The sequence below is a fragment of the Zea mays genome, chromosome 3 (genome assembly GCF_902167145.1).
Source record: "Zea mays cultivar B73 chromosome 3, Zm-B73-REFERENCE-NAM-5.0, whole genome shotgun sequence".
Taxonomy (NCBI): Eukaryota; Viridiplantae; Streptophyta; class Magnoliopsida; order Poales; family Poaceae; genus Zea; species Zea mays.
Window position 1 is genome coordinate 38,425,218 of NC_050098.1, and position 72,089 is coordinate 38,497,306.

General features: G+C 44.4%; 1 protein-coding gene and 1 pseudogene across 1 annotated transcript; one reads left to right on the forward strand and one right to left on the reverse strand.

Annotated features, from left to right (window-relative positions):
* Positions 1–27,725: 27,725 nt before the first annotated feature.
* Positions 27,726–41,222, reverse strand: LOC100272400 (uncharacterized). The gene is made up of 7 exons (NM_001146880.1): positions 40,904–41,222; positions 40,601–40,804; positions 40,035–40,090; positions 38,421–38,547; positions 38,083–38,160; positions 28,166–28,279; positions 27,726–28,084 (listed from the first exon to the last, which is right to left on the reverse strand). Exons 1-7 carry the CDS (start codon positions 41,120–41,122, stop codon positions 28,013–28,015), a joined length of 870 nt encoding a protein of 289 aa, NP_001140352.1. The 5' UTR covers positions 41,123–41,222; the 3' UTR covers positions 27,726–28,012.
* Positions 29,443–30,378, forward strand: LOC118476648 (forkhead box protein L2-like; annotated as a pseudogene).
* Positions 41,223–72,089: the final 30,867 nt, after the last annotated feature.

Sequence of the window (72,089 nt, forward strand, 5' to 3'; positions counted from 1 at the left end):
CTCGTCCGTTGGGACGCCACAACGTGGAGTAGGCAAGTTTTGTACTTGGCCGAACCACGGGATAAATCACCGTGTCTCCTCTGTGTTGAATTCTCTGTGATTGTCATATTGTGCAAGATCTTCTCTTTAGCCACTTGGCAATTATTGTGCTAACCTCTAACAAGTTTTTGTGGCTATAAGTTAAGTTTTTACAGGATCACCTATTCACCCCCCCCCCTCTAGGTGCTCTCAATTGGTATCGGAGCCGTTCTTTTCAAGAAAGGGACTAGCCGCCCGAAGAGATGGATCCTAAGGGGAAGGGAATCGTGATCAATGATAAGGAGGAGTCCTTCGTCAATGAGCTCAAAGATGACAAGCCTACCGACTCCGGCTCGGGTCATAGACGAAAGGAAGGGAAGAAGAAGAAGACGAGGCGCATCAAGGAGATCGTCTACTACGACGACAGTGATGAGTCTACTTCTTCCCAAAAGGACGACGACCACAACGACTACGAGCAAAGGAAACCGGTTAATTCTAACTTTTCCTTTGACTACTCTCGTATTCCGCAAAGCTCAAATTCACATTTGCTTTCCATTCCACTCGGCAAGCCCCCACACTTTGATGGGGAGGACTACGGATTTTGGAGCCACAAAATGCGTAGTCACCTATTTTCTCTCCATCCTAGTATATGGGAGATTGTAGATAGTGGAATGCACTTTAATAGTTCAGATAGTCCTATATTCATTAATGAGCAAATCCATAAGAATGCACAAGCTACTACTGTTCTTCTAGCTTCATTGTGCAGGGATGAATATAACAAAGTGAGTGGCTTGGATAACGCCAAGCAAATCTGGGATACCCTCAAGATCTCTCATGAGGGAAATGACGCTACCTTGCTCACCAAAATGGAGTTGGTGGAGGGCGAGCTTGGACGGTTCGCGATGATAAGGGGCGAGGAGCCAACTCAAACATACAACCGGCTCAAGACCCTTATCAACAAAATAAGGAGCTACGGAAGCACGCGATGGACGGACCACGACGTCGTCCGACTAATGCTAAGGTCCTTTACCGTTCTTGATCCTCATTTGGTGAATAATATTCGTGAGAATCCCAGGTACACCAAAATGTCGCCCGAAGAAGTCTTAGGAAAATTCGTCAGCGGGCGAATGATGATCAAGGAGGCAAGATACGTGGACGACGCCTTGAATGGACCGATCAACGAACCACAACCTTTTGCTCTCAAAGCATCAAGAAGTAAGGAGGCGCTACCTAGCAAGGTGGCACAAATTGAGGCGGTCGGACTTAATGATGAAGAGATGGCTCTCATCATCAAACGCTTCAAGACGGTGCTAAAGGGTCACAAGGGGCAGCCAAGCAAGACCAAGACGAAGGGAAAGCGCTCATGCTTCAAGTGCGGTAAGATTGGTCATTTTATCGCTAACTGCCCCGATAATGATAGTGATCAGGAAAAGGGAAACAAGAGGGAAAAGAAGAAGCATTACAAGAAGGCAAAGGGCGAGGCGCATCTAGGCAAGGAGTGGGACTCGGATTGCTCCTCTTCCGACTCCGACAATGAAGGACTCGCCGCCACCGCCTTCAACAAATCAACCCTCTTCCCCAACGAGCGTCACACATGCCTTATGGCAAAGGAGAAGAAGGTATGGACTCGCAACTCTACCTATGCTTCTTCAAGTGAGGACGAATCTAGTGATGAGGATGAAGTAGATTATTCATGTTTGTTCAAGGGCTTAGATAGATCTAAGATAGACAAAATTAATGAATTAATTGATGCCTTGAATGAAAAGAATATACTTTTAGAAAAGCAAGAGGATTTGTTGTATGAAGAACATGATAAGTTTGTAGAGGCTCAAAAATCCCTTGCATTAGAAATTAAGAGGAATGAAATGCTTGCTTGTGAAGTGTCAACATGCCATGATTCTATTTCTAACTTAAAGAGCATAAACGATGATTTAAATGCTAAACTAGTAGAAGCAAATAAATCCAACTCTTGTGTTAAATATGTTGAAATTTGCACTAGGTGTAAGGATATTGATATTAATGCTTGTAGCGAACACTTAATTTCTATTTCAAAATTGAATGATGAATTAGCTAGTCTTAATGCTCAACTTAAGACTAGCAAGAGTAATTTTGATAAACTAAAATTTGCTAGGGATGCCTACACGGTTGGTAGACACCCCTCAATTAAGGATGGGCTTGGCTTCAAGAGGGAAGCCAAGAACTTAACAAGCCATAAGGCTCCCATTCCCACTAAGGAGAAAGGGAAGGCCCCTATGGCTAATAGTGTTAAGAAGAATCATGCTTTCATGTACTATGATAGAAGATACTCTAGAAATGCGTTTAGAAGTAATGATGTTTTTGATTCACATGCTTATGACTCTTATGCTATGACTGCTTCTAGTTCTCATGTTATGCATGGTAGAAATGTGTTTAGAAGAAATGTTGTTCACCAAATGCCTAGGAGAAATGTAGTTCATAATGCTCCTAGGAAAGTAGTGAATGAACCTTCCGAAATTTATTGTGCTCTAAATGCTTCCTTTGCTATTTGTAGAAAGGATAAGAAAATTGTTGCTAGGAAGTTAGGGGCAAGATGCAAGGGAGATAAAACTTGCATTTGGGTCCCTAAGAATATTTGTGCTAACCTTGTAGGACCCAACATGAGTTGGGTACCTAAGTCCCAAGCCTAAATTTGCCTTGCAGGTTTATGCATCCGGGGGTTCAAACTGGATTATTGATAGCGGATGCACAAACCATATGACGGGGGAGAAGAAGATGTTCACCTCCTACGTCAAGAATAAGGATTCCCAAGATTCAATTATATTCGGTGATGGGAATCAAGGCAAGGTAAAAGGGTTAGGTAAAATTGCAATTTCTAATGAGCACTCTATCTCTAATGTGTTTTTAGTAGAGTCTCTAGGTTATAATTTGCTATCTGTTAGTCAGTTATGCAACATGGGGTACAACTGTCTATTTACAAATATAGATGTGTCTGTCTTTAGAAGAAGTGATGGTTCACTAGCTTTTAAGGGTGTATTAGACGGCAAACTTTACTTAGTCGATTTTGCAAAAGAAGAGGCCGGTCTAGATGCATGCTTAATAGCTAAGACTAGCATGGGCTGGCTGTGGCATCGCCGCTTAGCACATGTGGGAATGAAGAACCTTCACAAGCTTCTAAAGGGAGAACACGTGATAGGTTTGACTAACGTGCAATTCGAAAAAGATAGACCTTGTGCAGCTTGTCAAGCAGGTAAACAAGTGGGAGGAGCACATCACAGCAAGAATGTGATGACCACTTCAAGACCTCTGGAGCTGCTGCATATGGACCTCTTCAGACCCGTCGCCTATCTGAGCATAGGAGGGAGTAAGTATGGTCTAGTTATTGTTGATGACTTTTCCCGCTTCACTTGGGTGTTCTTTTTGCAGGATAAGTCTGAAACCCAAGGGACCCTCAAGCGCTTCCTCAGGAGAGCTCAAAATGAGTTTGAGCTTAAAGTGAAGAAGATAAGGAGCGACAACGGGTCCGAGTTCAAGAACCTTCAAGTGGAGGAGTTCCTTGAGGAGGAAGGGATCAAGCACGAGTTCTCCGCTCCCTACACACCACAGCAAAATGGTGTGGTAGAGAGGAAGAACAGGACGCTAATCGACATGGCGAGGACTATGCTTGGAGAGTTCAAGACCCCCGAGCGTTTTTGGTCGGAAGCCGTGAACACGGCGTGCCACGCCATCAACAGGGTCTACCTTCACCGCCTCCTCAAGAAGACGTCATATGAGCTTCTAACCGGTAACAAACCCAATGTATCGTACTTTCGTGTATTTGGGAGCAAGTGCTACATTCTAGTGAAGAAGGGTAGAAATTCTAAATTTGCTCCCAAGGCAGTAGAAGGGTTTTTGTTAGGTTATGACTCAAATACAAAGGCGTATAGAGTCTTCAACAAATCATCGGGTTTGGTTGAAGTCTCTAGCGACGTTGTATTTGATGAGACTAATGGCTCTCCAAGAGAGCAAGTTGTTGATTGTGATGATGTAGATGAAGAAGATGTTCCGACGGCCGCTATACGCACCATGGCGATTGGAGAAGTGCGGCCACAGGAACGAGATGAACGAGATCAACCTTCTTCCTCAACTATGGTGCAACTCCCAACCGAAGATGACGAACAGGTACCTCAAGTGGAGGCGCTTGATCAAGGGGGAGCACAAGGTGATCAAGTGATGGAGGAAGAAGCGCTACCGGCACCTCCAACCCAAGTTCGAGCGATGATTCAAAGGGATCATCCCGTCGATCAAATTCTGGGTGACATTAGCAAGGGAGTAACTACTCGATCTCGACTAGTTAATTTTTGTGAGCATTACTCCTTTGTCTCTTCTATTGAGCCTTTCAGGGTAGAGGAGGCCTTGCTAGATCCGGATTGGGTATTGGCCATGCAGGAGGAGCTCAACAACTTCAAGCGCAATGAAGTTTGGACGCTGGTGCCTCGTCCGAAGCAAAATGTTGTGGGAACCAAGTGGGTGTTCCGCAACAAACAGGACGAGCACGGGGTGGTGACGAGAAACAAGGCTCGACTTGTGGCAAAAGGTTATGCCCAAGTCGCAGGTTTGGATTTCGAGGAGACTTTTGCTCCTGTGGCTAGGCTAGAATCAATTCGTATCTTGCTAGCATATGCCGCTCACCATTCTTTCAGGTTGTTCCAAATGGATGTGAAGAGCGCTTTCCTCAACGGGCCAATCAAGGAGGAGGTGTACGTGGAGCAACCCCCTGGCTTCGAGGATGAATGGTACCCCGACCACGTGTGTAAGCTCTCTAAGGCGCTCTATGGACTTAAGCAAGCCCCAAGAGCATGGTATGAATGCCTTAGAGATTTCTTAATTGCTAATGCTTTCAAGGTTGGGAAAGCCGATCCAACTCTTTTTACTAAGACTTGTAATGGTGATTTGTTTGTGTGCCAAATTTATGTCGATGACATAATATTTGGTTCTACTAACCAAAAGTCTTGTGAGGAGTTTAGCAGGGTGATGACGCAAAAATTCGAGATGTCGATGATGGGTGAGTTGAACTACTTCCTTGGGTTCCAAGTGAAGCAACTCAAGGACGGCACTTTCATCTCCCAAACGAAGTACACGCAAGACTTGCTAAAGAGGTTTGGGATGAAGGACGCCAAGCCCGCAAAGACGTCGATGGGAACCGACGGACACACAGACCTCAACAAAGGAGGTAAGTCCGTTGATCAAAAAGCATACCGGTCAATGATAGGTTCTTTGCTTTACTTATGTGCTAGTAGACCGGATATTATGCTTAGCGTATGCATGTGTGCTAGATTTCAATCCGATCCTAAGGAGTGTCACTTAGTGGCAGTAAAGCGAATTCTTAGATATTTGGTTGCTACGCCTTGCCTCGGGCTCTGGTATCCAAAGGGGTCTACCTTTGACTTAGTTGGATACTCAGACTCCGACTATGCTGGATGTAAGGTCAATAGGAAGAGTACATCAGGGACATGCCAATTCTTAGGAAGGTCCCTAGTGTCATGGAACTCTAAGAAACAAACCTCCGTTGCCCTATCCACCGCTGAGGCCGAGTACGTTGCCGCAGGTCAGTGTTGCGCGCAACTACTCTGGATGAGGCAAACCCTCCGGGACTTTGGCTACAATCTGAGCAAAGTCCCACTCCTATGTGACAATGAGAGTGCTATCCGCATGGCGGAAAATCCTGTTGAGCACAGCCGCACAAAGCACATAGACATCCGGCATCACTTTTTGAGAGACCACCAGCAAAAGGGAGATATCGAAGTGTTTCATGTTAGCACCGAGAACCAGCTAGCCGATATCTTCACTAAGCCTCTAGATGAGAAGACCTTTTGCAGGTTGCGTAGTGAGCTAAATGTCTTAGATTCGCGGAACCTGGATTGAATTGTAGCATACATGTAGTTATGCTTTTGATCATGTTCCTTTTTGCATTATGTTGCTTATTATGGTGCTCAAGTTGTACAAACACTCCCTGGACCTCACAAGTCCGTTGCAAAGTGATGCACATGTTTAGGGGGAGATGTGTTACAACTTGACCCTTTGAGACTAACCATTTGCATGAGTTTGCTTGATTTAGTCTCGAAGGTGGATTGAAAAGGGAAAAGGTGGATTTGGACCATGAAAGACTTCCACTGCACTCCGATGAGAGGGTAACTAATTCCAAGTTCATCTTTCGACTCTTATTGCCTTTGTATTCTTATTGAAGATTTTGGTGAGGCAATGGGGTTAAAAGGCCAAGATTGATCCCGTTTTGGTGCTTCATGCCAAAGGGGGAGAAAATAAAGGCCAAAGTGATAAATGGATCAGCTACCACTTGAGAGACTTTTGAAAATAGTAGAATAGAGTTTAGTTTTTTTTTGTTGTGTCAAAAGGCTTTTATTATCTCGTATTGTCTCTATTGTCAAAAGTTGGCTTCTTGTGGGGAGAAGTGTTGATTATGGGAAATAGGGGGAGTTTTTGAAATCTTTGATCAATCTCTTTTGGAATGACTCTCTTTGTGCCTCAACATGTGTGTTTGACATAGAAATAGAGATTTGAGTTTGATTTGCAAAAACAAACCAAGTGGTGGCAAAGGATGATCCATATATGCCAAAATTGAATCAAAACCAATTTGAGTTTTCATTTGAAGTGATTTTGCACTTGTTCTAGTTGCTTTATGTTGTGTTGGCATAAATCACCAAAAAGGGGGAGATTGAAAGGGAAATGTGCCCTTGGGCCATTTCTAAGTATTTTGGTGATTGAATGTCAACACAAGTGCTTCAAGGTGAATCAATGCCCATGGATGAACAAAGCGCAAATCTAGAGCAAAGGTATGTTTCTAAGTCTTAGTATATTGGTTTTGTGTACTAATATACTTGTCTAAGTGTTAGAAACAGAAAGAAGAAGAGAAGAGAAGACTTGGCTGTGTACAGCTAAGGGACTGTTTCGGTCTGGGGCACCGGACTGTCCGGTGGTGCACCGGACAGTGTCCGGTGGTGCACCGGACAGTGTCCGGTGCGCCAGGCTCCCTCGGCCGAAGAGCCCGCTCTCGGGAATTTGCTGACGGCGTACGGCTAAAATTCACCGGACTGTCCGGTGTACACCGGACTGTCCGGTGAGCCAACGGTCGGCCGGGCCAACGGTCGGCCGCGCGATCTGCGCGGGACACGTGGCCGAGCCAACGGTCGGGAAGGGGCACCGGACTGTCCGGTGTGCACCGGACATGTCCGGTGCGCCAATGGCTCTCTGGCGGGCAACGGTCAACTGCGCTGTTTAAGGAAGGAAATCGGGCACCGGACAGTGTCCGGTGTGCACCGGACTGTCCGGTGCGCCCGACGACAGAAGGCAAGATCAGCCTTCCAGATTTGCTCTCAACGGCTCCTAGCTGCCTTGGGGCTATAAAAGGGACCCCTAGGCGCATGGAGGAGACACACAAGCAACCTTTGAGCATACTTGATCATCCACACTCAGTCTTTGCACATCCGTTTGTGATTCTAAGTGATTCGAGCTCTGTTCTTGTGAGAAACTGTGAGATAGTCTTTGAGCTCGAATCTTGGCCGTGTGTTGTGCGCGTTTCGCTGTGGATTTGTGTGTGTTGCTTCCCTCCCTTACTCCGTGCTTCTTTGTGAATCTTAAGTGTAAGGGCGAGAGACTCCAATTTGTGGAGATTCCTCGCAAGTGGGATAAAGATAAGCAAGGCAAAATAATGTGGTATTCAAGTGGGTCTTTGGACCGCTTGAGAGGGGTTGATTGCAACCCTCGTCCGTTGGGACGCCACAACGTGGAGTAGGCAAGTTTTGTACTTGGCCGAACCACGGGATAAATCACCGTGTCTCCTCTGTGTTGAATTCTCTGTGATTGTCGTATTGTGCAAGATCTTCTCTTTAGCCACTTGGCAATTATTGTGCTAACCTCTAACAAGTTTTTGTGGCTATAAGTTAAGTTTTTACAGGATCACCTATTCACCCCCCCCCTCTAGGTGCTCTCAGACATCACGAGGCCGGGGAGCGGGACCCGGCGCAGCCTGTATCGCGAGACGAGGTCTCAGAGATAGGAGAAACTCTGGAGGAACGTGTCTTCAGGGAACAAAGGAATTCTCGACGGCGCGATCGTCGACGGGCTCAAGAACAAGCCGAGCAGGAGGCAAGGCAACGTCGGGAAAATCCACTCTTCGGGCGCAACCTGAACCCCAACTTCGCCCAAGCCATGAACACGCCGAGTGAAGTCAGAGGGGTGCTGGCTCGGATAGCTGATGGGCTCCCTCGGACTCCCGACGCCGAGGGCTATCGGCGGCTGTTCACTCAGGCAGCCAATCACCTTCTACCTCTCGCTCACCCGCCGAACGATCTACGACACGCCATCAACAGTCGCCGGGACGCGCGGAGCTCCATCAATGCCTCGCGTGAATGACGACACGAGAATGAGATCCGCCGCCGGGAAGAGTACGATAGGGACCACGACATCCCAGCCCGGAGTCAGGCCACCAGAACTGAATCGGCAACGGCTTCGACTGGTGGTACCACCCGGGGACGGTCAAGGCACCACGACAACCACTCCCCTCCCCGAGACAGACAACATCATCGACGCCAGGAGGAAACATGTGGAGTATCGGCACTTACTCCACGCCTCAGGGCCTTTCAATGGCCCCCTAACTTCAAGGTATCCAATGTCGACAAATATGAACCTAAGCAAGATCCAGGAGGCTGGCTGGCCATCTACACCACCGTTGCTCGAGCTGCTGGGGCGACCAAGGACGTAATGACCATGTACTTACCCATTGTCCTTGGGCAAGACGCGCTGCAATGGCTGCGAAATCTACCTCGACACTGCATCGACGACTGGAGCGACTTCAGTCGGTGCTTCACCGCCAACTTTTAGTCCCTCTCCGACAAACCAGCGCAACCATGGGACCTCAAATCCATCAAGTGCCAGGGGGACGAAACTCTCCGGTCGTACCTCAAAAGGTTCCAGACCATGAGAAATTGTATCCCCAAGGTCGCGGAGGCGACAGTGATCGAGGACTTTTACAGAGGATCCAATGACTCGGCCTTCGCCCGCACCATATTGCAGAAGGCACCGACTACCTCCGAGCAACTGTTCCGGGAAGCCGACCTCTACATCACCGCCGACGAGCGAGCTCAGGACCTCATTGGAGGAGCAAAACCAGCACCAGCGGCACCGCGACGCGACACGAATCAGCAGCCCGACAAGCGTTGGGAGAAGAGACCTCGCGAAGAAGTCCACGCCGCCGGGCCACCTGCTTCTCGCGCCCGGGGAGGACCTCGTGGAGGCTAACGCACGCTGGACGACATCCTCGACGCCCAATGCCCGTACCACAAGGACATGCGCCACACCCTTCGGAACTGTAGAGACTTCAAGCACTCCGTCGGGCACGGTCGACCCTTCCAACCTCTACCTCCTCCTCCGCCGCGGGGAGGACCAGGAGAACCGCGACAACCCCAGCAACAGGAGGAGGGAGGAGGTGGAGCCTTCCCGCGTGTCGACAGAGAAGTCAACGTCATCTTCGGCGGACATGGATCACAGGAGAACAAGAGACAACAAAAGCTCAATGGTCGCCAAATACTGGTGGCGACCACCAGTCCTCCCGCCCCATACCGATGGTCGGAGCACCCGATCACCTTCACTTGGGCAGATCAGTGGCTCAACTTTGACCACCCAGGCAAATACCTGCTCCTCATCGATCCAGTGATCCGGGAGAGCAGGGTGAAGAAGGTATTAGTGGACGGGGGGAGCAGCATCAACGTCACCTTCCCCCGTACACTCCAAGGCTTGGGAGTTCACCTCAAAGAGCTCCACGAGTCAGATACTCCTTTCTTCGGCATTGTGCCGACTGAAGAAGAATACCCGCTGGGCCACATCTACATGCCGGTCACCTTCGGAACTCCGGAGAATTACAGAACCGAGTTTCTAAGGTTCGAAGTGGCAAACTTCGACTGCGGGTTCAACGCCATCATCGGGAGGCCTGGATTGGCGAAATTCATGGTCATTCCGCATTACACATACATGATATTGAAGATGCCAGGGCCGCAAGGGATCATAACTGTGCGCGCTGACTTCCAAGGCGCCGCAGAATGTTTCCGAGTGGCCATCTAGGCGGCCCTCACCACCAAACCGTCGGCGACTTCTTCTGCGCAGGCAAACTCTAAGCCTGAGGAAGACCTCACAGTACCCGCGAGCGAGGCTCAAGCTGCGACCTCTATGCGGCCGACTGAAGAAACCAAAAGGATCAACCTCGGGTTCGCTGATGAACGCAAGACCGCCATCATCAGCTCCAGCCTGGATGACAAATAGGAAGGCGCGCTCGTTCAGTTCCTGCAAGATAACCGAGACGTATTCGCATTGCAACCTGCGGATATGCCGGGAGTCCCGAGAGAACAGGCCGAGCACAAATTGAAGGTCTACCCCCAGGCGAGGCCGATTCGGCAAAAATTACGTCGTTTCACGCCCGACAAGAGAGAGGTCATTCGCGCCGAGCTGGCTCGCTTGGTCGCGGCTGGATTTATTAGAGAGGTGTTACATCCCGAGTGGTTAGCCAACCCTGTTCTTGTACTCAAAAAGAATAAAGTGGATTGGCGCATGTGCGTCGACTATATGGATCTCAACAAACACTGTCCAAAGGATCCCTTCGGGCTCCCCAGGATAGATCAGGTGGTAGATTCCACCGCTGGATGTTCTGTGCTATCCTTCTTGGATTGCTACTCTGGGTATCATCAGATTAGCCTGGCGAAAGAAGACGAGGAAAAAACAGCGTTCATCACTCCATTCGGTGCTTTCTGCTATACCTCCATGTCGTTCGGCCTCAAAAACGCTGGAGCAACTTATCAGAGAGCCATTCAAACATGCTTAGCCAATCACTGGGGCAAGCGTGTGGAAGCTTATGTGGACGATGTGGTAATCAAAACGGAAAATTCGGAAAATTTCATTGAAGATTTACAGCTGGTTTTCAACAGTCTACGACGATATCGATGGAAGCTTAATCTCGAAAAATGTGTCTTCGGGGTACCAGCAGGAAAGTTACTCGGGTTTATTGTCAGCCACCGGGGAATTGAAGCTAATCCAGAAAAGATCGAAGCTATCATGAGGATGGAGGCACCGCGATCACAAAAGAAAGTTCAAAGACTTACCGGATGTATGGCAGCCCTGAGCAGATTCATATCCAGGCTGGGAGAAAAAGGCTTACCATTTTATAAGTTACTCAAGAAGGTGGACAAGTTTCAGTGGACTTCAGAAGCACAGGAAGCCCTAGACGCATTGAAAAAGTTCTTGACGACACCACTAGTGCTGAAACCGCCACGACGAGCCACGTCGACTCAACCGGCTGAAGATGTGCTACTATACATCTCTTGCACGACTCACGTGGTGAGCACCGCGTTGGTAGTCGAGCGATCAGAAGAAGGACATGCCTACCCAGTGCAACATCATGTTTATTTCATCAGTGAAGTTCTGGGTCCCTCGAAGAAAAAATACCCTCAAGTTCAGAAGCTATTATATGCAGTACTTCTAACTGCACGCAAGCTACGTCACTACTTCGACGACCACAAAGTCATAGTAGTCACTGGTTTTCCGATAGGGGATATTCTTCACAACAAAGAAGCCATTGACAGAATAGCCAAGTGGGCCTGCGAGCTAGGATCTCATGACATTGAATTTCGACCTCGCACTGCCATCAAAACTCAAGCACTGTTTGATTTCGTATCAGAGTGGACCGAACAACAAGTACCAGATAACCCAGAAACTTTAGAAGTATGGCGAATGTATTTTGATGGCTCGTTGAAGTTGCAGGGAGCAGGTGCAGGGATTCTCTTTATCGCACCTGGAGGTGAACAACTCAAGTGTGCTCTTCAACTGTTATTTCCGGCATCTAACAATGCGGCTGAATATGAAGCTCTGATTCATGGACTGAACATTGCTATATCACTGGGCATCAAGAGACTGATGGTATACAGAGACTCTCTGGTAGTCATAAGTCAGATAAACAAAGAATGGGATTGTTCGAGCGATTCAATGGGAAAATACTGCACTGCCGTCCGGAAACTAGAAGATAGATTTGATGGTCTGGAATTTCACCATTTAGAGAGAGATCGAAACACGACAGCTGATGTATTGTCCAAGCTAGGATCCAGTCGAACTCAGGTCCCACCTGGAGTCTTCGTTCAAGAAATACCACACCCAAGCATCTCACTGGATCAGGCAGAAGAATGTAATACCTTGAGCCAAGCAGAGTCAGATTCTGATGACTGGAGGAAGCCGATCATCAGATATATAAAGAATGAAGAGGAACCAGATGACAAAAATGCACCCGAGCGCATTGCTAGACAGTCAGCTCACTACACACTCGTCGGGGAAACGCTATACAAAAGAGGCGCATCAGGAGTCCTCATGAAATGTATTCTCTCAACTACTGGAAAGCAACTTCTGAATGAGGTCCATGCGGGACAATGTGGAGTGCACGCAGCATCCAGGACACTGGTCGGGAAAGTCTTCAGGTCGGGATTCTACTGGCCAACAACAAAAAGTGATGCAGCCGAGTTAGTTCAGAGGTGCGAAGCCTGCCAGTACTTGTCAAAACAACAACATCTACCAGCGCAGCAACTGCAGACCATACCAGTAACTTGGTTGTTCGCATGCTGGGGACTAGATATGATTGGACCTTTCAAGAAAGCTCAAGGAGGATACACTTATATACTGGTAGCAATTGACAAATTCACTAAATGGATAGAGTTCAAACCCATTGCTTCTTTAACTTCAGCTAAAGCCATGGAATTCATACAAGACATAATATTCAGGTTCGGAATACCGAATAGTATCATAACTGACCTGGGATCCAACTTCACAAGTTCAGAGTTCTTCAATTTCTGTGAGCAAAAGAGCATTCAGATCAAATATGCTTCGGTGGCACACCCAAGAGCCAATGGACAGGTTGAAAGAGCTAACGGAATGATATTGGAGGCACTCAGGAAAAAAGTCTTCGATAAAAATGAAAAATTCGCAGGAAAATGGATAAGGGAGTTGCCCTACGTCGTTTGGAGCCTAAGAACTCAACCTAGTCGAGCTCTGCATGGAAATACTCCTTTCTTCATGGTCTACGGTTCAGAAGCAGTACTACCTGCTGATCTCAAGTTTGGGGCGCCAAGATTGATCTTTGAAAACATAGCAGAAGCCGAGGCTACTATCCTGGAGGATGTTGATGTACTCGAAGAAGAACGGCTGAACACGGTAATTCAATCAGCACGGTACCAACAAACTCTGAGGCGCTATCACGATAAGACCATGCGACATCGATCCTTCACAGTAGGAGATCTCGTCCTCCGCCGAATTCTAACGGGGGAAGGACGACACAAGTTGTCACCTCTATGGGAAGGACCGTTCATAGTAGCGGAAGTCACTCGGCCAGGATCATATCGCCTCACTCAGATGGACGGCACGGAAATTGGGAACTCATGGAACATAGAACACCTCAGGAAGTTTTACCCCTAGCCGTATTTCAAAAGCTACTGGGACGACAATGTACTCTGTAAACTGGGAAATATATCATCAATAAAAAGACTTCAAGAGCGCTCAAATTATTCATTGTCGACCTGCATTCTTACTTAACTCGGGGTGACCACTATACCCTACTAACGGAGCAATCGGCTTAAGTCGGCGATGACTTAAGACGGTGCAACATGCTCGCGCTTACTTAACTCAGGGTGACCACTAAACCCTACTAACGGAGCAATCGGCTTAAGTCGGCGATGACTTAAGATGGTGCAACATGCTCGCGCTTACTTAACTCAGGGTGACCACTATACCCTACTAACGGAGCAATCGGCTTAAGTCGGCGATGACTTAAGACGATGCAACATGCTCGCGCTTACTTAACTCAGGGTGACCACTATACCCTACTAACGGAGCAATCGGCTTAAGTCGACGATGACTTAAGACAGTGCAACATGCTCGCGCTTACTTAACTTAGGGTGACCACTATACCCTACTAACGGAGCAATCGGCTTAAATCGACGATGACTTAAGGCGGTGCAACATGCTCGCGCTTGCTTAACTCGGGGTGGCCACTAAACCACACTAACGGAGCGATCGGTTTGAGTTAATGCTAACTTAAATTGGTGCAACACACTCGGTGCATATACGGTTACTCATCCAGGGGCGGCCTCTATGTCCCATGAAGAAGTCTTGAAACCATCACACTGCATTTTACTTCTACAAATGTAGATACTGTGGAATTCTAAACAATAGGAGAACAATAGTAGCACTCAGTACTAAAAGATGTCCTCTAACAAAACATCCGGGCACGTTAACCACGTGCTCAAAGCATGCAATGTTTCTCTATTTTGCAACATTCTTCTCAGGAGGAACCGACGAAGAAGGGTGACTTGAGGAATCAGGAGCAGCGTTCACATCAGCCCTTATGTCGTCAGGGACAACCACACCAGGCCTCCTCATCAAGATCCGCCCTGCGCGAATGGCTTTATCCATAGCTCTGTCGCGCTGGGCCTTTAGGGTAGCAGAAGTATCTTCAGCAGCCTTGACGGATGATTGACTTTTTGGAAGCACGCAGATCCTTGATGACAGCATCTTTGGTCGATATCAACTGCCTGAGGCGAATCACGTCATCCAAGGATTCCTGCAGCTTATAACGATGATTGTCTAACTCCTCCCTGGTGAAGCGATGACTCCTCTCCAAGATGGTCAATGAGTTGCTGGAGTCACGGTATAGCCTGTCAAGATTGTCACGAGAAGTAACAAGGGCACGTTTTTCTTCCTGCAAACAAGAATCAGATTTTTCAAACGTCAAGCAAACAATGAGAACACAACAAAACAAAGCCCAGATTCACAAGTCACCTTTTCAGAGTCAAGCTGGGCACGGAGAGTAGAGTTTAGCGTGTTAGCATCATTCAGAGAAGCAGAAACCTGGGCCAGCTCAGTCTGACTTTGGGATTACTTTTCCTCAAGATCAGAGCACCGCCGGACCAGTTCAGCTTGATCTTAAGAATGTTTTTCTTCAAGATCAAAATACTGCCGAGCCATATCTGGCGAGAAACAATCAAGCAAAGGTGTTAAAGTAAGAAGCAGTTTAATAAGGTAGCCAAAAGGAAGCAAAAGAGCACTGACCAGCATTCGCCGCCTCTAAGTCAGAAACACGCCGCTGAAGCAGCACCGGATTCCTCCTTCTGGGACAGAAGCACCCTGCAACTTCAGTCGACTAGACATCTCATCGACCAACGCCTGGCATTAAAAGCAGACAAGCATGAGAATAATTATCTGCCTGGATAAAAGTCATACTAGAAAAAACCAAAATACCTGGAGGTTGGAGAAGAATGAGGGGACCCCCAAATCGTGAGATGTTAACTGATGGCTCGGTGAAGGATCACCACCTGGAGCAACTTGCAACGAATCGGCAGGAAGCAATTCAGTGTCATCAGCAGAACCCAAAACTCTGTCGTCGGGAACGCTGGCCTCTAAAGCGACTCCTTGACCAAAGGCTTGGGCTATCACCATGCAACCAGAGTGTGGAGGAGAAGATCCTACGTGAACATCCATGGAAGTGCAAGAGGGAGGACCCGCTCGGACACCCTCGGGGGTTGGGTCATAGCTTGCGCTACCCACCCGAGCCGGATCATCTCCGGCAACACCCTCGGGGGCTGTGTCGCAGCTTGCGCTACCCATCCAAGCCGAATCATCCCCGACAACACCCTCGGGGGCTGGGTAAGCGCTAGCACCATCCTTGAGGGTCGAGTTCTCTGCAGCAGCCACCTCTAAGGCCGAAGGTCCCTCAGTCACTTCCATGGGAGCAGGGCAATCCAAACCAGCCTCCTGACCCTCGAGACCGTGCTCCAAGGTCGATGAGGCGCGGGAAGCTGCCCGGGATGACCCCAACCCGGCGTCGAGCACATCAACACAAACATCCATCGCGCCACCACCTGTCAGTTCTGATAACAGATCTTCTGGAACCATGTCTTCAAGAGTTTGATCAAAGTTCGCCAGAGATAATTCTTGCAGACCAATGAGGGCAGACAAGGCAGGAGAAGGGACACCACTACTTTCCCCACTAGCTATGTAACGCCGGCTGTTCTTCCGAATCAGAGGGATTTCGTCCTCTTCTTCATCATCCTCATCAACAACACGGACAACACACCCATTGGGGTCAGCGTCAAACGGGTCACACCCATTGGGATCAGCTTCAGTAAATTCAGGCACGGGCACTTCCTCAGCAACAGGAGTAGAAGGACCGGCACCCTGATCTAAGCTAGACACCCGACGAAGACGTCTCTTCTTCTTTTTCTCCCCCTCAGCAGGAAAAGAGGCTTGATTGACTCGGCAAGGGCGCTTCGGGTAAACATTGACAGACTTCTGAGCGTCCAAAGCTTTGTCAGCCTCAGGGATGGGTACCACCACCAATGTTTCAGCAGGAGCGGCATCAGAAGAATCCTCAGCTAACATATCAAGCATGACACTTATCTCTGCATCACTGGGATCCAAAGGCACCTCAAAGTGAACCTGCTGTTCATCATCAGGAATTTCTTCAAGCGAAGCAACCAAAGCACTAACTTCTTCGGCAGAGTGTCGCACTCTAAGGCCCAAACCGCCATCACCAGTAGGAGGATTTGACACAAAATGGGTAAAGGCCTTGGAAGGAGGCAGGTTCCAGGCCGAGTACGCAACAGGGGCGCCAACATTTGATACCTTGCCTCTAAGTATCATTTCGAGCCGGCTCACCAAGTCCACAGCAGGAATTCTTCTGTTGGTTACCCGGGTTGAGTCAGCTAGGCCTCGGTACAGATATGCCGGGTATGCCCTGTCCTTCAGTGGCTGAATATTCTTGAAGACAAAGTCAGCAACCACAGCCTCTGCAGTCAGACCCCTCTCCTTCAACAATCCAACTTCAGCTAGCAGAGCCCCTGCCTCAGCCACCTCCTGGTTTGTGGGGGATTCGGTCCAGCTCGGAGTACGAACATCCGGCTGTCTCCCTGACCGTGGGGGGAGAGAATTTCCGTGATTCTCAACGATAAACCACTCCAAGCGCCATCCCTTGATGTTGTCCTTGAGGGGGATGTCAAGGTAATCAATCTTCCTTCTGCGGCGCATCTCCAAGCTCGCACCCCCCACCAGCTGATGCTGTCCTCCGGCCATCCCAGGGAAACAGTGATACAAATATTTCCACAGTCCAAAGTGTGGCAGGATGCCAAGAAAAGCCTCACATAAATGAACAAAGATGGAGATTTGCAGAATGGAATTGGGGTTCAGATGGGTCAAATTCAGGCGATAGAAATCAAGGAGACCGCGGAAAAGGGGGGAAATAGGAAGAGCAAGACCACGGAGAAGAAAAGGAACATAAACAACGGATTCGTGGGTGTCCTCTGTTGGAACAGTGACCCCGTGGCAAATCCGCCAAGAACAGAGCTCCTTCGGAGGAAGAACCCCGATGGATACGAGATGGAGGTCGGACTCGGATACAACAGACATATGGTTACCTGGGAAAGGCAACTAGCTGTTGGGATCGATGGGGGGAATGGCAGCGACGGACAAACTCGAGGCTTTCCGCTTGGGCGCCATCTCAACCTCGCCGGCGAGCGGAGCGGAAGCAGAATCGCAAAAGGGCAGAGAGGGCCTGGATGCAGGAAAGCAAGAACTAGGGCACAGAATGTGGAGACGCGCAACAATGCAGTACATGTGGGGTTTTTTCCCGGGCCATATACCGTTTCCAAAAAAAGTGCCCAGTCATCACCCGGCGGTTATTTCTAAATGGCTGGCGCGCCATGTCATCACTCAGCTGCTATTTCTAAAAAAGCTGGCGTGCCATGTCATCACTCGGCCGTTATTTCCGAAACAGCCGACGCGGCGCAAATTGACTCAGCTGCTGTTTCTAAAAACGCTGACATCATCTGACTTCACTCGGCTATTACCTTCAAAGTGACCGACGCGGCCCGTTCTAACTCGGCCGTTACCTCTAAAACACCAACGTCGCCATCAGTCACTCGGCCGTTACCTCTAAAACACCGACGTTGCCGTCAGTCACTCGGCTGTTACCTCTAAAACGCCGATGTTGCCATCAGTCACTTGGTTGTTACCTCTACAACGCTGATATCACCAGTAACCACTCGGTCGTTAATTCTAAAAACACCGATGTGGCCCCACCATCATTCGGACGCTACTTCAGAAGCGCAAATGTTGTCAATAATAACTCGGCTGTCACCCCTAAAAGCGACAATGTGACCCCGAGTGACTCGGCCACTACTTCTGAGGAACCGACGTCGCAGGTAAAGCGAATGGAAGAATGATTCGAGATCTCCAAGTTACTACCCAAGCATAGCAGACAGAGAACGTCATGGACAATAAATATTGCAACAATCGTCAACTAACCAGGAGGCAAAGTAATTAACACAGGAGGAGACGAAATCATTCTTCATAAAGGGAAGCTACAGAACTTACAAATCAACTCGTTATGAGTTGATGCTTTCCCTACTACTACTACATTACATTCCACTACTCTATACTACTAACTACTACTACATTATTTTGTTAATACTATTTCTACTACTAATCTACACTAACATCTAAAAACCAGTGGCGTCTAGCCACTAGCCTTGTTGCTGCCCTTGCTGCCGCCGCCATTACCGCCCTTGCTGCCGCCGTCACCACCCCTGCCGCTGTCGCCGCCGCCATCACCGTCGCCTCTATCGTCGTCATCATCACCACCATCGCCGCCGCTGCCCTCCTCCTCCGAGGAGTACTCCGACTCATCCGAGCCCTCGAGCCCGGAGCGCTCGACGGCCCGGATGTAGGTCCAGACCTCCGCGGCAATCCCCTGGGAGTCGTCTGAATCATCAGACGACGCCGGGGGAGAGACAGGAGCCGGAGATCCCTCGGACTCGGAGGAGAACTCCTCCTCCAAGTACTCCGAGTTGCCGAAGTCCTCCGAGGGAGGAGTCGGCTCACGTTTGCGCTTGTCACCAGAGCGAGGCGAAGAACCGCTACCTTTCTTACTCTTGCCCATGGTGGCAGTGGAGGGAAGAAGAGGAGAGTAAACAGCAGCAAGAGATGTGAAAAAGCCGGAGAAGCAAAGGCACTATTTATAGAAGAAGAAGGCAACCGCTCACCTCCTACCACGGCCACTGAACAGTCGCAAAAATTCAATATGCAATTCAAACCGTCTGAAGACACGTCAGGCGGCTGACGTCGTTTCACGCAACACAACACCCATTGGGACTCCAGTCAACTGCGCGGGCGATATGATTACACCCGCGGTCACATCAAGTTACTACTCAGAAGCAGTTTGCTAAACACTCAGCGTACCAAGCCGTCCCTTGCCTACACCCATTGGGGAGGGGACGCCCAGGAATTATCAGTATATTTTTCAAAACTGTCACATCCGTGCAGTGCGTGCAATGAATACCTGAAGACAAAAGTGAGATATCAGCAAGGATCAAAGGAAAGCCAAATATAGCCGGTGAGGTATAAGTCTGATCGACAGAAGCGACATGAAGACTAGCCAGGGGGCGTCTATCGAACGTCCAATCAGTTGCAGATCAAATAAATTGCCAGACCTAGCAAGATATGGGCAGATCGTGTACTCGACCTCAAAGACAGAAATGTGTGCTGACATCTAAAAGCGCAATATCAATTGTACAATGCTGACCTCCAAAGCATCCGGCATGAAGGAAGGATGATTCTCGGAAAAAGGCTTGAAACGAAGACCTTCGAGTGGATTATCCTCAAAAATCCACTCGAAGCTCGGGGGCTACACCCATTGGGTGCACCTCCGGTGCACCCAATGAATCGTCATCCCCGAAGAAGCTACATGCTGACCTCTAAAGCATAAGGCGAGATCAAGATAAGGCTGACCTCTGAAAAGGCACAAATAAGAGATAAAAATGATTTCGGATAATACTCGAAGTGAAGACCTTCGAGTGGATTATCCGCAACAATCCACTCGAAGCTCGGGGGCTACACCCATTGGGTGCACCTTCGGTGCACCCAACGAATCTCGAAGCCCTGCAGTGCAAAATGCTGACCTTTGAAGCACAAACCCAAGACAGGACACCAAATTTTGAGGAATAATAGCAGGAGAGGACAATAAAAAGAAAACGTGTTAACCGGATCGCTCGGAATTCTGGAGCAGTGGCCCGACAGAATTATTTCTAAAAAGCATTCCCTGGTAAAATCAAATACCGCAAGCTGGACCTAGGATCATTGGGCCATTTATTTCAAAATCGACCCAAAGATTGGGGGCTTGTGGGGGACAGATATCCCCGGGTCCACCAGAAGGATAAAAGACCTCACGAAAGGCCCAAGGGCCCCATAATTCGTAAGGTCATCCCCTTGTGGGCCTGGGAGAGACGACCAGTGAAGCGGATCGACATAAGGCCGGATCGGTGCGAGCCCAGACGGCCCAATGACTTCGAGCAAGTAATCACAACAGTGACCCGACCTTCCCGCGCTGGAGCCCCGTACAACGGAACCGAGCGAGGATGGGTCGGCGGAACTATAGGGAGATAGACTCAATCGGTTCACTATTTCTTAGGTGCACATTGTTATCATACCTGCATGTATTGCCCCACGATCGAATATATAAGGCCTAGGGGGCGCCCCTTCAGAACAGATGCTCAGTACTTAGCCTTCCACCCAATTCTCTATGCTCTCGGTGTTAGAGAATCCTCTTGTAACCCACCACATCAAGCACTCTCGTCAGAACGTAGGGTGTTACGCATTTCAAAGCGGGCCGAACCTGTAAACCATTGTCCACTGTTTCTCGTGTATCTGGCACGAACCATTGAGCTACAGTCGATAACACCATCCTACTCCTAAAAGCACCTCGAGGGGCTACCCCGGGTGTACGGTCGGACCCAAAAACACCGACAGGTCCGAAGATATCTGTTCACACATTGTACTCTAGAAACATTGTTAAATCATGTTTTTGAGGACCTTCGGAAGCCGAAGGCCCCCAACAGCACTAGTGATAGAAATTAGCAAGCAAATTTGTTAGTCCTTATTACTCTGTAACATCCCGTGGCACTACTCTGTGCATGTAACACCATCTCCCCACACGCATCCACAGCTTGAGTCAAAACATGTGTATCAAATACTCTAAAAATACCATAGTTTAGGCTAAATCATGGTATTAAAAACTCTATTTTCTAACGATCTCCCAAACATCTTTTGGTCTAGAATACTGTAATATTGACAGATACTATGATATTTCTTAAAAACCCATGAAAAAACTTCACTTCCAAACAAGCCCTAGCTTTTCACCTTTTTTTGCTAAAGTTAAACTTATGTAGATAAACAGGCTAACTACAAGTGTTGTGCTAAATTTTAACATCCATTAGAGCATCTCTAAAAATGTGGACTATAAAAATGTCCTATAATTTAAAAATGAGTAAAATTTATAGGATTTAGATCACCAACAAAATATTTTGCTCCAACAGAAAACCCCAAATTTAGATTATAGGGCAACGAGCATCACAACAATGTGCCCTATAAAAGTACCCTACAAATTAAAAATAGATATATTTTATATAATTTAGAGTACCAACAAAAAATTAAGCTCCAACAGTAAAGCCCCAAATCAAGTGATTAACCAAAATCTGTCAATCTACTCTGTTCGTTTGGAAAGAAAAGTTTTGTGAAACGCTAGTTCGTTTAGATCTAGATATGGGGCGGCCCAATAAGGTGTGGTATATTTGTGTTACTTCAAGAGGTGACCTATAATTTTTTGACAATTTTTTGTAAAATATGGCACGATTGGAGCAGTTTTTCCGTAGCTTGAGCTCTATATTTTAATTTGGGGCACTAAGATAAGTCACCTTTGGAGATGCTCGAAGGCATAGTATATTTGAGATACTTGAGATGGTGCCCTGTAATTTTTTGACCAAATTTTATAAAATAAGGCACTGATTGAATAACTTTTTCTATGTAGAGCCCTATATTTCAATTTGAAGCTCTAGTTTGAGACACTGTTGGAGATACTCTTAACACTTTAGGTCCATCAAAGGTGAGCATCTCCATTGGTTCCTAAACATTACTTCGTAAAACTCAGATTTAGCGAGTTGTTATATATGGAACAAAAATAGCTCTGGTCTCCAACAATTCCCAATTCCTTAGGTTGTTAAATATTTTAAATTATACTAATTTAGTTTTCTAATTATTACTTGCAACTTTAAATTTAATTTTATTCATGATTACTAGTTTTCATTCGTATGAATGACGGCCTGTTGTTTTCTCTAAATTTTTTGATGTGTCATCTTCATACTTGTCAAATGAGAATGATAAAATCATCATTTTCACAACTCAAATTATTCAAAGTGCATTGTTTGTACGTGAGCATGGACTTGATGGCATACAAGTGATTTTATGGTGCAATTTAAATGCAAACTATGCTATTGGAAATGTCAAACAACTCCCTAAGTCTGAGGACTAAATATGAATATTTAGAAAGTTAGTATATCTAGAGATCTCATTTAAGGAACTGTTGGAGCCAAATTTTTTGTTAAGACATCCTAAATTAATTTTAGGGGCTTCTTTTGCGAACTACTAGAGATGTTCTAAAGTTGTCTCCAGCAGATCTCCTATCATATCTCTTATTCCAAACTCCATTATGTAAACAGTGTCAAACATTATCATCTATAATTTCATGTCTCCTATTTTATCCTATATACCGAAGATAGTCTAAAGTGTGCTTAGGCTGGCTCCAGCAAGGAACCCTAAAGGGCCTTCTACCCTAAATATAGAGGATCAAATGGTCTCTACGCTCTCCAGTAGTGTCCTCTAAACGGTCCTCTAAATTTAGAGGACGCTGCTGAATTCTCTATATATAGAGTTTCTCTAAACGGTCCTCTATCCATTTGAATACTTTAAATAACCGGTTTAGCAAAACTAAAATATGTACAATACATTTGAGAGTATGACAAATATGTATGTACAAAAAATAAAAATAAAAATATCTCTAATATATGTATTTGAGTATAGAGGATGTAATTTAGAGGATGTTGTTGGAGAGGATTGAGATATAGAGGATAAAATGTTTTAGATGAGACTGTAAAAGATAGATATAGAAGATGGATATAGAGGACGTTGCTGGAGACAGCCTTAAAGTGGTCCCCCAATCCTATTTCTCTCTCCTTTATCTGTTCCCCCATTTAATATCTCTTTCTAGCTCCGCACCACCGGCCGCTAGCTCCTAATGTCCATAGATCATCGCTTAAATAAGGATAAAGTGATAAAGTTTAGCACCTATATAAAAAATCCTTCAAGTACAAAAAATTAATATTGGCAGGTGCTAAACTTTAGTATTATAGAAACAAACAGAACCTGAGAACATCTCCAGCAGGACGTGTAAACGATCATGCAAAGTACTGTTTTGCACCGTATATTGCACTGTTTGTATAGTAGAGTTTAAAATAGGAGATGAGATAGAAAATGAGATATGAAGTCTGCTGGAGATAGTCTAAAGTTGCTTAGCCTCTGAATCGGTTTTTCATATACAAAAGACAGTAAGAAATTGTATGATACAATATTGGGCCACTAAATCATAAATATAATTAAGACAATATGTACATATAGTTGTGTAGATATGAACTAGACGTTTCTTTTATTTTTTAATTAGTTTTTTAAATATTTATTAAGAAATTCTATATTAGATATGGTTGTGCATCACCTAAAAGCGTGTTTATTTGGGTGGACAATGTTTTGGGATAGACCCATATATTGTTGTAGTCCATGTGTATTCGCTTGAACGCTCCGGTGTCTGTAGTAGTCTGTGTTTATTCATTTGAATGCTCAGTGTTTTACCGCACGGCATTTAAAGCGCTCTTGTGTTTGCAAGATGGCTTTAATCTACAGAGACAAAACATTGTTCGTTTAGCTTTAATCTATACTAATTTATACTGTTTCTATAGTGTTTTGTCTCTATAGATTGTAGTTGTAACAGTCTGAACAACTAGCTTTAATCCAAAGAGAAGAGCCTCGTATATATAGTCGTGAAAAACAATATTTTACATTGTAGACTACATTATTTATAGAGTAAAGTTTAAAATAAAAAACAAAGATAAAAGATAGAATGAATAAGCTGTTGAACACAACCTTAAGTTGTACTTTGGAGGGATCAGGTGGTCCCCCAACAGTCGCTCATATGGGGGACACTATTCACACCTTACACGTTAATTACGTTATTTGTTTGAGATGGACTAAGTTTTCCTCTATATAATTCATACCCTACAAATTTTCTATATTTTCCTTTGCTTCAAATTATGGAGATATCTCTATCTATGTTGTCTTAGCATATATTGGTGCACCATAGCTTGGTCTCATGTCCAGGTACAAGGAGGAAGGTTGCGTTAGGCGTGACGAGCCAGCTATAAAAAAAACTTAGCCACTCAAATGGAGATGAAACTCAATAGAAAACCGTTGGGGCGTAACCCTCTTAGCGACGTGCCATATCGAAACCCGGGTATGAGGTTAAATGGGCAAGGGTTAGCCTGCCACCCCTTGGTGGCGCGTCGTGTCGTGATCTGGATGCGGTGTTAAGTGAACAAAGATTAGGTCGTCGCTTCCTTAGTGGCGCGCTACATCGGCGCCCGGATGTAGTGACAAATGTGCAAGGGTCTTCGCATCTGTCTCAACGAGTGAGAGGGGTAAGGAAGCTAGTTGAGCCGACTAGGATTCATGTAGGTAGTTGGAACGTAGGATCCCTTACAGGTAAGCTAAGAGGGTTAGTTGATGCAACCAGCAGGAGGCGTGTTAATATCCTATGTGTTCAGGAGACAAAATGGAAGGGGCAAAGAGTGAAGGAGGTGGAGAACACTAGTTTGCTTTGGTACTCAGGAACAGTGGTAGACAAAAATGGACTAGGTATCCTGATTGATAAGAGCCTCAAGGATAAAGTGGTGGATGTCAAAAGGCAGGGAGATATGATTATCCTAGTCAAACTAGTTTGGGGATGTAGTCTTGAACATTATAAGTGCATATGCCCCCAGGTTGGTCTCCGTGAGAGCGAGAAGAGTAAGTTCTGGGAAGACTTAGATGGCTTGGTTAGAGCAGTACCCCACCAATGAGAAGCTTTTCATAGGAGGAGATCTCAATGGCCACGTAGGTTCAACAAATGTAGGTTATGAGCTAGCTCGTGGAGGTTTCGGGTATGGTAGTAGGAATCAAGAAGGAGGGGATATTTTGGACTTTGATGTAGCCTACAACCTAGTGGTAGCCAACACTTTCTTCAGAAAGAGAGATTCTCATTTGGTGACTTTTAGCAGTGGCCATCGTTCGAGCCAGATCGACTTCGTTCTCATAAGGATAGAAGATAAACAAGAATGTTTTGATTGTAAGGTGATACCTCGAGAGAGTGTTATGCCCCCAACATAACCTTGTGGTGGCTGACTACCGTTTTGGATCCGTACCCATAGGGATAAACAAGCCAAATTTGCAAGGACGAAGTGGTGGAAACTCAAAGAGGATATATCTAAAGTTTTTAAGGAAAGAGTTTTTGTGGAGGGCACTTGGTCTGAAGAAGAAGATGCAAAAAACATGTGGGTGAAGATGGCAACTTGTATTAAGAAGGTGGCATCAGAGGTATTTGGAGTGACCAAAGGGAGCAAAGGTGAACCTAAAGATACTTGGAGGTGGACCGAGGACGTTCAAAAGGCAATAAAGGAGAAGAAAGAATGTTACAGGAGCTTGTTCCATGATAGGAGCACGATCAACATAGAGACCTATAAGGTGGCAAAGAAGACTGCAAAGCGAGTTGTGAGTGAGGCAAAGGGTCAAGCCTATGATGATCTTTACTGAAGATTAAGTACAAAGGAAGGGAAGAATGATGTCTATAAGATGGTTAGGATTCGGGAAAGGAATACGAGGTACCTCAACCAAGTTAAATGCATTAAGGATGAGATGGATCAACTCTTGGTGAAAGGACAAGACATCAAACAGAGGTGGCAGAGGTATTTTGACAATCTTTTCAATGTTGAGAATGAGACTATGGACACCCAGTTGAATGACTCCTTTGATGATTTAAATAAATGCTTTGCACGCAGGATCCAAGAGTTAGAGGTCAAAGAAGCTTTAAAGAGGATGAAAGGGGGCAAGGCGATGGGCCCGGATGGTATCCCAATAGAGGTGTGGAGATGCCTTGGTGATACTGCTATAGTTTGGCTAACCAAGTTGTTCAACCATATTTTTCAATCAAACAAGATGCTCGATGAGTGGAGTACATTAGTACCAATCTTCAAGTACAAGGGAGATATTAAAGTTGTACCAACTATCAAGGGATTAAGCTCATGAGCCACACTATGAAGCTATGGGAGAGAGTTATTGAGCATCGCCTAAGAGGAATGACGCATATCACCATGAACCAATTTGGATTCATGCCTGGAAGGTCAACCATGGAAGCAATTTCCTTAACAAGAGAAGTCATGGAGCGGTATAAGTAGAAGAATAAGGACTTGCACATGGTTTTTATCGACTTGAAAAAGGCTCATGACAAAATACCTAGAAATCTCATGTGGTGGGCATTGGACAAGCATAAAGTCCCAAAAAAGTAAGCACATGTATGACAAAGTTGTGACTAGCGTCCGAACAACTGATGGTGATACAAATGTTTTCCCGATTAACATAGAACTACATCAAGATTCAACTTTGAGCTCTTATCTATTTGCCTTAGTGATAGATAAGGTCACGGGGGATATACAAGGAGATATCCCTTGGTGTGTGATTTTCGCTAACGATGTAGATCTAGTATATGAAAGCCAGGAAGGAGTAAATAGAAAGCTGGAGTTATGGCGTCAGACCCTAGAGTCAAAAGGTTTTAGAATTAGCAGGACCAAATCGAGTATATGAGATGTGACTTTGGTACTAAAATTGGTGATGATGGAGATGTAAACTTGGGAGGCCAGGTAGTACCAAAGAAGGACACATTTCATAATTTGGGATCGATGCTACAAAGAGATGATGATATTGATGAAGATGTTTGCCATATGATCAAAGCGGGATGGATAAAATAACGTCAAGCATTAGAAGTCCTATATGACAAGAGAGTGTCACAAAAGCTAAAAGACAAGTTCTACAGGGCAATGATTAGGCCTGCTATGTTATATGGGGCTAAATGTTGGTCTACTAAGAGACGACATATCAAACAACTAAGTGTCGCAGAGATACATATGTTGCGTTGGATATGTGGGCTCACAAGACTGAATCGAGTGAGAAACGATGACATACACGATCGGTTAGGAGTAGCGCCAATTGAAGAAAAGCTTATTCAACACCGATTGAGATGGTTTGAGCATGTCCACCGAAGACCCCAGAGGCATCATAAGACGGAACAATAATGTGAAGAGAGGTAGAGGGTGACCAAACTTGACATGGGAGGAGGCAATCAAAAGGGACTTAAGAAATGGAATATTCCAAAGGAGTTGTGTTTTGATAAAAGTGCTTGGAAATAAGTTATCCACGTGCCGGAACTGTGTTTACGCATTTCCCTTTTAGTTCTCTCAAAAGCTTTTTCTCCTCCTCTTTCTCTTTTTTTGATGACTTCTTGTTAGGTTTTAACTCTAGCCTACCTTAACTTGTTTGGGACTTAAAGACTATGTTGATGTTCAAATTACGGAGACGAGGTCCTATTAGCTTTATTGCAATTTTGTGGATTGCTACCTGCAGGCTGTTACAATCTATAATAAGCTGCGCTGAAACAATCATGGTCCAGATTGTAACAATCCACACGCCAAATTGCCACGATCAAACTATATGCTTCCCCGCGGGCTAAAACAAACACGCAAACAGGGCACCAACGATCAACAACCTACCAAAATTCATCTTTCAGCACGCCCGTTGGGTAAGGGCAATACAGCGTTGAAACGGCAGAGGGGGGAAGGAAATGCTTGTTCAATGCATTGGCTATGTGCTCTACGCCTCTACAACCAGGTACTGAGTGATCGAGTGGTAACTACTCAATACTCAAACACACGTGAATGACCACTAAACATACAAAGACGTGTCTACTTGTGGAAAAAGAACGCTATATCAAATTTGATCTTTTGAGTTCTGACACAACACCGCCATCTTCCTGGATTTTCTCGTTGTATATCACCTGTATAACATGGTAGTTACTATCAGTTGTTGCCAGATCAAATTGAGTAGTTCCTTCTGGTCTGCTATGGTGATTGTTTACCTTGTCGATGATGCCATAATCCACAGCTTCACTGGGGCTAAAGTATTTAGGACGCCTGATGTCCCGAGCAATCTCTTCCATTGGTTTACCAATGTGTCTTGCCAGCAGCTTAACCTGAACGCAAAGTAGACAGTAAATTGTATACTGAAAGAAATTTCTCACCCCATTGGGAATTACAGTTACAGCAAGAACAACCAAGTTTCATGCAAGAAAATATCAGCAAAAGGGCCTCTAGTCGAGTTGATTAGGTGGCATGAGTAGCACTCAGTTCTTGGGTTCGACTCACGGTGGGAGCGAATTTCAGGCCGTGGTTAAAAAAAACCATCCGTTTGTCCCATGCCAAAGCACAGGTCTAAGGCCCGATCCTAGTCGCGGTTGTTTCTCACATGGGCTACAATGTCGTTGTGTATGGGTGGGTCAGGAGTTTAAGGGTTTTCTCGACCTGCGTGAGAAGGTCTTCTTCTTAATATAATATATGTCCGTGGGCTGCCTTGCCCCCACAGGTCGAGTTTTTTTATGCAAGAAAATATCTAGGCTACAATTTTGAGATATATTTTTCCAATGGAAAGTGACTTAGATCTGTATATTGAAACTAGATGTTATGTGTTTGAAGCCAACAACCCCGTTTGTTTCGGCTTAAATCTAGATTCTGATCGCTAGAAGTTGTTGCGGACTGCGAAACGCCCAGCTTCTCAGCCCGCTTCTATGAGAATCGATTTGATGAAAATCGTCCAAATTAACGTGAACAGAATCGGACGAGTCGTCACGATAGGAGGAATATGTCACTTACTAGATCTTAAACCCTATAGATATTCAGATTCTTCAAGAATCCCGATTTTCAGAAACACTTGTCAGAAAAAAAAAGTTGAACCAAACATGCCCAATAGACCAAGAAGAGACTCAGGTTTCCCAAACATTAGGCCAAAGTAATGCTCTCAACATCCATGGTCACTGCACACTACAATGTTTTGGTGTAAGCTTCAGATAACTTCCTTGTAAATCAAACTTCATAAAGTGAGTTGTGGTCGATTACTAAAGATGAAAATGGTTTATATACATCAAGTTCGAATACAATGAAAAAGTGACCATGAAGTACATAATTCAACACTCATGTATCTCACTTATTTTGAGGACATAAGATCATAGCGAAGTAGATAACACCTAAAATAGAAAAATCAACTCCCTATCCATTGAATGGAAACCTTCTCGCGCAAAGCTTGGACTTGGTCCAAAGTTTTAACACGTGCTGGATCTTAAGACAATCCTAATCTTTAGTCTAGTCATAATACATAGCGCTAGTGAGCTAGGGTAGGGACCCGCCCTCCCCTCTTACTTTGTTTTCGAGAAAATAAGGTGGTATTACTTCTTAGCACATTGTCCGTTAGAGGAGTCAAGAGCCTATTGGGCCTTAGCCCATTAGGGTTAATTAGTCGCTTGCTTAGGGGCCAAGTAAGACCTCTCTATACAATGAGAGATGTATCAATCTATGGTCAAGTAAGAGATTAGAAGCAAATCCCTTCTCTCTTGCCGGTCGTGGGCAAAGCCCTGCGGCCGGCCTCCCCAGCGCCCCTAACCCTAGCCGTCGCCCTCAAACCCGCGCAGCCCCCACCCTACAAACAGTACCCGCGGGTACTATAGCACTACAACGCACCATAACAATCTGGTATCGGAGATTCGGAGATGCCAGGTTCCAACGACGTGTCGCCAGGATCAACACCACCCACCACCTCCACCGTCGCCACATCTATTGATGCGACGGCTGCCGCCACTGGTCCAATCTCCCAAGCAGACTTCGTGGCATTCCAGCAGCTAATGGTGCAGCAGTTCGCCGCCATCAACGGCATGTCCAGTAGGACACCGCCACCACCGCCGCCTCCAGCTTCTGCCACCAGTGCTGCTGCTTTCCCCTATGGCATGATGGGCTATGGTGGCATAGCCCCCCTTCCCACCATCATCACGCCATCCACTACCACCACAACACCCCTTCCATCGCCGATCTCCACCTTGGTGCCACCGACGTCAACCATGCCCGTACTCAACCATCAGATCGCCTTCCCACACTCCCCATCCCCGATCCCGTCGTTCACTGATCCCATACCTGTGCCGTCACAACAACACTGTGATGGTGTTTTCTACGGGGACATGGATGTCATCCATGCATCGACGGCGCAGCTACAGGCGGCGGCACGCTGCCTCCTAGCGCACCGGCAAGGACAGCACCCCATCTTCAAGCGTCGACACCCAGTCGTCCTAGCAACCTTGCAGCAGCTCGTGGAGAGGAAGGCGATTGCGCGGCAAGTACCTGCAAGGTGACTGCGGTGGTGCAGCTGCAAGCTGCAGTGCGTGGCCTCCTAGTGCACCGGCGGCTGCAGGAGGTGCGCCAGCATATGCTCGAGGCAGCTTTGGTGGCGGTCGACCTCGACGCATGGGGGCATGACCTCGTCCTATCGGACGACCATCAGCAACCGCGTCGGCCCGCTGTCTCCAAACACAAGCACAGTGCCTGTCCCGCGGGCGACAAACTCCAACTCTACGGCAGCGGCAGTAGGGAAGGTGCTCTCCTCCTTGTCATCGACGAGGGCGCACTGCCTAGCGCCACCACATTCCGCTACCGGCTGCCACGAGGGCGCCTCCGATGGTTATTGTTGCGACCCTTCCAGGTGGCCATCCATGTGCTCCACTTTCGTCCAGATGGCGTCCATGGGATACAGGTGGCTGCACACGTGTAGGTCCAACGCGCGGAGGGTGTTTGTCTTATCTTAAGGGGTCAAAAAATAATCATAGTCTAATTCAGGTTCGGAATAATAAAATAAGCCGAGATGTAAACGGCTTATTTTTATGTGTTAGGTTTGTGTCTAGCGGAGTCATTGTTAGCGTCATCGTTAGGTTGCAGCTCGAGGACGAGCTGCATGTCTAGGTGGGGTGTAATGTTAGAGGAGTCAAGGGCCTATTGGGCCTTAGCCCATTAGGGTTAATTAGTCGCTTGCTTAGGGGCCAAGTAAGACCTCTCTATATAATGAGAGATGTATCAATCTATGGTCAAGTAAGAGATTAGAAGCAAATCTCTTCTCTCTTGCCGGCCGTGGGCAAAGCCCTGCGGCCGGCCTCCCCAACGCCCTTAAACCTAGCCGTCGCCCTCAAACCCAACCAGCCCCCACCCTGCGAACTGTTAGGATTTATGGGCTTGGCCCAATTAAGTTATTCAAATAAATCCCAGGAAAATCTCAAAAGCCCATATAAGTGGATGGCAAAGGGATAGGTGGAACCAATAGCACCATATTGCTAGCTCTTGTGGAGTAGAGCTAACTTAAATATGGAAGCCACACTCACTCACCAAGTCATGGATGAGAGGAGAGAGTGTGGAGAGCCACACGCGCGCGCGCGCTCGCTCGCCTCGCCTCGCCTGGCCTGGCCGGGCCGGGCCGGGGCGGGGCGGGGCGAAGGGCGCGGGCGCACGACATGCGCGTGAATGGTCCGCCGAAATCCGGCCCCTCGTCTTGCGGGGGCGCGGCTACCTTTTGCCGTTTGATTTTTTGGTTTCTTGGCTGTTACGCTTATCCTAACCGATCCCTATAAAATCTCAACTGATTGCGAGATTTTCGTGAGCGGATAAGCACTGGGGTCGCGGACTCGGCCCTATAAAAGGAGCCCGGCAGCCAGCCTCCAAATCATCCCAGATCCCAGTTCGCTTTCGCCTCTCTTCATAGCTGAGCCGCCTTTTAGTTCCCTTCGTCCCGACCGCAGAGGTGCATCTGCGATCAGGAGAGCAGGTCTCCGGAACCCTTCGTCTTCTAGATCCTGCACCGGGAGAGGGCGAATAAGGTTTTTGGGAAGCGTCTTCACGCGACTGCTCGTGATCTGCTGACCTCGTCAACCCATCTGATCCTGGCGCGCGCCAACAATCAGTAAGTCTAATCAGTACGCATCATCTGATTTGGCTTTTATTTCAGTTCTTCTGATTTGGTCATGATTTATATTCGGAATTTAATTTGGAATTTGTCTAATTATTCAACAATCCAAAAACCTTATTGTAGACAATTTCCTAGTTTTTCTATGGCTGCTTTTGCCGACGCGCTGAAGCCAGAAAAGTTTAATGGTATGCACTTTAAGAGATGGCAAGTCAAGGCCACGCTCTGGCTTACTGCTATGAATGTCTTCCATGTTAGTAAAGGCAGACCTGAGGGTCCACTGACTCCTGAACAGGAGAAAGAGTACGACCATGCCAATACTATGTTCACGGGAGCCGTTCTTAGCGCCCTTGTTGATCGTCTGGTTGATGCGAATATGCAGTACACAGACGGGAAACAGTTGTGGGATGCACTTACTACTAAGTATGGTGCATCAGATGCTGGCAGTGACCTGTATATCATGGAGAGCTTTCATGATTATAAGATGGTTGATAATCGCTCTATTGTAGAGCAAGCTCATGAAATACAGTGTATAGCCAAGGAGCTCGACCACCTTAAGATAGTCCTTCCTGACCGATTTGTGGCCGGATGCATTATTGCAAAGTTGCCTTCTACATGGAGGAACTTCGCCACAGCTCTGAAACATAAGAGACAGGAGATATCAGTTGAAAATCTGATAGCGTCTCTGGATGTTGAGGAGAAAGCTCGGGCTAAGGACACGGGATCTAAAGGAGGCGAGGGCCACTCCAGCGCCAACATGGTTCAGAAGAACCACAACAAGGGCAAAGGAAAGCCAAAATCTAACAAGCCCAACAAAACTACCAACTTCAAGAAGAAGAAGAACAAGGCTGAATTGACATGTTTCGCATGTGGCGAGGCGGGTCATTTTGCCAAGGATTGTCCCGATCGAGCGGATCGCCGTGGCAAAAAGGGCAATGTCAACACAGTGGTCGCTAGCAATGAGGAAGACAAAGGGTATGGTAATTTACCTTTCATCTTCTCAGTATTTCAATCACCTAGCTGGTGGCTTGATACTGGTGCTAATGTTCATGTGTGTTCTGACATCAACTTGTTCTCTTCTTATCAGGGCGCCCGGGATTCTTCCGTGCTAATGGGGAATGGGTCACATGCTTCTGTTCATGGCACTGGCACGGTGGATCTGAAGTTTACTTCGGGAAAGATCGTGCAGCTGAAGAACGTGCATCATGTCCCTTCTATACACAAGAATCTCGTTAGCGGAACCCTTCTATGTAGAGATGGGTTCAAGGTAGTTTTAGAGTCCAATAAATTAGTTGTGTCCAAGTCTGGACAATTTATTGGTAAAGGCTATGATTGCGGAGGCTTGTTCCGCTTTTCTTTGTTAGATTTCAATAATAAGTCTGTGAACCATATTTGTGCTAATGTTGATGATCTTGCGAGTATTTGGCATTCTCGTTTGTGTCATATTAATTTTGGCTCTATGTCTCGGCTTGCAACCATGAGTTTAATTCCGAATATCACCATAGTCAAAGGTTCTAAGTGCCATAGTTGTGTGCAGTCGAAGCAACCTCGAAAGCCTCATAAGGCTGCTGAGGAGAGACACCTGGCACCACTAGAACTCATACATTCTGATCTTTGTGAGATGAATGGTGTGTTGACAAAAGGTGGTAAGAGATACTTCATGACATTGATTGATGATGCGTCTAGATTTTGCTATGTATACTTGCTAAAAACTAAAGATGAGGCTTTAGACTACTTTAAAATCTATAAGGCTGAGGTTGAAAACCAACTAGAGAGAAAGATCAAACGTCTTAGATCAGATCGTGGTGGTGAGTTCTTTCCCAAAGTCTTTGACGATTTCTGTGCAGAACATGGCATTATTCATGAGAGGACTCCTCCCTATTCACCCGAGTCAAACGGGATTGCTGAAAGGAAAAACCGTACGTTGACTGACCTGGTGAATGCCATGTTAGACACTTCTGGTTTATCTAAGGCATGGTGGGGGGAGGCAGTCCTGACTTCATGTCATGTTCTGAATAGAATTCCTATGGGCAAAGAAGAGAAAACCCCTTATGAGAAGTGGGTTGGGAGAAAACCATCACTTTCATACTTGCGCACTTGGGGGTGCATGGCGAAAGTCAATGTACCAATTAATAAAAAACGCAAGCTTGGTCCAAGGACAGTGGATTGTGTCTTTCTTGGATATGCTTCGTGTAGCATAGCATATAGATTTTTAGTAGTTAAATCTGAAGTTCCTGATGTGTATGTTGATACTATTATGGAATCACGTGATGCTACTTTCTTTGAGCATATATTTCCAATGAAAGACATTCATAGCAATTCTAGATACTCTTCTGAGATAATTCCTGAACATAATACACCTATTGAGAGTTTTGAACAGCCACATGAAATTGTCCTAGAGGAGGATGACAATGATGCTCCTAAAAGGAGCAAGAGACAAAGGGTTGAAAAATCCTTTGGTAATGATTTCATTGTGTACCTTGTGGACGATACTCCTACTACCATTGCAGAAGCATTTGCATCTCCAGATGCAGATGATTGGAAAGAAGCAGTTCATAATGAGATGGACTCTATTCTTTCAAATGGTACGTGGGAAGTCACTGATCGACCCTATGGATGCAAACCCGTGGGTTGTAAGTGGGTGTTTAAAAAGAAGCTCAAGCCTGATGGTACAATTGAAAAGTACAAGGCTAGGCTTGTAGCTAAAGGCTATACTCAGAAAGAAGGAGAAGACTTCTTTGATACTTACTCACCTGTTGCTAGAATGACCACTATTCGAGTACTACTTTCTTTGGCTGCCTCGTATGGTCTCCTTGTTCATCAGATGGATGTAAAGACAGCTTTTCTTAATGGAGAGCTGGACGAGGAAATCTATATGGAACAACCTGATGGATTTGTAGTAAAGGGTCAAGAAAGCAAGGTGTGCAAGTTATTGAAATCTTTGTATGGTCTGAAGCAAGCACCAAAGCAGTGGCATGAGAAGTTTGACACTACTCTAACGTCTGCAGGCTTTGCCATTAATGAGGCAGACAGGTGTGTATATTATCGCTGTGGTGGGGGCGAAGGAGTTATATTGTGCTTATATGTTGATGATATATTGATATTTGGCACAAACATTGATGTGATCAATGAAGTCAAGTCTTTTCTATCAAAGAGTTTTGATATGAAAGATCTGGGAGAAGCTGATGTGATTCTAAACATCAAGCTGATTAAGGCAGATGGTGGGATTACTCTCTCGCAATCTCACTATGTTGAAAAGGTTTTGAAGCGATTTGGCTTCTCTGAGTGCAAACCTTCTTCAACACCTTATGATCCCAGTGTGACACTGCGAAAGAACAAGAGAATTGGTTTAGACCAATTGAGATACTCTCAGATTGTCGGTTCACTCATGTATCTTGCTGGTGCAACAAGGCCCGATATCTCGTTTGCTGTGAGCAAATTGAGTAGGTTCATGTCAAACCCCGGGACTGATCATTGGCATGCACTTGAGCGGGTTATGCGCTACCTGCAAGGTACAATGAGTTATGGAATTCACTATTCTGGTCAGCATGCAGTACTTGAAGGATATAGTGATTCGAACTGGATATCTGATGCAGACGAGCTTTATGCCACCAGTGGTTATGTCTTTACTATTGGTGGAGGTGCGGTATCATGGAGGTCATGCAAGCAGACCATTTTGACGAGGTCAACCATGGAAGCCGAGCTAGCTGCACTTGACACAGCAACCGTTGAGGCAGAATGGTTGCGTGAACTCTTGATGGACTTGCCGGTGGTTGAGAAACCAATACCAGCTATCCTTATGAACTGTGACAATCAGACAGTGATTGCTAAAGTGACGAGTTCTAAGGATAATGGAAAGTCATCAAGACATGTCAAAAGACGATTGAAGTCTGTCAGAAAGTTGAGAAACTCCGGAGTTATAAGTGTGACTTATATTTCAACAGATAAGAATCTGGCAGATCCTTTTACCAAGGGACTACCACGTAATGTGATAGAAATCGCATCGAGAGAGATGGGTATGAGACCCGAATAAAGTTGCCATGGTGGAAACCCAGTCTATGTGATCGGAGATCCCGTGAATTAGGTCCTGGGAAGAACAAGCCATTGGTGAACTGAGGAGAGTAACCTTTGACCCTCTCTAAGTAAAGATGCAATACTCTCAAATGCTGTAAGGCAGGTTGGCTTTGTGCCTTAATGTGTTCTGTTGGCTTGTATTAGCGAAGATGTTGTCCTGCAGAACATTCTTGAAAGAACACACCTATATGAGTTAGACTGTCTAACGTCGCAGTCTATGAGATCTGGGTGATCTCTAGTAAACTCATGAAGAGACCTTGGAGTACGACGTATATGCTCCACCCGAGAAGGGGACTACTGGTAGCCAAGTACTAGTCATGACTTCAAGTGAAACCCATTCACGCAAAACTTGCAATTCAAGGCATAGTCCATTGTCCAAGTTGTGGGTTGGTGTAACTTGGAGTTCTAGGCGGAAGTTCAACTTAACAGTCTCTGCTGAAAAACTAGTATATTAAACAGTAGTGAACAGTGGCGAAAACTGCAGATGGGCATTTGAGATCTGGTGGGGGATTGTTAGGATTTATGGGCTTGGCCCAATTAAGTTATTCAAATAAATCCCAGGAAAATCTCAAAAGCCCATATAAGTGGATGGCAAAGGGATAGGTGGAACCAATAGCACCATATTGCTAGCTCTTGTGGAGTAGAGCTAACTTAAATATGGAAGCCACACTCACTCACCAAGTCATGGATGAGAGGAGAGAGTGTGGAGAGCCACACGCGCGCGCGCGCTCGCTCGCCTCGCCTCGCCTGGCCTGGCCGGGCCGGGCCGGGGCGGGGCGGGGCGAAGGGCGCGGGCGCACGACATGCGCGTGAATGGTCCGCCGAAATCCGGCCCCTCGCCTTGCGGGGGCGCGGCTACCTTTTGCCGTTTGATTTTTTGGTTTCTTGGCTGTTACGCTTATCCTAACCGATCCCTATAAAATCTCAACTGATTGCGAGATTTTCGTGAGCGGATAAGCACTGGGGTCGCGGACTCGGCCCTATAAAAGGAGCCCGGCAGCCAGCCTCCAAATCATCCCAGATCCCAGTTCGCTTTCGCCTCTCTTCATAGCTGAGCCGCCTTTTAGTTCCCTTCGTCCCGACCGCAGAGGTGCATCTGCGATCAGGAGAGCAGGTCTCCGGAACCCTTCGTCTTCTAGATCCTGCACCGGGAGAGGGCGAATAAGGTTTTTGGGAAGCGTCTTCACGCGACTGCTCGTGATCTGCTGACCTCGTCAACCCATCTGATCCTGGCGCGCGCCAACAATCAGTAAGTCTAATCAGTACGCATCATCTGATTTGGCTTTTATTTCAGTTCTTCTGATTTGGTCATGATTTATATTCGGAATTTAATTTGGAATTTGTCTAATTATTCAACACGAACAGTACCCGCGGCTTCTGTAGCACTACAGCCCACCATAACATTGTGAATCTATACAGACAGAAACATGACCAAGGCAGCATGGGGATCATAGTTCCCCTGCACAACCAGGTTTCCCAGGGCACACGACTACAACTGAGCCAGAAACTACAATTCTACAAAGATGGCTTCCCAATTACGACTTGTCTTAATACAAACTCATTTTAATCCAGTAGCCATGAATAATAATTAGTGATCTTTTTGTGGCCTTCCTGTATTTGGAAGCTGACAAGAGTTACTTCAAGAATAGGAAAAGGTTGAATGAATGGATGGTTGTATTAACGTTACTGGGATGGTCATTTCCTTTTTTTTCCCTCTAGTTCTTCCAATCACCAATGAAGTGAATGAACTGAAGAAATATAAGTTTGACACTGCACAACTTTCTATGTTTCTACATTGATAATTTGGAGCAATAATATCAACTTCTCAAAACAAGGTAGCATTAGCTATGCTAGATTAGTTTAAATTCATGATAATATCATTAATTATTTATTTATACATGCTCTCAAAAAAATATGTACAAGAGAGAAAAATACCATTTCTATCTTGACATTTCGAATCTCTTTTCTTGCAATGTCAACGTCTGTTGCCTGACCTTGAAAGCGACCAATTGGCTGCACATTACATGTCACAATGGTAAGACATTCTAGCTTCACATTATTAGCAAGCAAATACCAGTGATACTGCACATGTTTTGTGTGTCCATAAACAAAGTATGTGGGAGTGCAGCACAGTATTGGAGCAAGGGTTTAAGATTAAGATCATAGTACACACTGCAGTATAATATTATTATTTGTGTGCCATACTGCCATGAGCATTAAGCTCAAATAACAAAGAAAACAGAATATATATCAACACAAGAAAAAGAAATAACCTGTTTTATCATTATTGTCGATGATGGAAGTGCGGCACGGTTACCTTTAGCGCCAGCAGCTAAGAGTAAAGCAGCTTCTCCCCATGCATTACCGACACACAGAGTGAAAATAGGAACTTTAACATACCTGCAATGGGGTAGGGATATTAAACCAGTAATTCCACAATCCTTCTTTTAAAAAAAATAAGAGCTGGCATGGTTATGCTAATTGGAACAAGGGAAAATAACAGACTACTACAAGTAATGTGTGTTATGAATCACTGAAGAAGGCACACTTAATGGACTATTCTATTTTGTACAAGGGGACAAGATATAAGAAGCTGAATCAACATTGTACCTTAATTTTTGTTTATTGTTTATTAACTATATGGGTAGTGTTTAATGTGCTAGACTTCAAAGTCATTCTGTGTTGAGCTCCTATCTTGAAGTTTAACAGTTATTGGACCAAACGCACCTAGCCCTGCTTGTTTGTAGAAATCTTACCGGTTTAGTAGTTATAAAAGGGGAAAACCCTCAGAAGTCCAATAAGAGTGATTATATATAACACCCGTCACCAAGCATGTGGCTTCACACTTTATTCCACTATATATGTTACTTTAGAAATATAAGTATGATTGAACTCTGATAGCTTTAACTAACAAATATTAAGAGCATCACCAAGAGTCTTTCTAAAGTTCACTCTCTACATCATCATTTAGAGAGTCATTTCCATAAAAACTGTTTTATACCTTTCCACTCTCCAACAGTTTTTCTATATCTTGTTTGTACTCTACAAAGTCATTCTTGTTTTCTATCTTTGACTAACAAGAAATTCGGAATAGAAGATGGGCCATATTTGGATAACGGATAACCAATTAAAGCAGCTGTTGGATGTTATTTTTTCATCAAAATATTTATTCCTAGCAATTAGAAAGGATATAGAGTCTCTTGGAGTTGCTCTAAAGTAATAAGAGTGGATAAAAAAAGGTACTGGCAGATTCATAAAAAACTTCCATAATGCTATATTATTAACGTATTGAGATAAAAATTAATGGGCAAAATATCATCTTGACATGGAGTGCAATAAACATAGAACTGACCCGAAGAGAACTTGGACAAGTGTTATAGTTATAGTATTTGGTCAGGGACAAAAAAAAACTAGTTTCAAGTGGGGCTAATTAGTAAGCAGGCATGGGTGGGATGTGAAAATGAGGTAGTGCATGGACTCAGTAGCTTGTTTTCCATTCTAAAGAGCCCCGATCTACATAGAAGATAAAATATTTGAGTTCGGTCAGAGCTTTTCAAGTCAATGCTTGCCAACCACAAAAATAGACATGTTTCTTATGAGTAGCATGGACTCAATAGCTATTTGTTTTTCCATACAAAAGAGCTCCGATCCAATCTACAAAGAAGGTAAAATATATGGGTCCAATCCAAGTTTTTCAGTCCACGTGCTTGCCAGGCAGACACAAAAACAGGCATGCTTCTTATAATGAGCTAACTACAATACAAGTTCACATCGAGAACATGTGGAAAGCATCAGCCAAGTCAAGTCAATAAGAGGGGTATCAGGAATAGAAATAGATTTGCAAGGAACAAGAAAGCAGTATAAATACATAGTATGTCAAATCTGACCTCATAGCATCATATACTGCAAGAGCTTCTGTCTCATAGCCTAACTTCTCGCCATTCTGAATGAGGGAGAAAGATGATATGAAGATTGGATTAGAGCAAGAATTAATCTGTGATTGTTAAGAGATACGTTCCTACAAAAAAAAATAGAAAACTCGGTGCTCTGTGGGTGAGAAAACAAATAAACTTACACATAGTCTAGGTGAACAAAACTAATGATTAAAGAACCAAAAATCCACAGGCTAAGATAAATTGATGCCCACTACACAAAGGTTTTTGGAGCCATAGGTCTGTCAAATAACCCAGGCATACTTTAAGCTCGTAGCCTTATCGTGTTTATTGTTTTCCTAGGTAGGTGTGTTTCCATTTTGGTTGTGAGCTCCGACCTACGTCCGCACTCATTTGACACAACCAAGTAATAATCGCCATAAGGATTTTTTTTTCCCGAACGCCCAGTAGAGTTGGGCATCATTGTATTAAGAAGGAAAAGGTCCAAAATTAAACCGAGTGAAAAAGTTATCATGGTCATAAGGAAATCAAGGAAAGGTGAATCAGAAGCAGCACCAAACCTTGGTGGTGCCAGTGGAATTGATGTACATGTAGATTGGCTTCTCGGCGTCGTCATACTGGAGGTAGAGAAACTCGGCGAGCATGAGCTCCGTGACCGACGGAACGAGGCACATCCCCAAGTACACGATCCGGTTCTTGTACAGGAACGAGGCCAAGTCCGGCGGTGGCTGCTCCCACGCGGCCCCCCTCAGGAACGGCACCACCTGCAGGCACCAACAACAGACAAAAACACCATTTAGGCGTTATCGCACTCCAGACACGCCAAATTCGCTCCCCAGAGCTCGGCCAAGCGCGGACCGTACCATCGCGACGACATCCCTGGCGCCGCGACCGCCGTCGACGGCGGGTTCTCGATGGGGGCTCAGGAACCGCGGCTTGGCGCCGGCGAGCGCGCGGGGGCGGGCAGCGAGGCGGAGCTGGGATGAGGGCGAGACGGGGAGGCAACGGGGCGGGGAGAAGAGTGTGCGGACGTCGAGGGCGACGCGGGGAGGGGACAAGAAGGCGGCGGCAGCTGCCTCCATGGCGAGGCGGCGGTGCGGACTGCGGAGGGGACTGGGAGTCTAGGAGCGGGCTCAGCTTGGAGGTGGCACCGGTCGGAGTGCGGATAAGCTCCCGCAGTCGATGATTTGGCCCGTAGACAACTATCGGCCTGGGCGCCTGGCGCGAGACGGATGAAGGCCCGTTTGTTTTTGTTTTTTTTTTCACTAAAGTTTAGTTACTAAAAAATTCTATTTGGTTTGATTGATTAGAATTTAACTAAAATACATTAATTACTGTGTATAATAACTATACTATCCTAAGTGCCAGTTTGGTAGGGCTTCTAAACCGGCTCCGACTTCGGCTCTTGGAGGAGCCCTCTAAGGACTAATTTGGTGACCATGGATCATGGGAAATTGGAGGGGGTTGAGGAGGAAATTAGTTCATTTCCCCCTCAATCCCCTCCAATCATCTCATGATCCCTTTGTCACTAAATCAGTCCTAAACGGTCTTTAAAAAATAACTCCCAATAAAGATCACTGAGTAGCTGGAGCCATTTTTAAGAGAGGAGTCGGAGCCAAAAAAATTGGCTCCTACCGACTCCTCTCATTCCCCTCCTCTCACGTCATGAAGAGTCGTTTTATCAAACGATTTGTTAAAAAAACATGGCTCCTATAGATGAGTTATTTTTGAAGAGAAGTTAGAGCCGGAGTCATTTTTAGAGGAGCCGGAGCCGTACCAAACAGGGTCTAAATAAATACATGCTCAGTTGTTGTTAGTCGTGTTCACACTAGCTGAACGCCCGCCACGCAGGGGTGTATCTAGCAGGTATGCCTGTATGATCGGGCATATCTCGCGTACTCAATGTATACATAGTCTACTAGTAACTGATGCGCGCCCCGCGCGCGTAGAAAACCAAATATAACATTCCCTTAAGAGACATGAAACTGGTTGTGAATCATAGAAATCTAATATCATCTTAAAAAACATTAAATGACCAGTTGTAAATTATACAGTTCAAAGTAACAACACATTAAATGACCATTTCGATAAAAAAATATTAAATGACCAGAGAATGAAAGGGTTACCCCAAATGCTGAAGACCATTTCCAAGATTAGCTAGGTCTGTTGTATCTGACAATGATATAAGTGCTTGCTTCACTTATATAGGTGTATAAATTTATACTTAGTCCATTGTTTTTTTTAGAATAGAGTAACCATGCAGATCCCAATCTGCGGGACTGCACCGGTCGATCTAAACAACCAGTTCCTCCTAAAGCCATATATTCATCCAATAAAGCACAGATCCGACACTCGCTTTGCTAAGCCAAAATCATAAAGCTTAAATTTCGAAAAGGTAATATGGTAAATCTTGCAGCTAGCTTAAGCCCAACAAACACGGCATTAGCGGCTCAGCAAAAGTACCTGCTCGGCGAGATGTGGCAGTCCGTGGCGTGAACCTGCTGGGGTCACACATGCATGTATATCGGCTTCCTGTCGCCGCCAGCAAGCTTCTCCTCTGTATTCTCCTTCTTCACCGCCTTCCCATACGGCCACAACCTTCTTCGAGAAGGGGATAGTGAGCTTAGAGAACTGCGTGGCGCGGTCCAAGAGGACACCGACGAAAGAAGCCCGGGCTCTGTCTCAGCCACTGGCGAGTAGCGATGGGAGTTCCCCAATGGCCCTCGCGGCAGCTAGAAGAGTCCAGAAGAATTTGGTGTAGGGTGAAGAATTCCGTGTGTTTGCCACCTGGCCGTTGAGATAGAATCGAATGGCCAAAAATTATTAAAGTGACGTGGCTCCACGGAATCACAGCTTTGCTCCCTGCTCTTATATATAGAAAGAATAGTAACTGGGCGCGCCCTTGGGCGCGATTTGTTGCCATTTGAGTAAGTCTTTTTGGTGCGATAGTAGATGTACTATTATAATAAATTGTATTATTAACTTGCATTGGGCTCAAAGTAATGGTGCTCAGTTTGCTACTTAATATTTTAATTGGGTAGTGAAAGCCCCAAACAGTTCTCACCTCTTTGCAACAGCTAGGGAAAGAAGAATACATCAGGTTTTTTTGGTGGGTGAGCTTTGCACTGGATATTTCCAATAAGAATCATTTTTCACAAAGGTCGGTAGTTACTTATGTCTATATATTCTGGTTGTTTGGACTTTGGAGACAGCTCTGAACTTCAGGTTCGTCAGGTCCATGAATGTCAACAATCAAAGAAATAAAATAAAATTTGTATCAAGAGTTGGACAAACAAAAAATACTTCAGGTACATAATGTGTCAGGATAAATGCTAACCAAAATTTAGGTACGCATCATATACAAAAGCACCAAATATGCTTATGATCATAAATTGGGAATGGATCTCCCATATATTTATGTATTCAGAAACATCATATCTTTAGTACTGCATGAGTGTACATAGAAGCCAATTAGTGGCATCCGCACTTTGGTGATCGCCAACCAATAGTAGTGGAGATTGTGTTATACCTTCCAAACAATCCTGTTAGATCTTGTGGTCATAATCACCTAATTAGTTGCACAATATTAAGCATGCGTTTATAGATTTTATATATCACCTATGTCGTCCTAGATCGATCCTTTAGTTTAGCCTGTACATTTCGGTCTTTGGACTACATGTCGACCTAGCAATCGTTCTTTTAGAGTTAAGAGGCATCTATCTTGATACTTAATAGAAGTTGTAAAAAATCAACAAAGCCTCGCCAACCCTTGGTCACAAAATAAGGCAAATTACACTATTAGATGTAAATTGTAAAAGTGTCAGCTTGTCACAATGTAACTTATCTCTGCTTTATTTGCTTGTACGTTGGTCTATCTTTGGCGACTTCTGCAATACGAACGACTCATCTTGACGCACATCAGACCTTCACTCGGGCCCCCTCGCCGTCGACGACAGTTGCTGCCAGCCAGGCACCGGCCGTACGACGACCGGATCCTTCCCCTCTGGCTTGGACGCGGGGCCTCGACTTCACCACCCTTGCCTCCGCTCGTGGCCTTTGCATGGCTGAAAAAAGCTCGAAGCCCCTGGTTCATGGTTTAATTCCCCCTGGTTCATGGTTGAATTATTTGTTTTCGAGCTTGAAGATGATTGACTGATGGATTACCTCTTGCTATAGCCGGATGCGACGTTGGGGCTCCAACAGCCGGAGGGGGACGACGGCGTCCGGGTGGGGCGCGGCGCGGCGCGGCGCGGTGAAGCTACGGGTGAGTGGCTGCGGCATGTGGAAGTTGAGCAGGACGCCAACGCCGTAGCTGCTGGTACAAAAGTTGTCCCCGTCGATGTCGCCGCTGCCGCTGACGCTGTCCCATTAACGCGCTGACGCCCTCCGATTGGGCCTCCTTGCTGTCGGCGGTAGCTGCAGCTGCTAACCGCCGGGCGCGGCCGTGCGACGTCCGGGTCCTTCTCTTCTATTTTGGCGCAGCCGCAGCTTTGGCCTCATTGTCGCCGCCTCTGCGGCTCCGTCGACGCCCATCTTGTGTGCCTTCACGTGACTTCTCGAAACCTCCAATTAGTTCCAGTTCCAGGTGCTAAGCGATGTGGCTGGTTGGGCAACAAAACGCAAACATCCTTTTAGCCCTGGAAAGTCGATCGGACGGCCGACAAAAAAAACAACGTGGGAACGCCATGTGCGAGCTTTCCTCCCGGCTCCAATTGTGGCCGTTCATACACGATCGAGTGGCTAGAAAAAAAAAGCTGACGTGGACATGCTCACGTCGCTTGTTTGCGTCCGCGTTTAATATATAGTAATATGTGTATAGAAAGGACGTTGCACTATCAATCTTGTAGATTGGGATTCTTTCAATCTTATGGCATCAAGACCTATCCGATAAAGTCTTGAGACGTGTAATTTGATGTAAAATAAAATTTTCAATTGATTTGATCAAATATATATGAAATTTTTAGATGGCATGCCCTATAATAAAATCTTAGATCCGCCACTGATGCCATGGTGCCTGCTCACGTACATTAATTGATGTTGTTGCTACTTTTAGCCTTTCGGCCCATCGACTCACTAGAGAACTAAAGGGGTGTTTGGTTCTAGGGACTACTTTTTAGTTCCTCTATTTTATTCTATTTTAGTATGTTTTAGTTTTCATATTTGGTAATTTAGAGACTAAAATGGAATAAGATGGAGAGACTAAAAATTAGTCCCTACAACCAAACACTCGCTAAAGGTCTGTTTGTTTCCCTAGTGCTAAAATTTAGCACTGCTTTAAATTTAGCACATGCTAAACTTTAGTACTTGATGGTTGTTTGGATAAAGTGCTAAACTTTAGCACTTGTCTAAAAGGATCGTACAACCAATGGTGGGGGAGAGAGAAAATGGTATCATTGCAAAATGGGGTTGGGACCACTTTTAGCACAATTTAGCGCCTTTGGAGTTAAAGTGCTAATGAGTGCTAAACTTTAGCACGACACTTTTAGCCACCTTGTTTATTTAGTAGCTAAACGTTAGTAAAAAGTGTAGTGCTAAAGTTTAGTAAGGGGAACAAACAGACCCTAAACTTGAGTTGGGGTTTTAGTCGCTCATCTTGCTTACTTAGGGACTATAAGTGACTAGAGTTTAGTCTCCCCAAACCAAACGGGTGGAAATAGAGACTCAAAAGTCTTTGCAGCTTACCATTTAGTCCATCCATATAGTAGTTATCTCTTCTATATCTACGTCACTATATAATCCATCAGTTTAAACTTTGCTAAACTCATTCAATCAAATCACCCACCCACACATAACCTCCACTAAATCCGCCATTCACCAATAGATTGCACCCAGACTTAACATATCATCAAAACCAATGGTTCAGATTACTAGATAACACATCTCTTAATCAAATCCAATAGGCAATATTATTTGAATCATCTCTCAACCTACTTCCCCCACTACCCCTAGCCTCCCCCTCCCTCCTCCCCTACGTCATTATCACCTCCTCCCCTCACTCGCGCCACTGCCGCAAACATCAACCTAGCGTCGTTGTCGTCGACCCCTCCTCTACTCAGGATCGTAGCGTTAGCACGGACTATATGCTAGTCATTATTAATATAGGACTTCACTTATCTCTCACAAAGTTTCTTGATTCTTATGTTTAAATTAGATGTAAGTTTACAGTCTGCTTCTCCTCCACTTTAGAATTTAGTCAGCTTATAGCCTCTTATTATACTTGCTCTCATACCATGCATCGTCATGGTCTAACAATCTAATCATGGATTTTCATAAATTTATCTACCAGTCAAATGCACGTAAGATATACCAAAAAATAATAGTATAATAACTTGAATTAAATTTTAGTGATCCTTTGGAACAAAAGATTATTTCTTGAATCATATGTATTTATGTATTTTTGAACTAATTCCTATGAAATGCTTATACCATTTCTATAAAATTCCTAGTGTTGAACTATTAACCAAAACACTACTTTAAGTATAATATTTTTGAACATTAATGTTACAAATTGAATTTTATACAGGCAAAATACTAAGAGAAAAAATTATGTTTTAAATCTATCTTATAATAAACCTAAATGTCAAAAAAATTGATAGCGGCACAAAGGGCTAGTTTGGAACCCAAATCTCCTTCGAGATTGAAGGGTTGAGCGTAGTCAAGTAGTTTTTGTGTTTGTCTTAAATTTATTAATATTTGAAAGGAACACAGACGTCTAAGAGGGTGAATTAGGATTTCTAAAACTTTTGCTAATCTAGGCCACAAAAAATTCCCTAGAACAAAACCTATGCAAATATGTAAACTAGAATGTGCAAATTAGGTTTTGACTAATTGTTGCTATCTCTACCGCAAAAGAAGTTTTGCAGCATAAGTTCCAATTCTAACTAGAAATAGAGAAAAAGGAACTTAAGTACTTCAATATAAACGAGGAAGCTAAAGAGCAAGGGTAGAGATGCAAACTCTCGTGGACGACGCTGGTATTTTTATCAAGGTGTCCAGAACCACGCAAGGACCCAACTAATACTCGTTGTGCCCATACGCAAAGGGTAGCCCACACGACACGAGGGCCAAACACCACGGACAACTAACTTCGTAGAGAGTTGCGGGCCTTCTCCACGTGCAAGTGGTGCTCCGCTTCTGGCTCCTCTCAAATGCTCACTAACGTCTTCACTATAGAGCTTTCGGACGAAACGTCGCAGGCCTTGTTCCCTCCGGTACAGGGCGACAGTCATATCACAAACATAGTTGATACGGTCTCGTAAGACTCTCGCCCCACTTGGTAAAATTACAACGGCTCGCGCAAGAGCAGAGGGGTTTTGTGTGTTTTTCTAAACTCACTCAACTAACTAGGATTCACCTAGAGCAAGCACAATAGTGGTCTAACTAACCTAAACACTTTGTAAAGCACCTACGCTAATCATCGAGTGATTCTATTAAGCACTTCGATGTTTGAGCACTAGAAAATGTCTATAGCATGTGTTGGTATGTTGTTTGGACACCCACACCTTCTAAAAGCCAATTGGGTGAAGTATATATAGGTCCCAACTCAAAATAGCCGTTGGAGGAAAATATGTTGCTCTCTGCAGCACACCAGACTGTCTGGCGCAACTAACCGTTGTAAATATAGTCGTTGCAGCGGTGTCAGTCTTCTCACCGGACTGTTTGGTCTCTCTCTCTCTCTCCTCGAGCCACAAAAAACTAGCCGTTGGCAACTAACTATTGGTGCACCGGACAGTCCGCGGTATGGCACAGGTCAGTCCGGTGAGCCACCAGTGCACAGGCTCACAACCCATCTTTGGATTTTTTTCACTCTTTTGCTTGGGCTTCTTTTGGTCTTGTGTCTTGGACTTTCGTGGAGTATTTGTTGTTCTTCCTTGAGTCTTTTAGGTCATTTTTGATGTGTTGCATCCTTAGAGCCTTAGTCCAATCCACTTTGTATCATGTGTACTTCAAAACACAAAAACTTGGAAAACATTAGTCCACAAGGTTACGTTGATCATCAAACTCCAAAATCCTTAACCAAATGGGCCAAGGTCCATTTTCCCTACAATCCCCCCCTTTTTGGTGATTGATGACAACACAACCAAAGCAAGCAAATATCAAATACTGAATTGAAATATGCACTTTACTTTCTATGGATGCATGTGCATATGCAAGATGAAAGAGATACCAAATTAAAAGTTATGTGGTCAATTTGAGATTAAGCACATTCTTGCATAAGCAACTAGTCCCCATGTGTGATTAGGGACTTAAGCCTCCCCTAACTCCATAATCCACATACTTCCTATTTTGTATGAAAACCAACATAGATAACCATTTGAAAGAATAAAAAATTAGACTGGTGTTTTTGGTATTTGATAAACTTTGGTTTGCTTTGGTCTATAAAAATCTCTCCCTTTGGAATCAAACACCGAAAAGGAAGGCATGGTGAAGCATATAGGAAGCAATTACAGACTTGCCCTCTGAAAAGATTACTCCCCCCTGAAAGAAAGTTCTCCCCATGTGGAGAAGTATTCTCCCTTTTGCAAGGGAAAAGACATAATCCCCATGTCACAGACCCTTCATGTAGGAAAGCACATGAAAATAAGAGGAAATAAGACATGATTGAATAGACTCACTCCCCCTAAAACTATGTATATGTAAATGATAGAGGATATTCTAGTGATACTAAATGAAGCTTTTAACAACATATGCATATATGGCAACATGGGGGCATAAGATGGAAAAAGACATAGCCTATTCAAATGATGGATAAGACATGTGAATAATACCAATTGAAAGACGATACTAATCAAAACGTTTGTATGATAACAATCTTACAGTGGAAGCATGATGTCTTTCTCCGGGGACTCCATTTTCCTTCAATGAGACTACTACACACATAATAGACTTGAAACAAAGTGTTAGTATCAAAGACTTATATTATAGACTAACCTCCCCCTAAAAGAGTGGATACAAGTTTTGAATACTTATAGGAGACTTGCACTCTGATTTTGAGATCAGGAGGGGCAAATTATCTATAATCCATACTTTAGCACACATAATTCAAAATGATACCAATTGAAAGATATAACTTTAGAAACAAGCAATATGCCATATATCTAGTAATTTTAGTTAAACTATGTGATGTGCTTTATTACACATTTCAACCATGTAGGTTTGCTCAAAAGGATGAATTTAAAAACGAGCGTTCCTACCATATGATATGTCTAGCGTGTATGCAATGAGTAATACCAATTGAAAAACTCATATTAATTGAAAAGAGTACTAAAAGCAATACTAGGCATGAAAGGTGAGCTATATACCAAAAGAAACTAGATAGACATATCTAAAAATAAGAAAATACAATAAATTCTAGTTACCTTAGTCATGGGTGGGGAATTTGGGTCCAAAGTATTCACTAACCCACTTGGCAATAGTCTTGATCCGATGTGATGCATCCCATGATATACATCACAATTTTATTAGTCTCCAAATTTCCCGAAGTCCTTTGGACTTCTCAGTTCTCTCTCGGGACCCAAACCTTCTTGGTGTGTTTCATGGTTGAGATAATCTCCTTTGGCGCCTATATGTCTTTGGCTATGTTTCGCTTGTTGGCTTGCTTGTTGGTCTTGATGGCTATCATATTTCCATTCTTCTTCTTATAGATTAAGTATGGTGTAGCCGCCTTCTTATCCATCTTGTTGTTGTATGTGTTGGAGATTTTGCTTGTTGGTGTTTTCTTTTGCTTCTTTCGGTCTTCGCCTTGCATTGATAAGACTTGTAGTCTTCCTTATGACAGAGCCAGCAAACCATGATTTCTCCCTCCACATGCTTATTCACTCCCGCTATGGTGTTATCCTGAGGAAGTTGGGTTTGTTTGGCTTTGCTTTTCTTGTCATATAAAGCCTTACCAAGGCGAGCCACTTCTTGCCTTAATAGTTCATTTTCCATTGCAATCTCAACGGAACAAGTTTCTACAACAACATTCTTAACCACAACTTGATTGCAATGATTAGAGTTAACATTAATTAAATCTATGCAAGAAGTAGAATCATCCTTTTTAATAATTTTAGAAATTGCAATTAAAGGTGCTCCTGGGGTGCTACCGATGCTTTCTAGCTTAGTAGATAGCTCATTATTGTGTATGCTAAGAATTTCTATTTTTCTAGCAAGTTTTCAATAGCATCTTGAGAACGAGATAACTTAGCCTTAAGTTTTTCATTCTTTTTAACAAGGCTATCATCAGTAGGTGAGGATGGAGCTTTTGACTCTAATTGCTCAATTTTAGTTGTTAGCTCATAATTTAAGTTTACAAAAGTTTCAAATTTTTTTAGCAAACATTTATAACTTTCTTGAGAGCTAAGAAACTTATTTTTCAAAGTTTTAAGTTGAGCCTTTTGTTTAGTGAAAACATCCTCAAAGAATTTAACGGCATGCACAAGTTCATCTAAGGAGGATCTATCTTCATCATCGCTATCGCTATCACTAGATGATGGGATACTTGTGTTACCTGTCGCCATAAGGCATTTGTGTGATGAGCGTGAAGAACGAGATAAAGAGCGGTGGTTGTGAGTCCTTGGAGGTTCATATTCGCTTAAAGAATCATCCCAAGTCTTGACATTTGTGAGCGCCTTGCCATTGCTCCTCCTCTTCTTGGGTTCGACCATATTTGGGCAGTTATCCTAGAAGTGGCCCTTCTCCCCACATGCAAAGCATCATCTCTTTCTTTGCTTTTTCCTGTAAATGTTAAAGAGAAGATCCTCGATCCACAGGGGCACACCCATTAAATTAATCTTGCGAATCATCCTCATTACCTTTTTGACATGTCAGAATGTTTCTTCGTCCTTGGAGGATGATGAGGCTATATCATTATCATCATCTTACTCTTCCTCTTCTTTACTTGAGGAGCTTGAGCTTGGAGCCATCTTCTTGCCTTTCATATTTTTGTATTCATCACATGAAAAAGCATATGGCTTTGAAGAGGTTGGCTTCTCTTCTTGACCCATCTTCTGTGACATCTCAAATGCCACAATTTTCTCGATCACAAGTGTCGGGGTCATTTTGCTCAAGTCCTCCAAGTTGTAAAGGATGGTGATGATGCTCCCTTATTTTCTTTGTGGTAGTAGGGAGATGATCTTCCTCATAATGTCCATATTGTCTAGCTTATTAATGTCAATAGAGTTGAGCTCATTAATAACAAGATTTAACCATGAATGCATGTCTCTAACAAGCTCAGTTTCTTTCATAGCAAAAGAATGATATTCATTTAAAACTACACAATGTTTTTGCTCACAGACATTTGATGTGCTGTCATGGAGCTCATGCAATTTTAGTCAAGTCTCAATAGCAGTTTTCAAAGTTAATACTTGATTGAAAATTTCTATGCTAAGAGATTCATACAAGCAATTTTGGCTCTAGCATTCAAATGTATTTCTTTTTCGTCACTTGCGATGAGCTTCTCGGGATTCTTCCAAACACCTAGATCAACCGCTTATAGATAACAAGTCATTCTAGCATTATAATAAGGGTAATTAGTGTCGCCGAAATGTGGTGACCTATGGGTATCCATCCCCTTTCTCTAAGAAGTGTTGGCTCTATTAGCGATGAAGTTAAAACATTCCAAATGAGCCAAACCGGGCTCTGATACCAATTGAAAGGAACATGTACGCTTAAGAGGGGGTGAATTAGGACTTCTAAAACATTGGCTAATTTAGGCCACAAATAAATCCCTAGAACAAAACCTATGCAAATATGTAAACTAGAATGTGCAAACTAGATTTTGACTAACTGTTGCTATCTCTAGTGCAAAAGGAGTTTTGCAACCTAAGTTCCAATCCTAACAAATTTAACTAGAAATAGAGAGAAATGAACTTAAGTACTTGAATGTAAATGTGGAAGCTAAACAGCAAGGGTAGAGATGCAAACTCTATGGATGACGCCGATCTTTTTACCGAGGTATCCGAAACCACGCAAGGTCCTAACTTATCCTCATTGGTGCCCCCACAAAATGGTAGCCCATGCGAGAGCAAGCACCAAGGACAAGTAACTCCGTCGAGGGCCGCATGCCTTCTCCACGCGCAAGTGGTGCTCCGCTTCTAGCTCTTCTTGGACGCTCCCTGTTGTCTTCACTATAGAGCTTCCGGCCTAAATGTCACGGGCCTCGTTCCCTCAGGTACATGGTGGCGGTTGTATCACAAACGCAGTTGATAGGGTCTCGCAAGACTCTCGCCCACTTGGTACAATTACACCGGCTCGCGCAAGAGCTGAAGGGTTTTGTGGGTTTTTCTAAACTCACTCAACTAACTAGTATTCACCTAGAGCAAGCGCAATAGTGGTCTAACTAACCTAAGCATTTCATAAAGCACCTACGCTAATCACTGAGTGATTATATTAAGCACTTGGGTGTTTGAGCACTTTGAAATGTCTATAGCATGTGTTGGTATGTTGCTTGGGCTCCCACACCTTCAAATGGTCGGTTGGGTGAAGTATATATAGGCCCCAACTCAAAATAGTTAATGGAGGGAAATATGTTGCTCTCTGCTACACACCAGACTGTCCGGTACTGGCACTAGACGGTCCGGTGCAAGTAGCCTTGGAAATATAGCCATTGCAACGCTGTCGGTCTTCTCACCGAACTGTCCAGTCCTGGCACCGGACTGTCTAGTGGCTCTCCCTCCATGAGCCACCAAAGACTAGTCTTTGGTGCATCGGACAATCCGCGGTGTGGTACCGGACTGTCCGGTGAGCCATCAGTGCATAGGCTCACAACCCATCTTTGGATTTCTTCACTCTTTTGCTTAGGCTCCTTTTGGTCTTGTGTCTTGGACTTTTGATGAGTATTTGTTGATCTTCCTTGAGTCTTTTAAGTCTTCTTTTAAGGTGTTGCATCCTCAGAGCCTTAGTTCAATCCACTTCGCATCCTGTGAACTTCAAAACACAAACACATGAAAAACATTAGTCCACAAGGTTATGTTGATCATCAAACACCAAAATCCTTAATTAAATGGGTCGGGGGTCCATTTTTATTACAATATTTAAAAGTGAATGACTATTGATTATAGGTGAAATTATGTATTAATAGGAGAAATCATTTTTTAATAAAGTTATAACTACTTTATAAATAATATTTTTATTGATGTATTCATTGGTAGATTGTTTTTCTCTTTACTTTATTCAAGTCCTTCTCAACAATTGGCGCTGTTAACATCTTAATGTTCGATCTTGATGTGGCTTTCGATAACGCTACCGTGCAAGAATACCATTTCTAACCACAGAGAAACGAGTATATTATGCACTAGCATATCTATTATATACAACCATTGAAACATGTGAGTGAAGAATCATGGGTCGTTGCCACTAGTCATGCAACACAGTAAAAGAGAGCTAGTTTATATAGTGGAAGTAGTCGTACATACTCGCATATCGGTAGGTCGACACATTCGTTTGTACATCTCATGTTTGTTGTTGATCAATGTTGTAGTACCAACAACAACATCTCCATAGTATCTATGTGGAGAGGCAATGTCATGATGGCGATGTGTTGGCACTATATGCGTACAAGAGGAAGGGTGGTGGTCCCTCAGGCACTCGCACCCCTAGGGAGAGATCATGGCGGCTAGTTTATGAGTTGTGTCATCCAACCCTAAGCACATGATCATCTTTGTATATATAGACCTCTATTAATGAGCCTTTACCCTAAAGTCCCATTAGCGTTCTCATGGATCATGATTACCTCTTTAGTATATAATAGATGATCTCTTACTTGTATTAGAGTCAATCGCTTATGGTATTGTTCTAGCCCCTCAAGCGTGTGATCCATGGGACCAACATCATAAGGATTTTCCATAGAGCCGACTACCTAATAAAAAGATAGGCTGGCAGAACAAAGTGGCATGGTCTCCAAGACAAGTGACTCGACCTAGTCAGATAAAAGAAGGACTATCTTTGTAAAGAAAGCATCTAAGCTAATAGTTAGGTTTCAGTTATTAACGATGAGATCAGATTATTGTGACTGATGTGCATTTTATAAGCACAATATAAGTTAGGTCGTGATAATAGCAATTGCTTAGCATGCATGGAATTTATGCCCATATTAATGGTATTTAAATTCAGTTTTCAAAGGACGAGTTAGAAGTTTAAGGTTAGGCTAGTTCCAAGTGTTGAGTGAAGTTGATGGACACTTAAATTGGTGATATGATCTTTAGGTTTTCTTTGGTCATACTATAAAGGGGTATGGATGGGTAAATCTAGGTATGTTCAATGATGAGTGGTGATCCACACTTGTGAAATCTAATACTATGTAGCTCTATAAAAGCCCGAGAGAAGTTTTAATGCAAACCAACCAAAGGGTGTTTGAAATATACAAATCGATGACGTTGTAGGTACATCGAACGATTTTAGTGTGCATGGGGCATCGGTAAGGAAAATGCCTAATTATAGAGCAGAAGCACCAATATGTGTGATGTGTACACTGGTCATGTGCACTGATCACGTCATTCATAGAAGGTTGTAACAAGTATGGGGAGCCAGTGCGCTCATCGGATGCATTCGATGGGCTCCCCGCCGTATAGGAAACTCAAAGATATACACAATCATGTTCTTCAAGGCATTTCTCTCATTGGACATGTCTAGAGAACATCGATCATGATGCACCACATACCAGTACAATGATGAGAAGTTCAAAAACTAGTCGCTGGATTCTACACACAGACACGTGTGGTGCCCCTGTAATTGTTGAATGGAGGGCACTGGCTTGTCCTATGTCATAGAACTATAAATACCCTTCCATGTTGTCCATTTATGGTTGATTGCTCATTTGTTCAGCTTCAGAAACACATTGGAGACTAGGGGGCCTTTGCATAGTCAAGTACACATGGTACATAGCATTGATACAATGTAAACATAGAAGTTAAAAGGTGATAGAGATACAAAATTCCATCAATGACTCCAGTATTTTTACTAATGTATTGAAAAGCATACAAGCTTCACGTAGTCCTTGTTGGAGCCACTAATAAGGATGCCAAATGCTAGGACCAAGCTCCTGGTCGGGCAACTTTGTGGATAGCTCTATGCATTCCCTACATGCAAGTGGGTCTCTAAAATCTCCTCTTAGAGATGCTGCCTCCATCTTTATTATGGAATTTTGACTGAAATGTTGCAGGCCTCATTCTCTCAACTATATGATGGAAGTCATATTACAAATGTAGTTGGTATGATCTTTCAAGACTATGAACCCATTCGGTACAACTACAATGGTGCACACAAGCACCAAGAGTTAAGAGGCTAACTTCACTAAAACACTAGGCCTAGACCTAGAGCAAGCATAAGGGTAGTCTAGCTCTAAACATTTCACAAATGAATTTTTAAATATATGTCCTTAGCTCAGCATTACTAAATTTTGTCCTTCTCTAGTAGTAATAAACGAGGTATTTAATATTAGGTATAGAATGTTTGATTGAATACAACTTATTCAACAAGTTAACTTAGAGTGCTTCGACATTGATGTAATAGTTTAAACTTGAGAGTGGAGAATTTTGCGATGCAGTTAAGCATCTTGGTAAAACCGGGTTGTGCAACTTCCACCTCAACCCGTCTGATTGAGCACATCACATATCTCGACCGTGCATGAGAAAGTCCTGTATTTTTCTATCATGTCCTGAATGCGAAAAGTAGTCCCTAGTCACAGTCCAGGGGAGCACGGATGTAGATGCGGATGCGAAGAAAGACGTTGATCCTACGTGTAACCTAAATCTAGGTACTCTCCTTTTCGTATCTATCGCTGATTTTTCTATATCTATTTTGTGTCCTGTTTTTTTTTCTATCGTGCCTTGAATGCGAAAAAGGAGTCTCTAGTCACGGTCCAACAGAGCGCACATGCGGATGCAAAAGAGGCGCTGATGCTACGTGTACTCTAAATCTGATCTCTTCTCTCTCTGTATTGGTTGTTATTTTTTTTCTTTCGCGTATTGCTGGGGATGGACTTATTTTTAAGCGGTGTGATTATAATCCAGGCTACGAATACATGGCACGTGTGGTTCTCGGCTAACCATGCCATAATTTAATCGACTAAATTTGGTCAATGTGTGCTCAATGTGCCTCAGAAGCGACAACGACGCCCTACTACACAAAAACAGTGAAGAGGGGCGTTAGCGATGGCACACTGCCAACCCCAAGGACAACAAGCTGGTGGTGCCCAAGGCGAACTCCGCTGACCATTGGCATGTCAGTCACACGCAACTGACCAGTCCATCGGCTCGAGGTCAGCCAACCGCAAGACGCTCAAGCCCAATGCTGCGGCTGGAAAATAAGCTCGTCTAGCTCGGAGCGAGTCGAGCCAGTCTTTTGGACTCGTTGTGGTAGCGAGCTGAGTCGAGCTGGTTCGTTCCGGCTCGCGAGCTTTGTCAAATTACTTAATATGTAGGATAATAATAGATATTAGCTAATTGTATAGGTAGTTAGTTTGTTCTTTAGCGTTTCATGATAGATATATGACAATTAATAATTTAGATTACTCATAATAATGAATGATATCTATATATTTTATATTTATATACTAATAATTTACTATATAATGCAATTATATATATTAAGGTGTGGCTCGCGAGCCGAGCCGGCTCACGAGCCACCTTCGAGCCGAGTCGAGCCGAGCCTGTCTCCCCAGCTCATGAAATGGACGAGTCGAGCTTGGTCAGCCACCAAGCTGCACCGAGCCAAGCCGAGCTCGGCTCGGCTCGTTTCCAGCCCTACCCAAGGCCATGCCTACCCTTTAGAGAAGGGAAAACTGGCGAAGCAGCCATAGGAGCAGCAGGCACAAGCGCAATTTCTGCGATCTAAGAAGAGCTCGTGAATTTCGATAGTGGAGAACGAGAAGGATATATAAGGTCTTGTTTCAATCTTATGTAAACTTTACCTTCTTGCTAAACTTTAGCTATATAAAAAATATGAAAACGGTAATGGTTTTAGTGTTTACCGACCGTTTTCATCCCTATTCATTTTAACTCTGTTTTGATTCGTTCAAGTTATGTTAGCTTCGTAATAACATTGCCTACACAATGACACCATTAATTGTAACATATAACATGTTTTTATAATTAGATAATTGTTAACCCATGTTTAGTAGATTAATCCTTCTAAGTTCATCTGTTTATAATTATGATCTGACTCGAATACGAAAACAAACTAAGATTAAAAGATGAATTAGATTAAAGTTGAATTAATCACTCCTTAGTAATATGCTCTTCACCTGATTTATATTACTTAGCATATGGTGCACTTCTACTATTTAATCACATAAAACTCCACAAAACCATATCTTTTTAATAATAACTCCAAATTTAGTGGCTCTCGAACCTACGATCTCATAGCAACGCGTAGAATATTATTATGCAGTTTGTGCTTATGTCTGGTGTGATGTTAATTTTGCCTATAACATGTTTGTTTGTACGTCTATGAATAGTAGTGAGGTCACAAGAATCTGAAGATCATCATGGTACCTGGAATCTCGAGTCCTAGGCAAGTTGTGCCCTTGATTACTCCTTTTACCTAATAATGTTCGCTATTAATTACTGTGACATGCTTAGGTCAATTTGATGGGACCTAATAGGTTTCCCTAGCACTGTTTATCCCTCACCTTGCAAACAGATGAACTACTGGGTAGATTTGCTATTTGAAAGTCGTCTAGAGGGGATGAATAGGTGAAACCTGAAATTTATAAACTTAAACACACACTAAGGCCGGGGTTAGTGTTAGAATTAAATTCAAGTCTGAAAGATTGTTTCTCTTGCTAAGAGTTGCTCAAAGGATGCGGCTAACGTATGGGAGCAAACTCAAATCAATACTAGCAAGGAAACGTTAGAGAGAGGAAAGAGGGCAAAACAAATCAAGCGAGAATCAAGGTGAGTAGACACGGTGATTTGTTTTGCCGAGGTTCGGTTCCAAAGAACCTAGTCCCTGTTGAGGAGGCCACAAAGGTCGGGTCTATTTCAACCCTTTCCCTCTCTCAAACGGACACTTGGACCGAGTGAGCCTTTTCCTTAATCACACGGGTCACTAAGACCTCGTAAGGACCACCACACACTTGGTGTCTCTTGCTTTGCTTAAAAGCACTTAAGAATAAGAATGGGAAAAAGAAAAGGCCAATCTAAGCAACAAGAGCAACAAAAGAACACAAAGCACCCTCTCTCAAGTCCCTAATGGAATTGAATTGATTTGGAGGCTTGGAGAGGATTTGATCTATTGAATGTGTCTTGGAGTGAAGTCTTTTGCTCTTGTAATGAATGGGATGTTCAAGAAACTTGGATGACTTTGAATGAGGTGGTTGAAGGGTATTTATAGCCCCCAACCACTTCCTAGTCGTCGGTGAAGTCTGCTGGCGATGGGCACACCGGACAGTCACTGTTCACTGTCCGGTGCGCGCCACGTCAGCGCAACCGTTAGGGTTCGGAGCAGTTGACCGTTGGAGGCATTTGTCGTCTTGCTGCATCGGACAGTTCGGTGCCACACCGGACAGTTTGGTGCCCTCTGACTTCTGCGCTCTGACTTATGTCGCGGCACTGTACATCACTGTTCATCGCGTCAGACGACCGTTGGCATGGTGGGAGTCGTTGCTCTGCTGGCTCACCGGACAGTACTGTGAATTATAGCGGAGCGCGCCTCTAAATTTCCGATTGTGGCTGGTTGGAGTCTATACGGGCCTGGTGCACCGGGCAGTGTCCGGTGCGCTAGAGGCAGCGCACTCTAAATTCTTTTTGCTCCAAATAAATTGTGTCCCCCTAACTGAATTCTTTCTTGGTTTGTGTTGAACCTTATGCACCTGAGATAAATCACATCTAGCCAAACTAGTTAGTCCATATGGTTTGTGTTGGTCGTCAACCACCAAAATATATTTATAGGAAATGGTTAACTCTATTTCCCTTTCACTATTGCTCTACCTGGTTTTGGGAAACTAATGTTTCATTATGATCATATTCCAATTATGTTGTTGTTTAATTATTGTTCATGATAAGATCATATTGTTAATTGGAACATGGAGAACCACCCGGGAAAACAGTGCTACCACAAGGGTGGTATGGGACGCCCTTGGCTGACTAATTAGAAAAGCTAGTGGAGGACTACCTTACCCGAAAGGGGCAAGGGCAGTAGGGGAGTGGTTGGTGTAGGGAGGTTCTCGGGCTGATTTTGCTGCGATGGCGGTCAGACGGGGGATCCCTGCATTGCGCTTCCTAGAAACTGTAGCGGGTTTTCTGAAGCTAGTGGAACTTTGTAAAGGCCTCGTAGTGGTACTCTGCCTCGCTTCCTTAGTAGAGGTGTATGGGGTCTGATCAACTCCGTGGCAAATGGGTAACACGACTTGTGGGTAAAGATGTGCAACCTCTGCAGAGTGTAAAACTGGTATATCAGTCGTGCTCACGGTCATGAGCGGCTTGGACACTCACATGAGTAATTTATGGAATTAAACTCAATTTGTCATTTGCATTGCATTGTGTGTGTTGTTATTAATATTGGTCTCTTACTTAGTAACTGCTAATAAAATTTTGACCAACTTTAAAAGCAATGCTCAGCTTTAACCATCCTCTTTGGTAAGCCTCACACTTCACATGAGCTCTCACCTTTGGTGAGTTCATGCACATTATTCCCCACAACTTGTTGAGTAATGAACGTATGTGAGCTCACCCTTGTTGTACTCACATCCCCCTAGGTCAAGAACAGGTACCCCAGGACGAGGAACATGAAGGATGGCGTGATGTGTTCGTGAGAGGTCTAGGTCGTCGTCTCCTAGTCAACTTTGTGTTGCTGGATCGTGTCTTCGCATGATGTAATTATTTAACTATTTTGTACAAAACTACGTTATATTTTAATGTTGTGACATTCGATTCTATACCATGAGTCATCATATGTGTAATACTTGTTCCCAGCACACTTGGTGATTTTATCTCGCGCACGGGTCCCTAAAACCCAGTGTGACAAAATGGATCATGTTCATCAGAAAGGGTTATGTGTCCACCTGCATTTCCTGAAACTTCAATCGGTCCTTGTTAATAGCCAATTAGACTTGTAGTCGAAATATATTGTAATAATTAGTGGCATGATAGAATAAACTATGCCACTTGCAATAAGCACGATGTTTAAGCTCGTCAGCGGACAGAATAGTATTATTTATTTTAATGTTGCCGCTTTTAAATAACTCATCAAATATTTTGTCAGATTTGCTAATATTAAGTGTAAATTTAATCTCTTCTTGTCGTTTCTTTTGAACCGGCTATAGAGAGGAACAAACTGAAGATTTGGCCTGCTTCGGCCAAACTATGTCAGCAGCATACACTTCTTACAACTCGTTGTTCGAGCTACTATGGTCATAATCTACCACATGGATGTTGTGAAGAACTGTTTTAGTAGTGTCTTTGCTTCGGCTTTCGCAAGCCAAAACCCTCTGGTGTAATTGTAATACCCAAAAGTGTAAATAAAGAAAATAGAGCTGATTTCCTTATATGATTTGCCTCTATTATTTTGAACATGAGAATAACCACATTTTTTTTTAAAAAAATAATTAAACAGATGACATATAAATAACCTGTGTATCATGCTGGAGTTTAAATGTTTGTGCATTCACTCATAGTGATAATGATAATAGAAATATGCTAATGACGAAAGAGGCATTTAACCTAATTTAGAAATTAAGATGTAGAGAAAAGAAGCAAAAATACCCTACAAAATAAAAGGAGTAAATATACAAACAAATATATATATATACTTTTATTACAAGATTTGAAGTGGTACATTTGATACATGTGCAAGATCACAACTAAATTTAAATTTAAAATTCAAAATCTAAAAATGAGAAAAAGAAAAGAAAAGAAGGAAATACAAAAGAAAAAGGAAAGACTCCAGTTGGGCCAAAAGCTAGCTACAGCGGCCCACCTAATTTCCCTTTCCGTGCGCGTGGCCCAACATCACTACACGGTGGTCGCTCATACTCTCTACCGCTCGGGCCCCACCTGTCAGGTTGTGGACTTCTACCACGTGTATATCTTTCCGCTCGCTGGCACATTGGCCTCGTCTGTCAGATCTTCGCTCTGCACCTTGCCTGGGTTGCGCGCAAGCTTCGCGGCGGACTCGCCCACTGAGCCGCTGCCTGTGGGCCCCTTTGGTCAACATCGTCCCCATCCTCAGGTCTGTTACCAGCTCGCCGCAGTTTCCGCTAAGAAATCCCCGCAGCCTCCTCCATTTTCTCACGCCGCGCGCGCACCAGGGGCCCGATGGCCAGCCTTTTGACGCGCGCCGCCGCCACGGACTCCTCGGCTCGGAAATCGCCCTCCCCTGAGTTGGTTGCAACCTCCCGCAAACTCCGCGCTGGCCATGTTTCTTCCGCTCTTCTTCCCCCAAATCCGCACCAAGCTCAACAAACCGTGCGCTTCCTATGGAACCACTCCAATCCTCCTTGCCTACTTCTACCGAGCATATCTATTGACCTCCCCAAGCGTTTCCCCTTTCCAAGTCATCGTATCTCCAGCCAAACATTGCGCGGGTACAGAGAGAGAGTGAGGCGGGAGCAGAAGTTGTCCGCCAGCGCCGCTGTCGACTTCGCCTATCGGCCGGGCACCCGAGCTGAGTCCAGGGACTTCGCGGGTTGTCTGTGAGGATCGTGTGGCCGTCCGGGTAGGGGATGACCGCGGTTGTGCCCGGAATTTGACGTCGGATTTCGATCTCCGTCGCTCTTGGTGGACAGTGGGTGACACCGCGTTAATTGAGGTAATGGAGCTTTCCCTATCTCCGTTGCATTCGTCATAGCGGGTGGTTCTGTTGAATCGAGGGATGGGTCGCTGGGGGCTCCGACGGGCCGCATATGGCAATGGCGGCCACCGCGGTGGCGCACCCCGCCGCCGGTGGTTCATCGGGGAGGTGAGGGAATAGGCAAGTTGTGCCCTTGACCACTTTTTACCCAATAATGTTCTTTAATATCACTCATACATGCATAGGTTAATTTTGATGGGACCCAATAGGTCACCCTAGATTGTTTATCACATTACCTTGTTTACCCCTGAATCACCTGGGTAGTTTGCTATTGCTTTACATGGTTTTGGGATAATCATTTATTACCTCTATGTTCCAAATCTTCTGTTATTCTATTTATGTTCATGTTAAGATCATTAATGTTAATTGGAACATAGAGCTTAACTTGAGAACCACGTGCCACCACAAGGGTTTAATGGGACGCCCTTGGCTGACTAATTAGGAAAGCTAGTGGAAGACTACCTTACCCGAAAGGGGCAAGGGCAGTAGGGGAGTGGTCAGTGTAGGGAGGTCCCTGGTTGATTTTGCTGCGATGGCAGTCAGCCAGGAACCCTGCATTGGAACTTCCTATAAACTGTAGCGGGTTTTCGGAAGCTAGTGGAACTTTGTAAAGGCCTCGTAGTGTTGCCCTGCCGCGCTTCCTAGGTAGAGGTGTATGGGATTCGCGACCCCTTGGCAGATGGGTAGCATGACTTGTGGGTAAAGGGTACAACCTCTGCAGAGTGTAAAACTGGTATACTAGCCGAGCTCACGGTCATGAGCAGCTCAGGACTCTCTGATGATTAAATTATGGAACCTAAACTCAATTTGTCATTTGCATTTGCATGGGTTTATTATTAATTTTGTTCTCTATTATTTTATTATGGTTTGGTATTTACTTACATCTAGTAATTGCTAATAAAAGTTTGACCAACATTAAAAGCAATGCTCAGCTTTAACCATTCTCTTTGATAAGCCTTACACTCCATGAGCTCCCACCTTTGGTGAGTTCATGTCACATTATTCCCCACAACTTGTTGAGCGATGATCATGTGTGAGCTCACCCTTGCTGTCTCACACCCCCCCCCACAGGAGAAGAGCAGGTGGTTCAGGAGGAGCCACAAGGCGAGGAGTATGATCTGATCTAGGTGGCGTTTCTCAGTTGACATTGGCGCCAACGATCCTTAGTTCGTTTTATATTTATTCTTTTATTTTGTAATAAGTCTTCCGCTATGTAATAAATACTCTGATTATTGTGACATTTATCTCTATACACTCTGTTATTATATATGTTGTCTTCTTGGCGCATGTATGAGATGCACCTGGCTTGGTTCCTTAAAGCCGGGTGTGACAGAAGTGGTATCAGAGGAAATGTTGACTGTAGGACGAAACCTAGATAGAAATGGACAAAACTCTTATCTACTTACCTTATTCTGATTCATTCTATACTCATCTCATCTTGATCTTGTCTCACCTTTTGCTACTCTACTCTGATTAATCTTATCTTTTCTACTCTAAGACAAGATGGATTTCACACCCTGGAATCCTGCCACTATGATCTTCTTAAGAGATAGGGAACCTAAGACAAAATTAAAACTATTTTCTCCATTTAAAAATGTTGGTTGATTGTGCTGATGATCAATGCCTGATTTGCTTCTTTGATTGATTGAAATAGTATAGACGGGCATCTTAGCATGTACCAACATAAGGTAATGAATTAGCTTTAGTAGGTGACACACTTAGCTAATAAATCCCCCAAAGTAACATGCTTCGTAATCACTACCTTGTCTACAATTCTTCCTTTCTTACCCTGTATTTCTAACCCAGATGGGCTACCCCTATACTGTTAGAAGAGAGCAGTATAGATTTGATCCTTGGTATGTCATGGTTAAGAAAGGCGAAGGCAGTATATACATTGTGCTAAGGGAACCGTAGAACTCACCAGTTCCAAAGGACATAGATTTGAAGTTGAGTTTGTTATTGATCTCTTACCTGGAACCGCCCCTATTTCTAAACGGCCATGTAGGATGTCCGTAGAGGAGTTGAAGGAACTTAAGAAGCAGTTAACTGAGTTACAAGAGGCTGGGTACATTCGTCCGAGTTCCTCACCTTGGGGAGCGCCGGTCTTGTTTGTACAGAAGAAGGATGGATCACAAAGAATGTGTGTGGATTATAGATCCCTTAATGATGTTACGGTGAAGAACAAGTATCTGTTGCCCCGTATTGAGGATTTATTTGATCAGATGAGAGGTGCAAGGGTATTCTCGAAGATTGATCTCCGATCCGGTTATCACCAAATGAAGATTTGGCCATCGGATATTCCCAAGACGGATTTCTCGACCCGATACGGTTTATATGAGTTCACTGTTACATCATTTGGACTAACTAATGCACCAACCTATTTTATGGATCTGAAGAATAAGGTGTTCATGATCTGGATAGATTCGTCGTGGTTTTCATCGACGATATTTTTATTTATTCCAAGAGTGATAGTAATCATGAGGAACACCTGAGATTGGTGCTACAGAAGCTACGAGATAATCAACTCTATGCCAAGTTCAGCAAGTGTGAGTTTTGGATTGGCGAGGTGCCATTTCTTGGTCATATTATTTCTAATGGAGGAATTTCAATGGATCCTGCTAAGGTTAAGGAGATAATGGGGTGGAGAGTACCCACTACAGTTACTGAGATTCGGAGTTTCTTGGGACTTGCTGGATATTATCGGAGATTTATTGAAGGATTTTCTAAGATTGCTAAGCCTATGACTTCACTTTTGGAGAAAGGAAGAGAATTTAAGTGGGACGAGAAGTGCCAAGACAACTTTGATCAATTGAAGAGGAGATTAATGTCGTCACCAGTATTGGTTATGCCAGACCTACAGAAAGGATTTGTTATTTATTGTGATGCATGTGGCCAAGGCTTAGGATGTGTGCTCATGCAAGAAGGACATGTGATCGCCTACGCGTCTCATCAGTTACGGAAACATGAATTGAACTACCCCACTCATAACTTGGAATTGGCAGCCGTTGTGCATGCGCTTAAGATTTGGAGACACTACATTATGGGAACCAAGTGTCAAGTATATACGGATCATAAGAGTTTGAAGTATATATTCACTCAAAAGGATCTCAACCTTAGGCAACGCCGTTGGTTGGAGCTTATTAAGGATTATGATTTGGAGATTCACTATCACCCGGGCAAGGCAAATTTGGTTGCAGATGCCTTGAGTCGCAAGGAGCATGTTCATTCAGCTATTGTTGCCCAGTTACCCGATGAGATTGTTGAGGATTTCAGGAGACTTAACCTGGGGATAGTTGCTCATACTGAAGGAGTTACTATTGATGTGGAACCTACTTTGGAGCAAGAGATCCGCAAAGGACAAATTGGTGATGCTAAAATAAAAGAGATTAAGGATCTGATTACTGAAGGTCGAGTTCCGGAATTTACGGAAGATGAGCAGGGCACTATATGGTTCAAGGACAGGATGTGTGTTCCTGATATTAAAAGCCTTCGAGAGACTATATTGAAAGAGGCCCATGACTCGGATTACTCTATTCATCCTGGTAGTACCAAGATGTACCAGGATTTAAAGCAGAAGTATTGGTGGTATGGATTGAAAAGAGATGTGGCTGCACATGTGGCTATGTGCGATGTATGTCAAAGAGTTAAGGCTGAACACCAGAGGCCAGCTGGACTACTGCATCCACTGAAGATACCCGAGTGGAAATGGGAAGAGATGGGTATGGATTTTATTACTGGATTGCCTCGCACCCAGAAAGGATATGAATCTATATGGGTTATTGTGGATAGACTGACCAAAGTGGCTCATTTCATTCCGGTCAAGACTACTTATAAGGGATCTCAATTGGTAGAGTTATATGTGGCTCGGATTATGTCTCTACATGGTGTACCGAAGAAGATCGTTTCGGATAAAGGATCATAGTTTACCTCCAGATTTTGGAAAAATTTTCATGAGAATATGAGTACGAAGTTGAATTTCAGTACAGCTTATCACCCTCAGACTAATGGACAGACTGAAAGGACTAATCAAGTATTGGAAGATATGTTGAGAGCTTGTGCCCTACAACATGGAGGAAGTTGGGATAAAAGTCTACCTTATGCTGAATTCTCATACAATAATAGCTATCAGGCCAGTCTGAAGATGTCACCTTTTGAAGCTTTATATGGGAGAAAGTGTAGGACTCCTCTATATTGGGATCAGACTGGAGAGAGACAGTTCTTTGGGCCTGAACTGATTCAAGAAGCAGAAGAACAAGTCCGTATAATTCGAGAAAATTTGAGGGTGGCTCAAACCAGGCAAAAGAGTTATGCTGATAATAGAAGAAGACCACTGGAATTTGAGGAAGGAGATTATGTGTACCTCAAGGTGTCACCACTTCGTGGAATGAGGAGATTCAAAGTTAAGGGCAAATTGTCCCCTCGCTACATTGGACCATTCTTGATCTTTAGGCGAGTTGGAGAGATGGCATACCAACTCGAACTACCTGCTAGTCTATCGGATGTGCATAATGTGTTCCACGTATCTCAACTAAAGAAGTGTCTCCGTGTGCCCGAGGAACAGTTACCAATGGAAGAGCTCAGTGTTCAAGGTAATTTGACTTACACGGAGTACCCGATCAAGATTTTGGATACTTTGACTCGGGTTACAAGAAATAAGGAGATAAAGACGTGCAAATACAATGGAGTCACCATGGAGAAGATGAAGCAACATGGGAAAGAGAAAAGAAAACCCCGCATAGATTTTCCCATCGTTTCCCTAGTCCTTCCTAAATCTCGAGGACGAGATTTCTGTTAAGGGGGGTAGGATTTGTAATACCCAAAAGTGTAAATAAAGAAAATAGAGCTGATTTCCTTATATGATTTGCCTCTATTATTTTGAACATGAGAATAACCACATTTTTTTTAAAAAAATAATTAAACAGATGACATATAAATAACCTGTGTATCATGCTGGAGTTTAAATGTTTGTGCATTCACTCATAGTGATAATGATAATAGAAATATGCTAATGACGAAAGAGGCATTTAACCTAATTTAGAAATTAAGATGTAGAGAAAAGAAGCAAAAATACCCTACAAAATAAAAGGAGTAAATATACAAACAAATATATATATATATACTTTTATTACAAGATTTGAAGTGGTACATTTGATACATGTGCAAGATCACAACTAAATTTAAATTTAAAATTCAAAATCTAAAAATGAGAAAAAGAAAAGAAAAGAAGGAAATACAAAAGAAAAAGGAAAGACTCCAGTTGGGCCAAAAGCTAGCTACAGCGGCCCACCTAATTTCCCTTTCCGTGCGCGTGGCCCAACATCACTACACGGTGGTCGCTCATACTCTCTACCGCTCGGGCCCCACCTGTCAGGTTGTGGACTTCTACCACGTGTATATCTTTCCGCTCGCTGGCACATTGGCCTCGTCTGTCAGATCTTCGCTCTGCACCTTGCCTGGGTTGCGCGCAAGCTTCGCGGCGGACTCGCCCACTGAGCCGCTGCCTGTGGGCCCCTTTGGTCAGCATCGTCCCCATCCTCAGGTCTGTTACCAGCTCGCCGCAGTTTCCGCTAAGAAATCCCCGCAGCCTCCTCCATTTTCTCACGCCGCGCGCGCACCAGGGGCCCGATGGCCAGCCTTTTGACGCGCGCCGCCGCCACGGACTCCTCGGCTCGGAAATCGCCCTCCCCTGAGTTGGTTGCAACCTCCCGCAAACTCCGCGCTGGCCATGTTTCTTCCGCTCTTCTTCCCCCAAATCCGCACCAAGCTCAACAAACCGTGCGCTTCCTATGGAACCACTCCAATCCTCCTTGCCTACTTCTACCGAGCATATCTATTGACCTCCCCAAGCGTTTCCCCTTTCCAAGTCATCGTATCTCCAGCCAAACATTGCGCGGGTACAGAGAGAGAGTGAGGCGGGAGCAGAAGTTGTCCGCCAGCGCCGCTGTCGACTTCGCCTATCGGCCGGGCACCCGAGCTGAGTCCAGGGACTTCGCGGGTTGTCTGTGAGGATCGTGTGGCCGTCCGGGTAGGGGACGACCGCGGTTGTGCCCGGAATTTGACGTCGGATTTCGATCTCCGTCGCTCTTGGTGGACAGTGGGTGACACCGCGTTAATTGAGGTAATGGAGCTTTCCCTATCTCCGTTGCATTCGTCATAGCGGGTGGTTCTGTTGAATCGAGGGATGGGTCGCTGGGGGCTCCGATGGGCCGCATATGGCAATGGCGGCCACCGCGGTGGCGCACCCCGCCGCCGGTGGTTCATCGGGGAGGTGAGGGAATAGGCAAGTTGTGCCCTTGACCACTTTTTACCCAATAATGTTCTTTAATATTACTCATACATGCATAGGTTAATTTTGATGGGACCCAATAGGTCACCCTAGATTGTTTATCACATTACCTTGTTTACCCCTGAATCACCTGGGTAGTTTGCTATTGCTTTACATGGTTTTGGGATAATCATTTATTACCTCTATGTTCCAAATCTTCTGTTATTCTATTTATGTTCATGTTAAGATCATTAATGTTAATTGGAACATAGAGCTTAACTTGAGAACCACATGCCACCACAAGGGTTTAATGGGACGCCCTTGGCTGACTAATTAGGAAAGCTAGTGGAAGACTACCTTACCCGAAAGGGGCAAGGGCAGTAGGGGAGTGGTCAGTGTAGGGAGGTCCCTGGTTGATTTTGCTGCGATGGCAGTCAGCCAGGAACCCTGCATTGGAACTTCCTATAAACTGTAGCGGGTTTTCGGAAGCTAGTGGAACTTTGTAAAGGCCTCGTAGTGTTGCCCTGCCGCGCTTCCTAGGTAGAGGTGTATGGGATTCGCGACCCCTTGGCAGATGGGTAGCATGACTTGTGGGTAAAGGGTACAACCTCTGCAGAGTGTAAAACTGGTATACTAGCCGAGCTCACGGTCATGAGCAGCTCAGGACTCTCTGATGATTAAATTATGGAACCTAAACTCAATTTGTCATTTGCATTTGCATGGGTTTATTATTAATTTTGTTCTCTATTATTTTATTATGGTTTGGTATTTACTTACATCTAGTAATTGCTAATAAAAGTTTGACCAACATTAAAAGCAATGCTCAGCTTTAACCATTCTCTTTGATAAGCCTTACACTCCATGAGCTCCCACCTTTGGTGAGTTCATGTCACATTATTCCCAACAACTTGTTGAGCGATGATCATGTGTGAGCTCACCCTTGCTGTCTCACACCCCCCCACAGGAGAAGAGCAGGTGGTTCAGGAGGAGCCACAAGGCGAGGAGTATGATCTGATCTAGGTGGCGTTTCTCAGTTGACATTGGCGCCAACGATCCTTAGTTCGTTTTATATTTATTCTTTTATTTTGTAATAAGTCTTCCGCTATGTAATAAATACTCTGATTATTGTGACATTTATCTCTATACACTCTGTTATTATATATGTTGTCTTCTTGGCGCATGTATGAGATGCACCTGGCTTGGTTCCTTAAAGCCGGGTGTGACAGTAATTGAGCTAGCATAAAAAAATAAATGTCTTCTAATCTCTCTTTTAACTAATATCAAATTTCATTAAAAGCTAATCCTACTAGCTGTTTTTCTGCAAGGTGAATTTGGAAGCATTAGTTCCTTATGTCCTAGAATCTCCGGATGTAGTCATTGACCGATTCATCCTTTCCCTACCGCAGAGCTACTAAGTCTACCAAGTCAAACTCATAATCGCCAAAGAAAAAATGATCATGAATTTTTTCTCTAAATCCCCCACGAATAAATAGAGTTAGGGGGGCAGCATGGCATACCAAGCGAATGTAGTCCTAGTTAGAGATAATGAAAGTAAATAGACATGGAACGCCTCTATATTGACCAATTCTCCTAATTGTGCTAGGAATTGGTCTATGTGCTCACGCGTGCTTTTGCCCTGGTCACCTAAAATTTTTGAAAATTCGAGTATTCTTATTCCTTGGGATACGAGTGATAATCAAATCGGCTCTCATAAGGTTTCCGATATAACTACCCCTAGGGTCATGCTAACTCCATGCTTATCTCTGAACGCCCTAGCTATCTCTTCGCTTACTATGTTAATGGTGGTTGGTGGTAGTCCACTAGCCTTCTGGTCCATCAATGGTGTGGGTGTTTGGGTATTATTTTACCTTCGTATTCATGGGCTTGGGTTTTGTGTGGCATTAATGCCTTCCCTCGGTGGCTCATATGGTTGGTCATCCTTTTTCAGCCTCCTAGGGGAGCCAAAAAGTGCTCGCCCACATGCATCTGTGGGGCGATGCTATGATGATGAGCGGTCGTAGGGAGCAATGGGAAGCTTGGCTAAGGCAGATGTAGAGATGGGTGATGAAAACTAACATCACGTTCTGCATATTCTGCGTTGAACTATACGACGTAACGCGTGGACTATCCGACTGTGTACGCGGACAGTCCGACTGTATAGGCGGACGGTCCGACTGTGTCTGTTAGGATTTGTGTGGAATACGACGGCCCTAACGTGGATTTCGATGGCTTGGTTCAGGAAATGGGGCCAACTGTCGCTGGTTTGGACAGTCCGTGCTCATGCGCGGACGGTTTGAATGTGCGGAGATCGGTGGATTTACCCCGGTCTGCATAGGAGGTTATGGTTGTTCAGGAGATGTGTTCATCGGCATCCCATAAACTGGTTGGGATTGGTCATGTCAATTTGCAGCCGATGAATCACATGCATTTTTCTTAGTTTCAACATCGTGCAAAGAAAAATTAACAACGACAAATTTATCAAATGCATGTGCTAGCCTCTTGTAATGGTATTGTATACCCCTATTATTTGTTGAATCTCTTCTCATTGTTCATCTATGTAAGATCTCAGAGGTTGGATTTCGTTTGTTTCTCTTACCTCGGGGGTACCTGAAGTAGGTCGGAGTGAAGCTAGATCAGTCGCTCATTGTCAGACGATCTTGTGATTCCTATCCACCTTGAAGCTAGCCAAGAATTTGGCCTCGGCTTCCTTGATCAGATGTTCTTTGTGTTCCACGAATTCCTATTGATCTTTAGTCGATAGAGTCTCCATAGTTGGCTCGATGATGTTGCTGAGAGAGACATTGGAGTGATCCTTTGAACCGACCATCAATGACCGATCTTATGGGTCATCACACTTTGTCCCCAGTAGAGTCACCAAAAGTGTGTTGGCATCAATCTGAACACTAATCACTGGGAGTTGTTCCACTTGGCGAGCTCACTGCAACGACATGGACGATCCGCGACCTGGAGGCAGGAGCAGTGTTCTCTGTGCCGAGTCGAATGATCCGCGCCAGGTGGCTAGACGATCCGTGCATGTGCATGGCGGCAGCGTTCGCTAATGACACCTGGATCTTGCCCTCGGGAGGGACCCCATTAGGGAGGAGAGATCCTTGAGTTTGTCTTGCAATTGGCAGGTCACCCAAGATGCTTCTAAACGATGTAGATCCAAAGAGAGGTGAAGATTGAGACGAAGAAGGCTACGTTACTGGCTACTCCAATGGCAAGAAAGTTAAGGAATTGATAAATGGGTTGATTGGTTCGATTGATGGTGATTTAATTGGTCGTACCCCTTCAAATATATATTGGGGAGGTATAGACCCGTTTCTAGGTGTTCTCTAACAATTTTCTTGGGTTTAGAGGGATAAACACGCGTGGAGAAAGGATTTCAACCGCTTGATCTAATCCTATCGCGGACTGTCCGCGCCTACGGACGGACTGTTCGTAGACCGGACCGTCTGGGCCTCTGGGTCGTACCGTCCGACAATGCCTAGTGTCACAAATGGTGTTCAACACCGACAAAAATGGCTTTGACTTCATCACATTTGTCTTCAAAAGTTATTCTCAAAGTGAGAAATTGTACCATGTGAACGTCGTAGATACATTTCTCTTCGACTTTTAGGTATTAATTTCACTAACTCCCATAAGAAGTTAGTAATATGTGAGAGTTGACCCATAAGAAGTGTTGGGGGTCTTCTCCTTCGCTGAAGGTCCTCAAGGCAAAAACACCTTCGGCAAGACAATACAAAGGCAAGTGTAACATGAATGTATAAGCCGAAGATGATGCGAACAAAAGCCGAAGCTACGACTGAAAGAGCTTCGACTTGGTATTGTGATAAAGGCGAAGGAAGATACCGACTTAAAGAGTAAAAGACTATATAGTCCTTAATAGTTTGCATTATGATTATAATTAGTTAATAGGGACATGGATGTAATTTTGTCTGGGCTGCATCCCGTGCCTATAAATAGATGAACAGTACCCCCCGTACTGTTCACGCTGGACTGTAATCACTCTTGCG

What these genes read in the sequence shown, in the direction of transcription:
- LOC100272400 (NM_001146880.1), bottom strand. Translation starts at nt 41,122, where the DNA reads ATGGAGGCAGCTGCCGCCGCCTTCTTGTCCCCTCCCCGCGTCGCCCTC. An exon ending in GCAGTATATGATGCTATGAG is followed by an intron (nt 38,548 to 40,034) that starts GTCAGATTTGAC and finishes ACCCCATTGCAG; the next exon opens with GTATGTTAAAGTTCCTATTT. An exon ending in CGACAATAATGATAAAACAG is followed by an intron (nt 38,161 to 38,420) that starts GTTATTTCTTTT and finishes TGTAATGTGCAG; the next exon opens with CCAATTGGTCGCTTTCAAGG.